Raw genomic sequence first — 72,089 nt, 5'->3', positions numbered from 1 at the left:
GAGGATAGATTCAATTTTCTTAAAGAAAAATTGTCAATCATGAAAAATCCCAATAAAGATTGATTACAGATCACTAAGGGCCTTAGACTAAACCCCTTGATGTCATCTGATGCAAATCAGATAGATCTATCATAATCAGAACATTCATCAGAATGTTCCTGAGTTCAGAATGTTCCTAAGCTCAGAATGTTCTTGAGTTCAGAATGTTCATCAGGTCAGAATGTTCATATGATCAGAATGTTCATCCTAACATTCATTCAATCAACATTCACAAGTTTTTTCATCTGAGTTTCATCCTTTCAGGATGTCCACAAAACTCAGTTATATTCAAAACTTGATTTCTGGGTCAACTATCTCATGCGTAAGATTCTGTGTTGACTTTCTCCAAAAATCCTTCTATAATCTCAAGCATTTAATGTTTGGTTATAAGAAGATGAGTTTAAGGTTTAACCACCATGTAAAACCCGAACTATCAAATCAACCAATCCCTTCCATTTCCCACAAACGGCTACTTTTTTCTCTCTCTCTCCTCTGACCGTTACTTTTCTGCAGTTTCATCTTTTCCAATGCAAAACTGCCATCATTTCCTTTCTCTCTTTCTTTTCCTTCTGCACGTTTGGTCTATATAATCAGTAACCACCTCTGATTATTTCACAACTATCTCAATCCAAAACTTCTTTCTTCTCACTCTCAAAACTCACAAACCCTCTGTTTCTCTCTCTCGCTTACGAAGAAAATGGCAAGAACAAAAACCACTTCAAAACTCTCTGATAATGAAGTTCCACAAGTGGAACGTTCTCAATCACCACCACCAAACGCTGCTGCTGGTCAATCCTCTGATCAACAACCACTAAGTGAAACCCCTGTTCACACTGTTCTTCCAGATGTGGTCTATCCTGCTTTTGATCCACCCAAATCCTCAAAATCAAAAGCCTCTAAGAAACCCATCACCAAACCCAGACCTATTCCTACTAGAAGATCATCCAGGATGAAGCATTCATCAAAGGAACCTAAGGTCTCACATGTGAATCTTGTCTCTGACGAAGAGAAGAAGACAGAATCAAGTGATGATGAAAGAGAAGAAGATTCTGAAGAGGATCCAGAAGAAGAAATGGAAATTCCTGAAAAGGAAGAAAAATTGGAAGAAGACTCTGAGCAAACTCTCTCTGAAATAGTGAAATCCATGAGAGTACACTCAAAGAAAGGAAAGAAAGTTGCCACTCCCTCTCCATCAAAAGGAAGTTCATCATCTCAGGAAGATGATGATGAGAATGATGAGGAAGAGTCTGAAGAAAAGACTCCTGAAGAAGAGGAGAAAATTTCTCCTAAAAAGCATGGCAAAGGAAAAGACATTGCTAGAGTTGCTGCTGTTCTAAAAGCTCAGAGAGCAGAGAAGATTGCCCTCAGACCAATGAGCAGAACTAAGTGTTTTGAGTTTGATAGCTTAAAGACAAAAGGTTGGGATCTGAAGAAATTCACAGATCCACAAGGCTGGACTAACTTTGTGTCTCTACAAGAGAACACCTATGAAGGTTTGGTTAGAGAGTTCTACATTAACTTGATTGTGAAGCAGAACAAAAGGGAAAATGAGAACTTTCTCATCTCTTCTGTAAAAGGAGTACAGATCACTATCACTCAGGATTTCCTCTCTGAAGCCTTGAAAATTCTAAATGAAGGTAACAAACTATTTTCTTGTTCTTGGTTTGATGACCTCAGAGTTAGCAAAACTCAACTCATAGCCAATTACACCAAAGAAAATCTCACCTTTAACTCCACAAATCTAGTAGATGTCCCAAAAATCCTTCACAACATGATTAGGCACACTCTAATACCAAAATGTGGATCTTTTGATGTTGTCTCTGACATGGACCTATGCATCATCCACCATCTCATAAGCAAAACCAAAATTAACCTTTGCTTTCTCATCATTCAACACATGATTGACTCATGTTTGGCAATGAAACAAACTGTGGCTGGAATGCCCTATGCAATGCACCTTACACCTATATTTCAGAAGGCAAAAGTGCCACTTGAGGGAGAACCACGCAAGCTTGACTTCATGAAGTTCACATCAAAGACTTTAGGTCAACTACGCATCACCACCTCAAATATGCCTTCCTTCACAACCTCAGGCACTTCTGGATCTTCTAAAAGGACTTCTAATCAGAATGTTCAGAAAACCAGGAAGAAAAAAAAGGTAGAAGATATCGGAGATGAATCTCCTAAGAATGCAGAAGTCAGACCTCCCTCTCCACCAGCTTTGGAGTTGTTTTCTCAAGTTTCTCAACTTGCAAAGGAGATTGTTCAAGAAGGAAGCTCTCAGTTCAAGGCCTTGATTGGTGAATCAATGATTGAAGATGATGCTCAGAATGATGATGATGCATCTCTTCAAAGGGAAGCTGAGAATGTTAAGCAAGCAACTGAGATTCATGAAGGTATATCTCAGATGGCTGGTAAGGAAAACTCTGTTGATCCAAATCAAAGAGTTGAAGAAAATACTGAGAAGATAGCTCAGAATGTTGATGAAGATACTCAGGAAGTGGCAGAAATTTTAGCTTCAAACATGTCCATGGAGAAAGATATTCAAGTTGAACAAATGGAGTTCACAACTGGATTTGATCTCAACATTGAAGATGTCAACACTGACTTCAACAATGATGTGTTCCAAGATGGTCAGGACACCACTCAACATGTTCAGGAACCAGCTGCAGGTCAGAATGTTGAAATCTCTGAAGCTCAGAATGTTGAAATTCCTGCTGAAGATGTTCCAGTCAGTCAGAATGTTCAAGTCTCTGCTGGTTTGAATGCATCAAATGAGCCTCTTCTTGCTCAAGTTAGCCAGCTGTCAGCAGATCCAGTGCCTATGGCCTCAGGATCTTTGCCCTCTGTTGAGGTACAGCTCATGGCTCAAACTGGTCAGAATGTTAACCTCTCATCCTCCACAATGGGATCTGTTGCTGGTACAAGCAACTTTTTGGTTTCTAACCTTCCAACTCCAGACACCATTCCCTCATACACTCCACCACCACCACCAATGAAAACTACCACCACAAGCAAGCTTCCTAATATGGCTGCTCTTTTTGACTCCCTCAATACCTTTGTGTCTGCCAACAAAGAGAAGGCTGAAGCTTCTGATGTTGTTCCACCTGCTGCACCTGCCAAGCCTTCAAGGGCTGCGAAGTTAGCCTCAAGGGCACTCAGGGTCTCCACCAAGACACACAAAATTGTCTGTGCTTTGGCTGATTGGACTGTCAAAGTCCATGCTCCTGGTCTGGCCATTGATCCACCAGTTTTTGATGATCCATCTGTGTTTGAGTCTGAACCATCCTCTGATTCTGGGGATTCTACTCCCTGAATCTTTCTGTATTGTCCTCCCTATCCTTTTTGCAGATGACTAAAGGGGGAGAAGCTTTAGGATTTAATTTAAGTCTTAAGTTTTTCTTAGTTTTAGGCCCTAAGTAGGTCTAGTGATCACTAGTTATTGGAGTTAGAAACTTCACTTTTTGCCTGATCACATGCTTTGAATTTCTTTTTGTTTTTGAACCATATATTCATGTAATTGTACTTCATGATTTACATTAATGAATGATATTGAGTTTGGTTCAAATCTGCATATTTTTTATTTTATGCAATGAATTATGAAATTGAGGGGGAGCTTTTTAAAGTTCTTAAAAACTCTGCATAATGGATTATAAAAATGAGGGGGAGCATTAAAACAAATTTTCAAGCTCTGTTGTTCTTCATATATATAATCAAAATCCTTAATCCTAAATCATAGGTTTATCATCTTCAAAAAGGGGGAGATTGTTGAGGCAAAATCCCTAAATAATTTTAAAGATAATAAACCAATATGATTAAAGAATTAATGGACTTTGATTATTTCCTTGGTATTTAACTTGTGCTCTTGAGTGTTTTACTAAGACAGGAACAAGGCTTAAATCATACCAAGAATCAAGAAATCAAAGGACATTTGAATTCAAGATCTAACACTGAGATCAGAAAGTTAGATCAGAATGTTGCTCAGAGATCAGAATGTTCGCACAAGAGATCAGAAGGTTGCTTCTACACAAGCCCAGAATCTCAAGAACATGGATCAAGGTCATGCAAGACACATGTGATATAAATAAATGTCAAGAGAAGTACTTTTGCATGGATCAATCAAGCAATAAAGGCATATACAAGGATTATGTCAAAAAGGATACTTTATGTTCATTTAAGACTATGAACATTAAAGTCCTAGGAATATTCCACAAGGGAATATCATCCTAGATGTTATATTTACTGCTCTTCATTGTGTTTCACTATTAGGATTTGATTACATCAAATGGTAGTCTTACAAATCATCCTAAGTGAAACAAATGGAACATTCTGATGATCAGAATGTTCAGCTCAGCACAGGCCTACTTTATGAACAGTACAGTAGGTGAAAAGCAAAAGCAAAAGCAAAGCAAATCTATCTTGCTCAATCAGAGATAGACACGTATGAGAGTTGGTACAGAACAAGGACCACACAATCTCTCAAAGCCTGTGTATGAAGATGCAGAATCCCACTATATCCTCCTGCACCAAGTTCCAAGGCAGATCTGGCAACTGAACTTTCTGAAGTATGAAGCAAAGTCCATACTTTGGTTATTGCCCAGAAATTCATATGAAAAGCATATGACACGCCCAGAACTTCATATGTTCATTCATATATGATGAACCCAGATGAAGAACATGATGAACCCAGATGAAGATCATCATGAACGCAACAACATTCTGAAGTTCATCAGAGATCAGAATGTTTGCCGAGAATTTCAAGTAAAAGCTTGTGGGACCCAGGACACATGGCATAACACCATTGGACACCCCACAACGGCTATTTGAGCCCAAGGACTCTATAAATACAGTTCAAAGGCTCAGCATTACTGGCACCATTGCAAAGCATACAAGAAAACAACTTTGATTTTGTTTGAAGCTCTTGCAAACTGAAATTGATCAATCTCTAAGGCTTTCATTACTTAGTGCAAATCAATACTCTTTGTTATCTCTAAGATAACTCCTCTCTCTTCTTCCTCCTCTGTTTGATTCACAAACATTCAACTTCCATACAAATTGTAACTAAGTCTCATCTAGCTTTAGGGGTACTAAAGTGTTAGTTTGAGCAAAGGTTGTAAAAGTCTAAGTGGGTAACTTAGCAAGAAGGTGCAAGCCTGCTGAGGCTTAGAGAATACAGGATTGTAATTGTTCAGGTGAACAAAGATTGTAAGGTGCAGGACTTGAGAGGTTATCTCAAGCATCATAGTGGAAACTCTCACAAGATTGTGAGGAGAGGACTAGCCCACATTGGGTGAACCTCTATAAATCTCTGTGTGTTCTTTCTTTCTTCCTTATACTCTTTAATTTCAGTATACACAACACACACCAACACATTTACTTTATTAATCAGTTTCTGTGTATGAACTTCAGAACGTTCTGAGTTCAGAAAGTTAACTTAACCATTCCAAGTAAACTACTTGAGAATTACCTTTAAGTTTCAGGATAATTTTTAAAGGGTCACAATTCAAACCCCCCCTTTCTTGTGACTATTTTATCTACTTCAAACTTGCAATCATATATTATGATCCAAGTGTAAGAACACTTGAGATGGAGTTAGAAAAACAGAATATACGAGCATCATTGGTAGCACTTAGGTATGCCACTGAATGTATTAGACCCGACATTGTCGATGTCGTAAAACTCTTGTGCAAGTTTACTAGTAGACAAAAGAAAAGCATTGCCATGCTATAGAAAGAGTCATGAGGTGCCTTAAGAAGACTATGACTCTAAGATTACTTCACTAGGAGTAACATATTGTACTTAAATGGTACAAGATATAAAATAGAACATCTTTCAGATGAATATTTAGCGACTAGTGTTTGCACATTGAGCATCACTAGAGGAGTTGTTTGTTAAAACAAATGATATTGACTCAGTCCACTATGGAATGAATCTGAGATGAGAACACTATAGAAAACTAGTGAAGAAGCAAGTTGGCTAAGATCCTTGCTAGCAGAAATCCCTTTATGGGAGAAACAGTTACCGGCTGTGTTAATTCATTGCGATAGTACCGCGGCTATTGCAAAGATTAAGAATCATTATTACAATGGTAAGAGACGACAGATAAGGCGAAAACATAGCACGATTAGAGAGTGTATCTCTAATGGAGCGGTTAGAGTTGATTTTGTACGTACGAATGAAAACTTAGCTGATCCTTTGACGAAAGGACTTAATAGAGAGAAAGTCTGAGAAACATCCAGTAGGATGGGACTAATGTCAATAGCCCACTGAATGACGGTAACCCGACCTATATGACTGGAGATCCCAAGACTTAGGTTCAATGGGTAAAAACAAGTCATGAAGTGGTAGAACATGCTATGAGAGAAAGAATATAGAAAGCATGATCCTGCAGCGAAAGAAGGATGAGGTAATAGTAACTCTTAATGAGATCTATACTCTATGTTGAGTGGGGTACACAGCTACAGGAGTACCCTTGATAGACTCACCTATACGAATGTGGAACTTAGGCTGGTCCTATGGAATTTTGAGGCAGAATTCCTAGAGCATTCGTTAAAACCGAGATACACGTGCATGGCCTTAAAACGCACGGGCTTTTAGAATACACCTATGAAAAGGTTTGTGTGTGGATTCTATGTCTGAGATAGAGTTCAATGCTGTAAGCAACTCTTGTTAAATCAGAATACCTTCCACTATACAAAGGTTCAAGTTGTTGGCGACACCTTTGTAAATTAGCAAATCTTATTGAAAAGTTTACGAAACCATTTTGAAGTCAAGTGGGGGATTGTTGGAACACTAGTTAATTCTAGTGAAGAAAATTGGAAAGAAAAAACACTATGAAAGAACTAGTGTGTGGGTGTGACTTAAAAATGTCCCACATTGGAGGGTCACCCCAACTAGTAAGTGTTTATATATGGGCAAAGTGACCTCCAAGGGTGTGCCCTTGGGGTACCCAATTTTGTGAACGGGTGAACGCTTACAAAATATATATATCGAATAAAAAAAATGATATATATATTTTTTGTCACTTGAAAATGTTAAATTAATTAATTAATTAATTTAATCATTATCCGTAAGCGCTACGCGTAACAAATAAATTTGTTACGATCCGACCCGATCCATAACGCGTATCCAGAAACTTCCGGATATATCCAATTAAGAAACAAAACGCGTTTGCTTAAGGATTAAGCAGACTTAATCCCCAAGTCACTCGTTTTTTGTTACAAACTCTCCTTATAAAAGGAGAAGTTCGCCCCACTCATTCTACACACCGAAAAGAATTTCATTGAGTTGTCGGGAATTCTTTTCTTCTCTTCTCCCTCCGACTTGTGTTAACAAGTTTCTTCTGCTTCTACTCCTTTCTGTCCCTTTCGGTTTCAAATAGAGCGGTTACGTACCGTATCGAGTGGCTTCGATCAATCGATTGAACCATATTTTAAGAATGTTCTTAAGACCATAGTCCCTTTTTCGGTTTAATGTCCCTTCGGAATTAAGAGTGGTCTTAAGTTCATAGTCCCTTCGGAATATAGAGTACTATTAAGATCATAGTCCCTTTTCGTAATACTTATGTCCCGTCGGAATTAAGAATGATCTTAACAGTATATAAATTATTTCAATAATTTTCTATTTGATGAGAAATGGTGGTATCACCATATTTGAGTGGTCGTAGTGCCATATTGATGTTTTGGAGAAGTTAAAATTAGAATGGTGGTAACACCATATTTGAGTGGTCTCAGCACCATAATAGAATCGTAATAATACCATATTAATTTGAGTGGTTTCAATATTAAAGAGTGATCTTAGAACCATATTTGAGGGTGTAATTCTCGAACGATTTTCTACAGTGCAGTAGTTAATCGAACAGTTGTAGCTGGGCTTGTTTTATCCTGGAGGCGGCGTGGTTGATAGTCTACCTTGCACAACTTTGGGTAGTGCCACGAAACGTCTTAAAGAGAGCGACCTGGTCGTGACTCAACCTAGTAACAACTTCGGTAGATAACAGAATTTGGAAATCCAAATTTAACAATTTGGAAATCCAAAAACAACATTTTCTCTTTACGACCTAAAAACAATAAAGCAAAGAAAAAGTTTAAGTATGAGAGAATCAAATCAACATGAACAGAAATTTAAGATATTATCATGTGTTAATAAGTTAGAAGTAACAATTACTGAGACTTTTGGGGACACTGGGAGTGTCGGCTTTCTCAGGCATGCGGTAAGTGAGGGGGCGAGTGAGAGGTGGAGGCATGGAGTTGAAACCGTTGTAAGCGGAGAAGTCTGGCATGGAGTTGAAAGAGCGGTAAGCGTAAGAGGCTATGAGGGAAGAGGCGGCGACACCAAGGGAGCGTGGACTTCAAAGAGCCTTAAGCAAAAAAGGCGATAGGGCAAAGGAGAGAAAAGGCAACGGGGTTAAGGAGATCGGAGGAGAGGAAGAGTTGATCAGAAGCCATTGAGATTTGATTAGAAGCCATTGAGAAGGTAGGGATTGCCGCAAATAAGAGTGAGTTGTGTATGTTCATTTGAGGGCGTGAATGGTTTTTCCATACTTTACTTGTGTAGCAAGCAAATTAGTTGCTTTTTCCCCAAAAGCCCTAATGTTCTACCGTAATATACTAGTTACTTGGCCAGGAGTTTTTATTATTGGACGGAAATTTATGTTGGAAAATTTACTGTCTCTAACGAGTAACGACTCTACAGGAGACTACACTCCACCTGTAGCTTGATTACATATATCCTATAAATTTATCTTTACGTTAAAATATTAGTCTTGTCCTATTTCAAGCCAATTAGAGTGAGTAAATTCGTTCATGTGCATTTTTCATATGATAGAGTAGCGTGTTTATCTTCAAGAGCTGCAAGATAAATCACTAAGGAGAATCACTAAGGAGAATGAGTAGGGTGTTTATCTTTCACTTAAACATAAATGGGTTGTTTCATCAAGCTTTGAAAAAGATTAGCAACACATCAAGTCTGCAACCAAGACGGAGACAATATGATCCACCACCGCCAATAACTGTTCCATCATATTTGTCTGGTTGAAATATCATATTAACATTTGAAGATGTTAGAAGTTAGAATGGTGGTAACACCATATTTCAGTGGTCATAATAGAGAGCGACCTAGTCGACTCAACCTAGCAACAAGAATTTTTTCTTTTTTCTAAACAGAATTTGAAAATTCAAATATAACGGTTTGGAAATCCAAAAACCAACATTTTTAGGAAGGAATAATTGCAATTCCAACGGTTTCTACATTTGTAATATGATAGATTTTGCATAATTTAAATGTATCTTTTAAAGGTATTATAAATTGTTTTTACAAATTTTTAAAACATTTAGTAAATGTTTATTTCTTAATGTTGAATCGCTGTTAAAATCTTCTTGATACATATACTTGTAATTCATTCTTGTTGATATTATATGTATTAACATATCAACTCGTTTAATCGTCAAGTAGTCACTCCATTGTGTAATACAGCCTTGTAATTCAATTTTACAATCGGATGATTCATTCTTGTGAAGATCAAGGTTGGTTTGTTTTGGCAAAGACAAAACAGATCTCGCTAATTCTTAATGTTGATGAGGTTGTAGCGTTAGGTTTTCTTTATGCAAGGTTGTAGCGTTAGGTTTTCTTTATGCATTAAGATGAGTCAAAGAGCTTCATTTAAATAATATGTGTCACTATGATTTAAACTCCAAAAGGGTGGTGGATATTTTTAACAGTATAAAAGTGGATTTGACTTTGGTGCTATCGTATCAGTCTAAATGTAATGTAGAGGATCATTGTTGCAAATTCACATGTTTAGTTTATTCAAAGACAAGTTAATGAAGTTGCTCATCAACTCTCTAAGATGGCCACAACTTCAGCTACTTTTCAATTATTTATGGAGTTCCTACGTGTATCCAAACTACTATAATTAATGAAATGTTATAATTTTTTCATGCAAAAAATAAAAATAAAAAACAAGTATGTTGTATTTATTTTTTTGAGAGGATGTTGCATTTTTTGGTGTCGAAATATTTGTTCTGGTATAAACTTACAACGAGAGTTGCGGAGTTCATCACTAACGTGAAGGAAAGGAATTTAAACTTCAAGTTCAATAGGAGAAAAACATTTTAAAAATATCAGCATTGAGAACCTTCATTAATGGCCAAGAAGCATATATCTTTGAGGAGCTTATGTATAAAATTTCCCCTTTAATACGGAAAAGGGTTTGTTATCGTACCAACGATGTTACAAAATATTTAGGTTCCAAAACATAGTATAGTCTCTTTAGAGAGAATAAATTTGAAAAAATTTCATACATCAAAAATAGATTCATTCCTTTAGTGTTTAATCTTGTCATAAAAATTGGGAACAAGGTTAACAACTCAAATGACAACCCAAAAAATAAAAGAAAACGGCCTTATAAAAATTATAATATTATAATTAAATTCATCTTCAAATACTTCAAAAAAAATTAAAATTCATCGTCGAACATGAACCCCTTCTTTTAGTGTATCTTGAGGCCAATACTTGCAAATGTGCAAGTAAAAAATTATACACGTATTTGATACAAAAGGCTTGTATTTTCTTGCTGTTCAATCTATGATTAGTAATTGGAGTGTTGGACTCTAGATGTTAAAAAATCAACAGATTTGTTTGAACATAATTCCGATAACGAAAATCAAAAGTAAACTGATAAAATATCTCACACCACATTTTAGCGTTTGGGATTTTAAATTGCTAGTCTTGTATCCCTTCCCACCTGCCAAATCAGCAACTATGAAGTTATTGAAGTATTAATAAATGAATAACCAAAAAATATATTAATACATGAACGGTCTTAAAATATAATTTCAGGTGTCTAAAACAATTATTAACTTATGTACATGAAGTAAACATGTCATCAGAACTTGAAAGAGGATAAGTGATAATCACAGATTCAGCCCAACGTATAACCTATATCACTAGTCAGTTTTGTGTCTCAACCATTATAATTTGGAAATTATATTTAAATGCCAAACAAGGCGGTTGAACGCAACTGAGTTTGAATGGATCAAACTCAATCCACCGAAGAACCTTCACCAAAGGAAATCAGCCAATTTTACCTGCTACTGTCCAGAGTTTCCCAAAAGTCGCTCAACCGCTGCATGAACATTCCCTGATGTAGCAATAAGAGCCCTTAAGTTCTCTTGCGTGTCAAAGAATCCCATCTCTTGAAGCTGGGTAAGCTGGGTAGCATACAATGTCTCTGGAGGCTCTGGGAAGACATCGAGGAGAGATCGGTATAAAAATTATTTAGAATAGTAATGCAGGTAGAAAATTACAAAAACAATAGCAATCCTAACTAACCATTTGATCTGTTTGGAACAGCTAGGCTACCAGCTCCAAGTCCACCAAACATGCTCGATAACATCTCCAACCCCAAGTTGTTCACTGGTCCTACTAACAGAAACAAATTTAAGCAATTACAAAAAAAAAAAATTATTATAATTTTTTAATGTGCAGCCAATGGCAATTGCATCATCCAGCTGCCCCCTTAAAAACCTCCCCCGTCATTGCTATTCTATAGATGCATGGGACCTTCAAAAACAAGGCTGACTCAATATCAGTGTTAAAAAAAAAAGCAGTATTGGTGGCAACATGCAGCACAGTATTTGGGTATTAGGTAAGCTACTGTATATGTGGTATTCATGGCGGGGTATGGCGGTTGCCATTATAATGGCACCGCCAACAGGAATATCAGAAATGGCGAATGAGAGGCAAGGGCAAAAAGAAATAGAGGGGATGGGACCAGTCAGGCAAAAAGAAATAGAGATGGCACCCACACCTCATGAAAGTAAACCCTAAAAAAAGATGGCAGGCATATTTTCAGTAGATCAAGTCATATGAAGGAGGAGATGAAAGGTTATTTGGACCACCTTATAAATACATCATTCAAATATAATTGAGGCCTTAGTAGAAAAGGAGATGAAGGGTCTTTTTTATGAAGAAGAAAAAACCCACTTATAAACCTGGGCAGCCTCTACATGTATAACATACTAACATGAAATAAAAATTGAAGCCTTGCATAAGAGGAGGCCTAAAGCTTTGACTTTATTGGCCTAAAGCTTCAGCTTTATTGCCCATGCCATTTGGTTGGCCATGTAAATGGTTTCACATGTATAAATGGATACGAAGGATTCAGTTAGGCACAGCTTAAATTTGGTTAGAAATGGTTTAAGGCATTGCCCTACCTCAAGGGCCACATAACTTAAACACCCAGATCAACCTATATGATTTATCATCCACCTAATAAAAGACTTAGCTAAGATCTTAGGGAAAACCTCATAGTAGACAAATTTTCAACGTAAAGATGCAGAGAGCATGTAGAAGAGGATACACAAACACATTATTAAATGTTCCATTGATCCAAAACGTTATAATTCACAATAATTCAAATTTAGATTGGTGATCTTAAGAGATGGTCAAGGAATTTGAAGTGAAGTGCTGAAATATTCCAAACAGACTAACAGAGCATAGTTCTATATACAGAAACCATAAATGAATGCAAAATTGTCTTGCATACCAGTGCCTCCACCTGTTTGACCTGGTTCCCTGCACAAAGCGTATCATTTTAGATGACCCAGCCAGTAGCAAATAGTAAACAAAATAAAATCAAAAAGAGCATCAAAATTCAAACTTCACTACTTATTTAGTCACAAGGCAAATTTCCACTGAAGTTGTATTGGGGGCAGGTTAAGAAAAGTTTAGGATGACAGAAGGATTACCCCAATGCAAATCACATACTCAAAAAGGATTTATAGCAGGATTTGAATGAAGGAACCCTAGGTTCAAATACAACTCATGCAAATGTCAAATGTCATCAGAAAAAGGCCATTATGGTGAGCCATACCCATCTAGGCTGTGTTTGCACATTTAAGTAGGTGCTTATAGTGTGATAATAAATGTAGACTCAGACCCAAATTGTACATCTTTACTTAGACAGATAATAAAACACACACTTTCAAGGATTTTATTGCACAAAAACCAAAAAATTGTTTTAGCATCTGGCAATCATGATCAGCAAAAGGAAACAAGCTACAACAACAAATATTTCCAAAAAAAAAGCTATAACCAAAAAAAGAGGAGGCAAGAAAGCTCATCCAACTACACACGGGGCATTCATATTTTATCAAGTCCTAAGAGATGTGCGAGGGAGTCAATAGAGCAAAAAAACTGAGTTTGGTTGGATCTAGACCATATATATACATAGATGACCAAGAATCAATAACGGTTTTGCTCAAAATAAATATAGAGCACCCATGAGAGATCAAATGGTAAGGATTAGCTCTTCTCACACTCTCTCATCTGTGGACCCAAAATGCCTACATTTTTTTTCTCAAGCCATGCCCAACAAACATCACGCCGTATCCAATCCCGAGATCCCCTTTATTACTTTCTTTTTAACAATTGTAGAAACCCAACCAAGCATACATGTACCCAGTAGATACAAGGTACATGAGCACCTACCATTTTGGCACATCCATGTTTCATAGCATATGATTAAGATATATGATCAATACAATTGAACATCAAAGTACAAGTATCAATCAAGCTAGCAAAAATTAATGATTGAATGTTAGGACTGCTCCGTTACTTACTGTGTTGATTGCTGCTGTCCAAGTTGAGTCATAAGAGCTTGCTGCATAGACAAGAGTTGCTGCCATAGTTGATAGGACACGAGTTAATTTATTTAGTATATCTAGGTACAAAACAACAACTCTTTATCATAATAGAGCAAATCGGTGTTGTCAATCCCAGATTGCGGGAAAATAGAATTTCGTTCAAATTCTGCTAAGCTACAGTGCTATAGCAATACAATAGCAACTATCTGACAACACTTTGTACTGAATCGTGTATCGTGGAACGGTAGCCGTTATTCAAAAATTTGCTATCCTATAGCTGCTATTAGACAACAATGGATCACATTAATTAGTAAAATCATATTTTCTAACACAAAAAGCTCATCAAAATTTAATCACAAATTGTCACAGTCGATTAATTTTCAAAGGCTCGGCTAGGAGGCCACTATCCAACCACTAGATCTAGGTCTGACTCTTACAGTCATTAGTCATTATTTTTTAATGCTGAACAGTGAAAACCTTATTACTCATACAATTTATCACAGTGCCGGAGAAACAAAAGTGAAAATATCTATAGAAACATTAAAAATTAATTTTCTCCTAAAATGAGTGTACGATTAAATGCTTCAGTGTTGCACCACAAACTTATTAATAGGTTTAATTGTTATGTACTCAACACTGATTGGGAGAGCCTATTAGCTAAAATTCATCAACAGACGAGAGCATTCTAAATCTGCCTACCTGCATTGTTTCGGGTGAGGAAAACATTCGAAGAAACTCCGGGTTTTGCATCACTTCTCTCATTGAATTCATATCAGGCATCCCACGCTGATCAGTATTCATACCAAGAATCTAAAATAAACCAAGACGTTAGAGATATCTGTTCAATAGCATGCATAACATAACTTATACGCACATTAAGTAAATACCTGATTCATTGTTTGAGGATTGGACATGATACTTTGCATCATTTGAGAAATAGCTGGATTTTGCATTAATTGGGTCAATGAACCAGCATCTGGCATACCACCCAACATGCCTTCGAGATCTGGCATACCAAGCCCGCCTAAGCCAGTGGGTGTCTGCTGCCGAGCATCTGCAGCAGTAGGTGTTGATCTCCTGACATTAGTGTGGGCACCTCCAGCTAAAATAACAAGCATTGGTTTGTAAGGCTTTAGAACATAACAAATAAATTGAAACATCAAAAAAACTTGAAAATTGTGATAAACCGCGGGGCATTAAGTTCCTTGATCAGTTGATCATGATGAAAAAATCATACTTACTTGGAGCAGATGACCAAGGATTAGGAAGTGGGTTAGTATTGGGTACAGGGGAAGTTGCTTCAGCATTAGTAGTTGAGGGATTGGTCGATGGATTCCTCGTTTGGTCACCTTGAGTCCCCAAAATTCTGGAACTGTCATTTCCTGCCATTGTGGTGGCATTTAAAAATGGTTCTTGAACATTTTCATACATGCGCCTCAGCATGTTAAACCCCTCAGGAGAAGATTCAATGTTGCTCATAGCTCTGTCTGTATTCCTCATCATTTCACGCATGATCTCAGGGTTTCTTGTAGCCTCAAGTGTCTGGCGAAGTGTGCTAGGATCATTAAGTATGTGTGCCAGCTCAGGGTTTCTATCCATAAGCTCTTGCATCTGTGGGTTACTCATTAGAAGGTTGCGCACTATCTCGGGATTATTTAATAGATTTTGCATGGCAGGTGAGTTCATTATTTCTCTCACTAAATTGGGATTTGACATAAATGGTTGCTGCAATTGTTCAAGATCTGGAGGCCCTGCTCCAAATAAACTATTGAGACCACCACCTCCTCCCATCCCATTGATACCTCCTAGCCCTGGAAACAGTGAAGCTCCAAGTCCAGGTCCTCCTAATCCCCCGCCCTCATTAGCACCAGCAGCTCTAGCATTAGTAGTGGTCGTATTGGCACCAGTGGTATTAGCCCCACCAGTTGTATTGGCAGGCGTAAAGCCACGAACCAAATGGACAGTGTGATCTGCCTCCAAACCTATAAATAAATCCAAATACAAAAGAAAATTATATTCACACATTCGCTAAATACTCTCGGAAACAAGTTAGGATCCTCTCCATTTATCAAAATAAATGGAGGATACCGTTTAGAGATATAGTGAGTCCCACCACTATTAATTACTCCCTCCGTTTCAAAATGAGTGTCGTTTTAGATGTTTACACACATATTAAGAAATGCAATGATTAAGAGAAAGAGAGTGGTTATTTTACCAAATTATCCTTATTAACTATTGGTTAGTTTTAAAAGTAATACTTTGGAAGTAGTGTGCAGAGTATTAATTGGAGGGTACAATTGAAAAGAAAAAGTTATTATTGCATTGGAAACTTAAAGCGACACTCATTTTGAAACAAATTTTTTTGGCTAAAGCGACACTCATTTTGAAACGGAGGGAGTATTATTTTATAATTTTCTTCAAACTTGTGTCTCTCTTTCTAAATAGAAGAAATGGATATGCTCCTAAATGGAGACAATCCTAACCCCTCTGAAACACCAAAGAATTTCCATATGAACAAATCAATTCCTGACAGCATAAAATAAACAATGATTTTAATCGTCGTATTTTCACTCTAAAAAATACAATACAACACCCTTTACATCCAAATAAAATAGTGTTTAAAGCTAATTCCACGTTCCATTGATTGTCGACAAATTCATCCTATGTTATTGTTAACCCATACAAATGCAAATACTGGAGTTATAGACTATATAATAAAAACATTGACACGGACACCTGAAAAGCGTCACCCGCATGGTGACACCAATAATAATTTGAGAAAATAACATAATTCATGTAGTCATATGTGTCGATGTCAAAAATGACACCTTCGATGTAGGTGATAGACAGGATATCGTACATTCTCAAATAAGTGAGATAAATTAATACTCCCTCCGGTCCTGTCCTTTTTACAAGAAACATTTGACTTTTTAGATACATTGAATAATTTATGTATTTGGTTTAGATTATAGACCAAATACATAAGTTATTCAATGTATCTAAAAAGTCAATTGTTTCTTGTAAATAGGACAGGAGGGAGTATAATAAACCAAAAAGCACGAAAAATGATAAAATCAAAAGCAATACAATCAAAAAATTACACAAAGATATCTTTAATTTTCAATTATTACATAAAATTAAGCATCACGAACAAAACTCAGAATCGAAAAACACGAACAAATATATAAATAATTGGAAGATCGGGTTCATACCATAGCTTTGAAGCGTTTGATCATCCTTAAGAATCCTTCCCTTATAAATCAAGCGTTGTTGATCAGCAGAGATATCGCAGTTCTGAGCAATAACATCCTTGAAGGAAACAACGGTGGAATCGAGGCTAATCTGAACGGAAAATTTGGAACCATTGGAACAACGAATGTTGATCTTAACTCCTCCGTCGGTGGATTGTGGCTCCGTGGTGGTTTCAGCGGTTGCGTCACCTCCCATGGCGGCGTCGGTGGGAGGGAAATTGAAGGTAGTTACGGTTGTGGATCGAAACCCTAACCCTAGAAAATGATTTGGGAATGAAAGTGGAAGCGTGTGAAATTTTGGAATGAAATGAAATTGAATTTGAGAATTTGTGAAAGATAAACTGAGAAATTTTGACGGAAAAAATAATGAGAAATAAAATAGACTTGCGAAATAAGAAAATAAAATGAGAGAGAGAGAGAGAGAGAGAACCCACCTACGCAGGGAAAGAATTGATGTTTTGGTTTTTTTTAGAAAACTTTAGATTCACGTGCTTAACTAGCGCGTGATTGAACACAGCCTCTTATTCGAATGAATCATCAAATTAGTCTTTATTTTCTAGGACCTTCTTAGATAAATAGTACTACTATGATTTTATGATTATTAATTAAAGAGAAATGTTAACTTGTGTCTTAGGGCACAAGTTAATGATTCAAATATAGAAATAATTTATTGAAATATGTGCATTGTATTTAATCTTTAACTTTTTAATGAATTGAACGCACAAAATTTTATAAAATATTTCTTCTTTTGAATTTTTAACATGTGTCTTAAGGGCACAAGTTAGAACTACCCTTAATTAAATAAAGTAAAGAATTAAATTGATTGTAAGTTGTTAAAATTTATAGAGACTTAATTAAGAGTAAGTGGTTAAATATAAAGATCAGCTTAATAAATTAATAGAGTCAAAATAAATTTTGAAATATTCATAATCATAATGACCTACTTGAGTGTGCGATAAAGTCTTAAGACCTTTTTTTTATCAAGTGACTTGAATACTACTTGCTAGATTGACACTCTTGTGGAGAAATGATAAATTTAGAGTTTGAACTTGATCCTTACATGTAACGTCTCTAATAAGTATCAATTGAGATACACTTGTAGGACAAAGATTAATTTGATTATTTACTTGTTGATATGATCTTGAATGCCACAATGGGACCACATGTAATAAGGAGGTCCAATCTCTTTATATAGCCCGTGAATATGATAGGTTTTTATTATAAAACTGTTTTTAATTGGAATTTTGCTCTTCACCCAGCACATTTTGTTCGCACCCTGTAGCCATGCCCAAAATGCCCTTACGTTAGTTAACTTGCGCAAGTGTAAATTAATGCGCATGTTAAGTCACATGACGCAAGTTAAGTGGCGCAAGGCTACTTTTTTTAAAATTTAATTACTATTTTCAAATTATGTTATTAACTTTATTCAAAATTATTTTGTTTATATTAATCTAAATTATTAATCTAAATTATTTTCTTAACTTTATTCTAAATTATTTTCTTAACTTTATTAACTTTATTAACTTTATTCTAAATTATTTTATTAACTTTACTTTGAAATTATTTTGTTTACATTAATCTAAATTATTTTGTTAACTTTATTCTAAATTATTGATTCGATATTATTCTTTAAATAAATACAAATATAAATAAAGGTAAATACAACATTAGAAACTAAAAGCAAATATAAAATAAAGGAACAAAATTGAGGCATAAATAATATCTCATTTTATTAATAATTCATACATTACAATAATTCATACAATAAGTTTGAACTTATTCACTATATCTACTTATTTTCTCCTTGGGGTAAAAAGTAATCAACCTTCGTGGGGTAAAATAGTGAGCAACCTTTTTGGGGAAAATACATCATCAACCCTTTGGGCTAAATTTAAATCTGGTTTTTTTACCACAAGAAGTTCTTTTAACCCACGGTAAAAAGTTTATGCGGTTAAAAAACAGGTTTAAACCGCATAAACTTTCCCAAGTCGGCTACTCACTATTTTACCCCGACGAAAATTGATCACTTTTTACCCCAAAGAGAATATTGAAAAGAAAAAAAAGAAAGAAGAGAAATAGAGGGAGAGAGTGAGGAGGGGGAGAAAGTAATATGGTGTGAGGAATTAGGGAAGTATGGAGGGGTATTTATAGGTAGAAATGGGAGCCTAGGTTGTAACTACCATAAATGTGGTAAAAAAAAACGTGTAAAGTTTGTTAAAAACGTGTGGATTGAAGGTTGAAAACCTGACCACCGTCCAAAAAACGTGTGTTCTTGAGGACAGACCACCGGCCAACGTGCTTGAGTTAACTCACGCATAGACCAGTGGTGCGTGACTTAAGTCACGCATTGCTTACAACGTGCGTTAGTTAAGTCACGCTGCGTGACTTAACTAACGTAAGGGTATATTTGGACGCAATGCAGGGCGCGAGCAAAATGTGCTGGGTGGAGAGCAAAATTCTTTTAATTGTTATGGGACCAAGGTCTATGTATGTCTAAATAAGTGTTATGCTAACAAATGTTGATGTCTTTATGACACTTGTTAAGGATTTAAATGATGAAATTATTTATGAATTTTATGTAAAAAAACTCTTTTTAAATTTTAATATGTTGAATATATAATTTCTAAAATAAGGATTTTTTTATTTTGTTAGCATTTTCCCATAAATAGTCGATTGGTTGAAAACAATGGTGTGTTTTTTCAATTGATTGAAAATGATGTTGAAAGTAGGGTAAAGTAGTAGTAGATAATGAATGTGGTAGCCTTCTTTCAAAAAAAAAAATGAATGTGGTAGCCTGGTAGGGCAGCTACCTAATAAAAGTATGGGAGATTTATTGTTTGTATAAGCAACTTGGAATGAAGATAGCTTAGCCCATTTCTGGTAAAATAACAAAACTTCGCTCTAGTAAGCATTGTTTGTACCTTATAAAAAAAAGTATTTCTTCGACGATCTCTCCAAAAGATAAATTGCATAAACAAACTATTCCTTAGCTTAATTAAACACTTTATTTAAGTATTTGTAATAATTTGTTTGTAAATTTATGTGGAATTTATTTGATCAATTAATTAGACCTTTTATGAAATACAGTATTAGTTTTTGGTATAAAAAGAGGGCGAAGTTTAAGAGAAAGGTAAAAAAAAAACTTAAGAGAGCAAACAAACATTTTGAAGTATGTGAGTCCCAAAAATGTTATTAAAAAGGAGTTTTTTTTTTTCGCTTAATGAGAAGAGACTCCAAAACATTAATGTTTGAATTATCAACAAAAATGCTTGTTTTTAGACGGAGATTTTTTTTTTTGACACACGTTAAATACCTTTCAAGATCTTAATGTCTCTACTCAGGTCATAGGTTTACGTTACCAAGCTCGACATTGAAGATTGGCAAAGGTGTGAATAATACATTTATCACTCTAATCTCCAATGTTGAAAGTCCACGTGTTGTCAGATTTTATACTCTTTTCCCTTGTGGGTGTAAGTATAAGGTGCGGACAAAGGTGTTGCATAATAGATTAAAGAAGATTATTGGTAAAGTGATATTTGACATCTAGTATGTTTTTGTTAAAGGAAGGCAAATTCTAACCGGAATTCTTATTGCTAACGAGTTGTTGGATGATTCGCGTAAAGATAAAGAACGAATTATTATTGTATAAGGTAGGTTTTGAAAAGATGTATGATTGCGTGGAATGGAGTTGTTTAGATGTTCTAATGAGAGAGAGAAAAAAATGAATCTCCCAATCTTGTGGCGTAAAAGGAATTTGGAATGCGTGAGCACTTCCACGGTGTCGGTTCTTATGAAGGGTAGTCCAACCGATGAATCTAAATTAGAAAGGGGCCTTCTTCGGTGTGATCCACTTTCATTGTTTTTTTACTGATTGCTACTGAAGAGTTGAATGTTTTGTTAAAAGTTTTGGTTGACGTGGGGTTATATTTAGGGTATAAAGTTAGTCGGGAGAAGGAGTGCAACACTTCTCATTTGCAATTTGCTACAATCATAAGCGATTGCAGTTTTGCTAACGTGCGTAATGAGACTATTAACAATAGTCAAGGTTATTTATGCAGTGTACTCAAGTCTTCAATCAAATAAAACAATGTATGTGTAATTACAATAAGATTCAATTTTTTATTTTTTATTTTCGTTCGCACTTCCAATTTCGTTTTCAGTCATATCACAATTTTCAAGTTCAGCCCTCAAGTAATCCAATTATTGCAATTCATTAGTCTGATTTGTATGTATACTATTTTGCTAAGGAAATTTTGTTGCAGCCAAATCAAATAAATAATAAAGGGTTAAATACAAACTTCCATTGTAATGACTACATGTTATGCAAGAGGATCTTTCATTCAATTTGAGCAACAACTGAAAGATATTTTAACAGAGACCCAAAATCATAAATACAAATTCTGGCATATTGAAGAAACAGAATAGATGTGTACCTGATTTAATTGGTTGGTGATTGACCATTAAGATCCTGTTAGAGAAACCATTAGAGGAGAGGGTTGAGAGATGCTTATGCCGCCTTACTGATGAGCTTTCTTTAGTTTTTACAGTGTTTCTAACATGATGAGATAGTCAGATTATATACTCATCATTGGAGGCAGAGACCTCAAATGTGCTAATTAATAAGAACGGTCCAACTCATCACGATCCGTTCACAATAAGCCTAATATAAATATCAAGCACAATAACATTAAATATTTAATACTATATATTTCATTTATATTTTCATAATTAATTAAAGTAAATCCAAAATATTCAACAATCTCCCACTTGGATTACTTTAATTAAAATGGCAAAAAAGTAGTAATGTAAGAATGGTAGTAGAAGTATATCAAATATTTATAATAGTACTTGTTATCAAGGTAGTATAAGAAACACAAAATTCAATAATGCAGAAATTGAATCCGATAGGACAAACAAAATCATACATATTAAACCTTACATTTCACATAGAATAAAGAATATGGATCAACATTATAAATTGAAATTTTGTGGCAGCCAAATCAAATGAATAAGAAAGGGTTAAATACAAACTTCCATTGTAATGACTACATGTTATGCAAGAGGATCTTTCATTCAATCTGAGCAGCAACAAGATTGAGGTTAGAATCAAACTTGTTCTTTCTACATGCATATTAAATACTTTTAAGCTTTCCTATGAGTGCTTCCAATTATATTATACTTCCAATTACAAAAGAGACATTCTTGTATATTAAAAAAGTTTGGTTCAAAGTTGAAGTGGCTTCAAAATCGTAAAGATTAGTTTGAAATTAATGTTTTATATGGAAACAATTAATGAATGTTTTAAGTTTACATTGTTGGTTGCACTCAAATATCGTAGCCATTTAACTCTATGGCAACTAATAAGGTATTGAGTGTGGTACTAAAAGTTAAGATAAAACTTTAGTACTACTACACTCATAGTGAATAAAAAAAATAGTATAAAGATATTAAGATAAAAAAAATGAGAGAAGAAGCACTTTAGTAATTCATAACCCCATACATTGAGAAAATAGACAATTACCTCCTGAAATTATAAGTTTTGTCAATTACCTCATGACGTTAACAAAACTTCAATTACCTCTTTGAAATTGCACAACGTTAATCAATTTATCCCCTCCGTCAAATTCTTCTGTTAGTCAACATCACGTTTTGCAAATACTCATATGAAGTTTTGCACTTATGTGCAAAATGTCCCCCGAACTTGAAAAATTTATATATTTTTTTCTTCTACTTGACTCAAAATATATTAAAGGCAAACAATTAACAGTTAACTTTAATGAAAATCTTTTTTTCTTATACTTGACTCAAAAGATATTAAAGATATAAATTTTCAAGTTCGGGAGGCATTTTGCACATAAGTGCAAAACTTCAAGGGGATATTTGCAAAACGTGATGTTGACTAACAGAAAGATTTGACGAAGGAGGTAAATTGATTAACGTTGTGCAATTTCAGGGGGGTAATTGAAGTTTTGTTAACGTTAGGGAGTAATTGACGAAACTTAAAATTTCAGGGGTAATTGCATATTTACTCCCCACACATTTGTCCACTAAAAATGATTTTTATTCTTTTTTGCAAATAGCGTAGCGGCTAGAATGCATCTATAAGATGAATAAGTGAGATGTTTGGAGTTCAAACCTCGACCCTAACATATAATAATGCATTATTGCCGTCAATTAAACTATGTTCACGGACAATAAATTTTATTCTTTAACTATATTTATTTAAAAAAAATTATTTATTTAGTAATTATCTAGTTCATGGTTCAACCAATTGAATCATAAATAAGAGATCTTACTAGTTTGATCTCCGGTTTGGTTTTTAAATCATTAGAATTAGACTGACGAATAAAAAGCACTAAATGGCGCTGAAATTGAACAAAAGCTATGACTAATTAACGCCGAAGTGGTTTCGTTTCGTTTCAACAATGCTGAGAACGAACAACAACAACAAGCGCGGAGTGTTTACTCACTTCAAAACTTTCATCAACAACTCACGGGTACCCCTTCCTCCTCTTAATTTGATTCACGCATTTTATCAAACACCTTGTGTATATCTTTTCTAAACTCACCCCTTCAATTACTTCTTCCAGTGCTTCTGTTCCTCTTCACCCAAACAACCACTGCAATATCATTCCTCTTCAGAAACTGAATCAGATTCCTCACTTTCTCGTGGTACATTTGCTTCTGCGTTTTTTTACTTTCTAGTGTAAAACCTTTTTTTTTTTTTTTTTTTTTTTGTTATAGCTACGTTTATATTGGTTACATTGTGTTGTGTGTAGAATTCCATGCTAAGGGTTGTTTTGGTTACTACATTTGAGATTTGATTGAAATTTTGGGATGTTTGACAGGCCGCATTGACATTTCAAATTGGAAGACTTTCGATGCATGGAAGCTTGGTGTTACCGGCTGTATGATTTCAAAACCGTCTCACTTTGTCGTCAAACTTCTTCAGGAAAAAGGTAAGAATCTTCTTATACCCCGCTATATTCTTTGTTAAGAAAATTAATGTACAGACTCGTAAAATATTGCCCTCTTCTATCTACCACTGCCATTCCCCGATCATGATAAAGACGCATTGGTTTCGTTGCAAGTTTATTTCTTTGCACCTTTTGTGATTTTTTTCCCTTTCCTTAAGACTCCAATTTTCTTTTTGTTTAACAGGATTTGTTTACCTTTTGTGAGTTGTAGGGTTAAAGTCCTACTTAGTAGGTGGGTGTGTGAGAGATCTAGTACTGAATAGAACTCCAAAAGATTTTGATGTGGTCACCACAGCGAAGCTTATAGAGGTTTGTATGACAATCATTCGACTTATCAAATATATTAGATGCACATTATTCATTTTTAGTGAGTTTTAAAACACCTTTTTTCTTCGATAATATATCTGATAGGTGAAGAGGCTGTTTCGTCGTTTAGGTCGTCGTGCTGACGTTGTAGGGCGGCGTTTTCCAGTATGCCTGGTTCATATACAAGGTTCGGCAGTAGAGGTTTGTTCACGAGGAGTTATACAAGATTATCGCTATCCTTGTTTAAAGTACATACTATATGTGTGATTTAATGTGCTCTTCTTTTGGAGATTCTTCTGTGATTAATGTAATATCGAGAAATTAATTATTTATATTTGATCAGGTAACCAGTTTTCACACAGAATCAGAAACTCCCAAAGCAATGAAAAAGGTTTTACACTCTCTGCTGCCCAAATGCAAGAATAGAGAAGACCGATTCCTCTGCAAAAACGCTTTGCGCAGAGACTTTACAATTAATAGGTATTTATGAGCTTTTGTTTTTTGTCACCCCCCCGGTTTTTATCTTTGAGATAGACTTTTTATCCCTGATTGTCTTGTTAATCCATTTCTAATTGTGAAAGCAGTTTATTTTATGATCCCTTTGCCAATAAAATATACGATTATGCCAATGGAATGGCTGATTTGAGGTCCTTAAAGGTAATTCTTTATTTGATCTGGTAATGAATGTTTATGCCTTCAAGAATGACAGTATACTGATAAATATTCTGCTTGGTCTTCTGGATTCAGCTAGAAACTGTGATCCCTGCTCAGATTTCCTTTAAAGAGGATCCAGGTAGGTAGTATCATACTCTAATCAGCATTTTGAAATTAGGAACTCTGACCATATTGATAAGCATCCACTATGAAAATGAATGTCGTTGTAAAATTTCTCTGCAGGGAGAATTTTGCGTGGCTTCAGAATTGCAGCTCGTCTAGGTTTATCATTATCAAGGGAGATTGAGGCTGCAATCTGGACATGCTCTTCCCTAGTTGAGGACTTGAACAAGGTACCTCATTTGGATTTTATGATGATATGCTGCCTGAATTTGGCACATGAAAATTTATATCGTTCAGTTTTACTGGTATTGATTCTCCTCGTATTTGTTGCACTTCAGTCTATTAGTCAATGACAACCAGAAAGGGTACAACATGCCAATAACGTGTTCTTTTTGGATATAAATTAGTTTCTCATCTAGTAGCTGCTATTTTATATACCTCAGGATAGAATGATGATTGAAATGAACTATATGCTGTCTTATGGAGCTGCTGAGCCATCTCTGCGCTTACTCTGGAAATTCAAATTGCTTCAATTTTTGCTTCCGGTGCATGTAAGTGAATCTGAGTTGCTGACTTTTCAGTCTTTTAATTTAATAATATGCTTCTCATCCGCATAAATTTTTTACTCATTAGTTGATTATAGGCAGCATATCTTGACGAACAAGCTACTAAAGAAGATGCTCAGGATTCCAATATGTTGATGGTGAGTTAAATTTGCAAAATAATTTTATAACAAACATTTTATCTTATATGATTCAGTGAATGCAAATGCTAAAGTCATTAGAAGCTGAAGGAATGTGCTACTCTAAGTTGATAGTTTAACCATTAAGCATAGAAGGATAGTCGCCATTATGATTTTTTTGTATATTAAATAATTAAAACTAAATCATAAATGATTAAAATTAAATCAATACCCAAAATTCATGAAATATTCTTAAATAACTAAAGAAAATCATAGGTCTTAAGTAAAATGTAGAAGTAAATACCAAAAAAATGAAAAATATCCAACAAGTTCATGCATATAAAGAGGCTTAAAGTAACAGAAAATTGAAGTTCACTGTATATAGCCGTACATCAGAAGGAAAGAATACCTACAACACCCTTAATATAATTTTTTTTCTAAGCATTTAACGGCCGCTAAAGTGGACTACAGCATACTTCTTTGGTATAGCATGCTATTGACTACCTTGTTAAAATATTGCAAAAAAATAAATGAATTGTCTGTTGTCATTCAAAATATAATTACTTGATCAGTGAACTTGATTTGGTTATCTTGTTCTTATTGGCCTACATATGTAACTGAAATTCCACTTAAAAGCTCCAAACAATACGTAGATTAGTAAAAGATTGTTAATTTGATTCTACTTTTCTGATAAAGCTAAAGATAAATTGGACAGAAGGTTAAATGATGTTACTTACATTGCATCGGACTAGCATTAAGAAATGTATATGAAGAGGTTATTGAATATTCTTAGGCTAGGCTTGTATAATTGAACAGTAGTTGGGCATCTAAAGTTTAGATAAAATGAGAAAATGGAAAATGTTTATGTCTGAGGACTTCATTGTGTCAAAATAATTATTTTTTGCCTTTTCATTTTCACGTGCTCGTACAAGGATTGGATTAGTCACAACATAACAATTAACAAGTATACTTTTGGTATCAAACTTTTCTTCCTTCTTCTCATGGTTCTTTGTTGTCTTTTGTGCAGAAATTATTCTTCCATATGGATAATTTGGTTGGATGCGGTCGACCTTCTGATTGCACTCTATGGTGAGTGATTTTTATATAATAAAGTTTTTGGTGAGTTGGGTCTCATAGGCTCATCATAGCCAAGATAGACCTCAAAGCTCAGTGAGTGCATACAAAAATACTTCTACATCACCCACGGTTGTAACATCGACAACAATATTTGAACTCACGTCCAGCATAATGCCGGTGTTAGATACTAAATGAAGAAAGTGCAAAGTGGTCGCAATTATGGCGGCTAGGGTTTCCAACAAGGATGATCAAAATGGATTACTCATTAATAGCTTATTTTTAGTTTTAAACATATATTTTAATTCATTTGGAAATGAGCATACAACCATTCTAAACCGTCTTTTTTTGCTTATAAACACCTTAAAAATTAACTTCATCCCAATTAATTCGTAAATCCCTTCTAATGTGATAATAGATCATTCTGTTAACTTGGGGTCAAAATTCAAATGACTAATAATGAACGAAAGGGTCTATTGTAACGATGGTTGGGATTTAAGGATTAGTTGTAGTGAAGTGAATTCAAGAGTTTAGGGCGGTTCTTGGTTGTATGCCTTGCTCTTTTCCTTAGTAAAATAAAAGGTTCAGATTTGTTGTTTTTGAATTTGCATTCCCTCAGCGATGAGTTTTAGAAACATCATTCTACATTTTTATGTGTTACAGGATTGGATTGCTAGCATTTCACCTGGCATTAGTAAATAACCCCCAAGATGCTCTTGTGGTGTGGGCATTTGCTTCTGTTCTATATCATGGAGATTTGGAACGAGGCATCAAGTTTGCTAAAGAACATGCTAAAATGTCTGTTAACTTTGCACCTGAAATAAAGAGGTCCAGTATATGCAAATCAGATGAAGATATTGCAGAAGCAGTCACTAAATTGGCATCTTTGGCGATTGACTCCATACATGCGCTGGTTAATATTAAAAGTCTTTCTCAATCTCTGTCTAGATATCCATCTGTTCCACCCCCTCACATGGTAAGTAAATCTATTTTGGTATAAATTTCTTTAGCTAAGGTTTGAAAATTGTGGTTGATTGACTGCACAATAGTTGCAACATGATTGAATTCTGTTCTAATTGATTGGGTTATTCTTCAAACCTGCCACAGTTAAGGTTGTGTGATACTTTTTTCTGGTTAGAACATAGATGTTGGTAAGAGTTTGAGCATTGAAAACAATGTAGCTCTGCTGTCATGTGTAACAATGAAGAAAATTATACTCCAAAGGGATATGATGTTACTAAATAAATGAATATTGAATACTAAATAGAGAGGTTTATTTGACTGAAGATAATTCATTAGTATTCCAGCTTATGTGCCCCAAAGCACACTATTTCCACACAGTTTATAAGTGTAATTTTCAGACCGCTGCCATTTATGATTCTATCATCAATCAGAGTTTGAGACATGTGAACTCATATCAGCTCAGTCTTTTTGTCATTTTTTGCATCAATTTCATATGTTCCTATCCCTTGCAATTGAGTTTTGATTATGGCATAAAATGTATAGTTTATTGATATTCAGTCTGAAGCAACCAATTTTATACAGAAATAAACCTTTGGTTCCTTTTTCCATATAACAAGGCATGGAGATGGGCAGAACAAAAATTGATAATATTGATGACAAGAATGAAAACTTCGGAATCAAGTTGGTTTCATATAACTATAGTTGTCAAACAAACTAGCAAATTGTATGAGTTTACAACTAGGTAACAAAATCGAGTTAACTCACTTGCATAATCATTTAAATGTAAACTAAGGTAGACTCATATATACTCACATAGAACCGTGAGCTCAATGGCTACCTAACGACTCTACAATATACTCCCTCCATTTCTTTTCTTTTGATGTTTTAGCTCTTGGCACAAGTCTTAAGGAATAGTTAATGTATAGAAATATTTGTATGTTTTGACTAAAATATCCTTATTTATCATTAAATTCACATGTGATAAGCCAAAGGTCATAACTCTTTAAATAGTATGGTGTGTTTTTCAACAAGGGTAAACTTGAGAAAACAACATTAAATATACTAAAACATCAGATGTTTTGAAATAAAGTTGAAATCCTAAAACATCAAAAGAAAAGAAATGGAGGGAGTAATGGTTACTTTCCCCGCATTTGCTTAAAATAGTGGTGTGTTATCTAAAAAACCTCATGCAACAGCTGAATAATAAGGCATTGATGTGCACAAACCATTCATCTTGTTAAAATTAAGAATCTTTAGATATTCCTTTAATTGTACAACTTCCTAGATTGATTGTTATTACTCCTAGAGTATACAACTTCCTAGATTGATTGTTATTACTAAATAAGCATTCAATGTCTTTATTGGAAAACCATTATAAATACAAGGTGTGTGATCTCATTTTAGGCACACAGTAATTTTCAGAGTTTCACATATTTTTACACATCTCGAAATTGTAATTGTAACATTTGACTCCACAGACGCATGTAGCATCCCAACACGAATGTATTGAGTTTTAACCAACATGGTCAACATAAACAAAACTGAACAAACCCACCGTTGCAAGTATGCAATGAACTCCACAGTAATTTTCAGAGTTTCACATATTTTTACACATCTCGAAATTGTAATTGTAACATTTGACTCCACAGACGCATGTAGCATCCCAACACGAATGTTTTGAGTTTTAACCAACATGGTCAACATAAACAAAACTGAACAAACCCACCGTTGCAAGTATGCAATGAACTCGCTAGATTAACAGTCATTAGGAGCAGGACTACCAGGTGGCTGATTTGAAATTAGAATGAGATAGTAGATGATTTTGCTATCCTGGGATACTGTCCTTTCCTCCCCTTAATCATATACTACCTGATTATAAATTTGGCCCTTTATGTTCAGTTAAGTCATCTCTTACCCATCCGCAAATCATTCACTGTGTGTTACTTTGTGGTTATTTATAAGGTTCCTATTCAACTGAAAACTTTGTGGCTTTCAGGTATTTGTTGTATCAAAGAAAACAGGGCAAGCCGTCTCTGGAATTTTCAAAGTGCTGGTCAATGATATTAAATTTTACAAGAGTGAAAGGAAAAGCACAGAGATAAATTATGACATGCTTGGGAGTGGCCATACTTCAGAGACTAGATTTGTTTTGGGAAAAATTGTTCTTCAAACTATGCGAAGTGGAATCATTGGAGATGGGGATGGTTTTGAGGCTGAAAAATGTCACCCTGACACTGAGAGCACCAAGGATTTTGGCCAATTGGTGACAAGGGAAGATAAAAGAAAGGTGTTATCAACACCAAATTTAGAACATAGGCCAGAAAAGCTGAAGAAACAGAAATTGGCTGAGAATGCATGCATTGAAGACCAGAAAACAGTCTTGGATGAATTTTGTAAGTACAAGGAAACCAATGAAGAGCACCAAAAGCCAGTTAAGTTGCCCGGGGAGGTTCATTTATCTATGGTGAACTCTATGCCAAAAAATAAAAGTAATAAAAGAAAACAGTTGATAAATGACGAGAAGAAAATTGCCCGTGCCAGTCAAACTTCTACAGACTATGCCAGGCATCTGAATATAGATGAACACTGTACATCATCACAATCTACGGTGTCTAAGAATCATCCGGTGATAGCCAATAACCACAACAAAAATGTGGATGTAACAACAGACAAGTCGGTTGATGAAGCTGTCAACGATAAAGGAAGACAACAACCACAAAAAAGTCGGTCTCCGCTCTCCAGCTTATTCAAGTAATGTAGAAGATAATATATTTCCTTTAGCATAGTTTAGAGATAGAATATATATTGTCTTCCTTCGTTACAAGAGGAAGCAGAAGATATTCTTGCCGTGGTCTTGGATAGAAACATAATTGTAGTCTAAAATGAGCTTTATTTCATCTAGACTGTTCTTATGCTGCTATTTTGTGGAAGCAGACACACACACCTGTGGAATATTTGACATAATTGGGAGAAAGAAACAATACTACATGTGTTTGGATAAACCATGTTAAAAATCTACACTACCAAACAAAAAACCATATAATTAAACGCTTATCATATAAATATTTATGTATAAGCTATTTTTATAAGAATTGCACTTGGTTTTATATAAACTATAAGTTGGTTTCATAACTAGTATTTTCAAAAGTTTTTTTATGTCTCGGATTTGCATTTATTACATGTATAATAATCTCAGTTATGGCAACTCAATATTTTTTTACCACTCGAGCCATCGTATTACATACGCTGTGAATTGTATTTGCATCCATCCTTGAAGCAATTGAAGATAAGCTATTAGCCTATTACCTCACTTCTCTTTATCTGTTTGTATTATTTATAATTGATTTTAATAATTATGTGGGTTTAGATTGACTTATTAAGAGTTTATTTAAATTGAGTTAAATGTATATACTAACACAATCACTTATTAGAGTATTTGTGTGAAAATAGGTAACAGTTAAGACATAAACCATCTTACCTTTTATCCTAAAATATACATGTCAAAAGAATATAATCTCTATTCGATTAATTCCCAGCTTGGACAATCAAAATTTCACATTTACGTTTTTCTTTTTATCCTTTTCCCTCTCTCTTCTTTTAACAAAGAGAAACTACAGTTAGTATTACTAGTATTTAGACCCGTGCGATGCACGAGAAGTAAATTATAGCACCGATTAATAAATAAGATATTGGAAATGAAATATTAGTTGTTAACACAATTTCACACCTCTTTATGGAATGTCATTGGTCAAAGCAGATATGGTTTGCTTCCTTTTTAGGTGTGATATTTAATTCGCATGATTCAGGTATGTTCCTTTTCATAAGTGGCTAGAGGAAAATATAATTGATGTCGATGAGGATATTATAGTTTATGTTCTGGCATTGTGTTATGAGATATGGTGTGCTAGAAATAAGAAATGTTTTGAGGGGACTGATGTTGATGTGGCTGCCACTATTCAAAAGGCACAAAGATCTATTGTGAATTTTAAGAGTGCAAGTACGGTGTTGGTGGAAACACTAAGTGGAGGTCCAACTTTGCCAATATCTGATGTTCATTGGACACCTCCTTTTAGTGGTTTCTATAAGCTTAATGTTGACGCAACAGGTCCGATAGAGGGTGATAAGTGGGGTATTGGTGTTGTGGTGAGAGATAATGAAGGTGTTGTGGTTGGTGCTAGTTCTTGGCAAGTTTTTTCATTACCAGATTCAGAGGTTGCAGAAGCCTTAGCTATGCGGAAGGGTTTGGAATTTGCAAAAGACATGTCTTTTCTGAATCTTATAGCAGAATCAGATGCTTCTAATGTGGTTTCAGCGTTGAATACTCACCAACAATCTTCCAATTATGTTGGCTCTATTATTCGAGATTGCATTAGTTTTAAGGGTAGTTTTCGTAGTTTAAATTTTTTGCATGTTAGGCGTGAAACCAACCAAGCTGCTCATTATTTAGCTAAATATGCTCTTAAGAATTTAGATTGTATATGGGTCGAAGAAACTCCGCCTTGTATTTCTGCAGTCTTGGCATTTGATTTATTGCCAGACTTTCGTTAATGAAATTATTTTTAACGTCAAAAAAAAAATGAAATAATGCTTCCAAAACAAAAACAATAAAAACCTAAAGAAATTTAGAATTCTTGATATCACAACAAATAGATAAATAAAAATAACCAAATGCAACTACTAATATAATTTCGCCTTAGAAAATAATATGCACATTTATAGATAATAAAGCCGTATCAACTCTCAACACTTGAATCGGTAAAATTCAGTTTAGTGTCCATGACTTTTGCTAATTCCAATGAAAAAATTCATCATAAAGATGATGATCAACCTGCCATGAAATAGAATAAATTTGTATTATTAGATATGAATTTTTTTTTAAATGATAGAAGTTATAAAGAGAAATACAAATTACATCTTCATATAATTTTCATAAAAAAGTATAAGGAAAATGCATAACATGTTGTTAATTTGTAAATCAAATTTAGTTGATAAGTTTTAATTTTTATGGCAACAACCAAATTTAAATAATTATATATAGTACCAAAGAAATACATTGTTAAATCTAAGCCTTTCATTTTAATCTAAAGGGATGATAATGCATTCTCATATTCTCACATAAGGAAGTCATTCTCACTAGATATGTATATATATATATATATATATATATATATATATATATATATATATATAGTACCAAAGAAATACATTGTTTTAATTAAAAAAAACCTTTAAAAACAGCTAGATGCACACAACAAAAATGAAATAGAAAATATATACAAATATTGATGTGTAAATTACGTATCTTAAATTCCGAAAGACTTCTTTGTAGACAACATTATAAGTTTGTTGGAGACATGTCCTTCGTCTTTGCAAATCAGCATCTTCATCCCAACACGTGAAGTAACGCGTGAAGGAGCAACATTTAACTATCCATGTGAAAATATGGGTTTTGGAAGATATATTCCAACATTTTTAACAGATTGTCCTTGACTCTTATTGATAGTCATTGTAAATGAGACTACAATAGGAAACTATTTAAGTTGAAAAGTGAAAGTAAGTTTTGAATTAGATGGAGATGGAGTCAAAGTCAATCTTTGGAAATAAACCTTTTGTCCAATATTGTGTCTTGATTTATCTTTGCCTCAAGTACGAAATTCCCATTTGGGTAATTATAAGGCGTGTGCCATTGCATATAATCCTAATGGTTGATCAATATTTCTCAACAACATTATTGGAACTCCAACCTTGAGATTTAACTCATGGTTCGGCGACCCTGATGATTTGACGGTGTTCAGAAATTCTGGAGTGAGAATCTCATCAGGACTATTAATATTTTCATCATGTGTAGACGGACTATCAACACATAAGTATATTTTTTTCTCACCAGGAATCATTGATAAAATGTAATTGTTCAATGAATCAACAATATCATTGGTAGGTGCTAAAATTGCCCTATTTTAAAAAAAAAGAATGAAATATCACCAATTAAAGCAACATGGTCACCTGAATTCTCGATCAACATGCCATCTATTTCCATTTCAACTTCCTCATAATTGTTTTCTCCGATGTTTCGATCTCCAACATTTAAAATTCAATCTAAGAACTCTTTGACTTCATTGACATCAGAACAGGAAGATCCAGTTTGAAGCCTCTTTTTTTCCGTCAATTTTAAGACTCGTCAATATTTAATGCTAGCATGTACAACATCATATCTTGTCCCCTTTGGAATGACCGAAAGAATTTGCCTCAAATCACTTTTTTTTTTTAAATGATTTTTGTTGGGGTAAAGAAACGAAAATTTAGATAGTATAAATTTTAAGTTAAAAAAGAAGAACTCTTACCACTTGTGTGCTTATTCAAATGCCTACTCCGTAGAATTAACATCTTCGTAATTGTGTGCATCTCGGTAAGGTTTTTTGTGTGGTTTTTCACATAAAATTTACTTTGTGCTTATAACAAACTATGAGTAATATGTGGATTTTAGAAAGTAAAATGTCTAAATGCAGATAATTTTAACTTTGTTGCCAAAGTGACACATTATCTGTAACCAAAAAAAAAAAAGTGACACATTATCACCATCAACTCATAAATCATCATAAATATAAGAAATGGAAAATAAAATGGAAATCAAAGAAGAGAAGAAATGATAAAAAGCCAAATTTTTTAAAGAAGGATAAAAGCTAAGATTATTCATTCAATTCCATTCTATCTCGTTCACTCCTACAAATTAAAAAAACTTAAAAACTCTATTTTCTCTATTATGAGTATTTTAGATGACATATTGTTAGTTTCTACAAAACGTTTACAGCGATGGAAGTCATGAGGATGATGTGTTTCTCTTATTTATTAATACATGAACATGAATTAAAACGTTGATCAAGCTGATACCTATCACATTCTGTAAAAAAAAAAGGATACCAATCACACAAAAATGCAATAATTACTAAAAATCAATATGTGAAAAAAATATTAGAGACCATCGAATAATCAAGATGTGATATAGTAGCGTGTCCTAGCTGTAGTAGGACAGTGTTAAATTTTAAGGCCAAGATCAAAATATTAATTGAGATTACACATGCAGATGGGTTTTTGCCACTTTATATGAAAGGGAATACTAATCATGTAATGAAAGACAATAAATAAAATAAGGTGATTTATTTTGGTCACCAACGCAAGTGATTTTGGTCATCGTCGCATCTCCCAATAGAGCAATATTGATGTAGACAAAAAACGTAAACATGTTATTTTTCGATATATGACACATATCACCAAAGTATCAAATGTCATAAGAACCAAATTAGCAAATGTCAAAGGAATAAATTTCCAAAACAATTAAGAAAGTACTTATTGAGTAAAAAAAATCGAAACAAAATAAATCTAAGTAGTCTAGACTAAGAAGTGCTAAAATATCAATCTTCGAGTTCTTGCTTAATTTTGACAACTTTTTGCAACTTAGTGTTTGGCGTCTGAGTTCCGCAGTCAATGTCAATATGTGCTGCATCTCAGTCGCCATTTCTATTTATCAAAGACTTGGATGGATGAGTATGTTTTTTTTGGTTACAGGATGGATGAGTATGTTTAGGAATAGAATTAGCTTCATCATCAAGAAGCTACACGAATAAAAATTCATAGCAATAGCAATAGCTAATTAAATAAATTTTATGAGTACTATTAAAGTAGATATTAAGTGTATTTAACTATCTTCATGTTATCAACAGTTTGGGGAGTAATAGGACCCTTGAAATCAACATCATCTTCCTCACCAGTTTGAGGAGTAACATGACACTCCATGTGATACTTTTTCTTAAACTCATTAATGATTTCACTGTCATCAGACAACTTTTTTGACGGCATATGTATAAAACTTCTAGTCAACATTTTTTATTGATTTTCAGTTTGAAAAGCATATCCTTGTCACGTAAGGTGTCAAGCTCAGTTGGATAATCATACGTGGTCTTTCCTTGTTTGTGATTTGTATTAGTAAACAATTAAGATCGATGTTTATTGTTTTAATATTACATAAAAAACGAAAACAAAAAATAATATATTTACGTTCATTACCGATTCCATTAGTTCTTTTACAGTCTTTCCAAAGTATTGTGAAATAACTCCATCAAACAACACAAATGTAGTTGATCCACTATCATCCATAACATGAATGTGCACTATAAACCTGAAAATGAAAAGTGAATATACATGATAGATCCAATAACATTATTCAACCTACATAGAATTGAGAAAAAAAAAATCATATAAAGTTAGACAAAGTTAGAAATATTAATAGAGAGATACTTTAATCGTTGATATAAAAGCGAAGTTAGAAATAAAAATAAAAGAGATTCAAAGCAAAAAAAGAATATGACGTACTTTAATTTGAAGCAAGATGATTTAATCGAAGGATGAAGGAGGTGAAATATGACTTATAAATGCTATTTGATGTTACTTATACAGAGAGAGTTGAGAGATGATTAATTTGGCATAAAGTGGCACAGATGTAGACATAGTTAGTTACAAAAAACAAACATTAGATGAGGTTTTTTTTTTTTCTTTTTCTTTGGTGGCACAAATTTAATGAGAATTTTTTTTAAGCAAAAGTTTGTTCAGGAAAAGTTAGTTAACAAAAAAATAAAATAATATGGGGATCGGTGTTTATATTTCCAAATAAATAGAGAAAATAGTAAACAAACTATGATGTCCATAAAAAAATAAAAGATAAGATTATGAAAGAAAAAAGCGAAAAAAACAAACTAAGATTATGGAAGAAAAAAACGTATTTAGTGGTTTATGGCACAAACTTAGCAAAAATTTGTTCAATTGCTTAAATATATATTAAATACTAATATGAAAGAAAAACAAAATAAGATTATGAAATTAAAAAAAAAACGGAAAAAAAAAACAAACTAAGATTATGGAAGGAAACTTGTTCAAAAAAAAAAAGATTATGGAAGGAAAAAAACGTATTTAGTAGTTTATGACACAAATTTAGCAAAAGTTTGTTCAATTACTTAAATATATATTAGCTAATAATAATCATTAGATGTCAATATTCCAATAACAAAATTAACCTCAAATTTTGGCTCCAAAAAGTAGTTTAAGACAACTTAAGAACTTTTATTAATAAGAAGATAAGAAGATAAGAAGATTAAACGAACTATTTTTGTAACATCAATGTTCTTCAAAAATTGAATATTCGGAAACGTTGCAATTACTGTATCTGCAAGCCAAGTTTTTAATTTACTCCGTATTATATATCAAAGTAGAATCTAATTTTGGGATTGGATTTGATTTGGTATGGTATGGTACGAGTAGCACTTTGGTGCCATTAATGGCACCGTGCCATTAAATCTGGGCCATTAATGGCACCAAGATAGATGTGTTGTGTGGCCCAGATACAATGACAATGTGTTTGTGTGGCCCAGATTTAATGGCACGGTGCCATTAATGGCACCAAAGTGCTACCCGTATGGTACCCTTAAATTGTCCTTTACAATTCAACCAACGGAACCCCACCATTTTGATTATTGGCATTGTTTTTCTACTCTTGGATTGGATTTTCTAATTAAGCAATCATATGCACGTGCATTTTTATCCAAAAATGAAAAAAAAAGCGAAAGAAAAATGATGTACAATACAATAAAAAGAGGAAATAGCACCAAAATAATAAAAAAAAAAAAAAAAGAGGGAAGCTCATATTCTTTTCCTAGTGCGGTAGAGCGCATTTGAGTTATTCTTTTTTGATTTTTTTCCTTCTTCCTATTAGAACAATATTTTAAAAATCAAATTCTTCAAACAAAAAAAAAATCAAATTAGACAGAGTGAGGTCATTATAGTTAAATTATTTCAACCACAATTGAATCGAATAGAAAAATAATAAACACACACAAATAAAAATGTAGGAAAAAATAAAAGATATAAATTAAAAAATACAAATATAAAAATCAGTTGATTTAACTATAACTCGGTATTTTTCAATTTAAATGCATTGGTGAGTTGACCAATTTTTTCAGCTTATTTAATTTTATTGGTCAATCCGTTGATTTTTTTAAAACAATGTACTTGAGTTAGAAAATAGAAAATAAAAAAAATAAAGTAAATGTTCTAGACTGACTATCCTCGACAATCCTCATTGAAAATATAGGTTCAATGATATTCGGTATATTGATATATTTCGAATTATTAAAGTTGAATTAGTGAATTATCGTTTCAGAATATAGAATTCGAAATGCATTTACATAGAAACAACAAACATATTCTTCACACGTCGGTAACATATCTTTTTACCAACACTCATTAAAACATATTATTAACACACATATCTAATAAAACACATAATAATATTATCCAAATCATACAAAATATCCAAATAAAAATATCCAGAAATACAAAACAAAATATCCAAAGCATACATAACCAAATATTCTACTAGGTAACACGTCCCATAACACCCAACTCCTTCGACGAAACACCACTCCAAACTCTGTTAGACTAGACTCCCCTGCTCCAAATGGCCAATGGTTAGCACCCCAACGACTATTTTTCAGATGCGGCCTAACCATGAGTTCACGTCTGCAAACGGGTTGCATGTCTCCTTGATGACAAATTTGACAAGTGCACCAAACTGTTTCAAGTAACACAACAGTAAGATATCATCTCCAAATGAATTGTTGTTTTCTACTAGGCAATTTACTAAACTTATAATTAAAAACTATAAATTGAGCGGAGTTTGAAAAGTTGTTTTATTACGATGAAAAATAAACGAGTTTTTGATTCAGATTTTTAACGGCGATTAAAATTCTTCGAATCTCCTCTACCTTTTTGTTGGATTAATGCAAGTCTTATATCAAATATGACCTAATGGTTATATAAAAGATGAGCCTAAGATTCTTGTCCCTCTAGATGTCAAATTGCTCCATACCGATATATCATGGACTTATCCTCCCGCATGTAATTGAGTCTAGAATGTCATGTTGCTCCATAACTATTTAAGGTACTTATATTCACACAAATGTAGGAGACGTTAGAATGTTATATTGCTCCCAAGCTCAGGACTTACACTCGTACATGTGTCTTAGAACCTAAACATCATACTAATAATCCCTAATTTCTCAACGATTCTTGAACAAAATACTTATGTAACAATATCAGTTAAAGCCAGATGCCAACATATAAACCCTAACCTAAGATCAATTTAATGCTAAGAGAAGTCAATTCTTAGTCGAAAAGCATTAAGCTTGATAAATATGTAAATTAAATATAACTCGGATCATATTGAATAATAGAAATCATGCATTATAAAATTCCAACAGATAAATAGAGGTTCATCTTAGAACCCTAATCTTTAAGTATTTAGCTACTCGTGGTGACTGAATACATAGTCAAAGAAAAACAAAACATACTTTAGAAGAATGTGAAGAAGGTTGAAAAACACTCATCTTTGATGCTCTAGTCACCCACCTTTGTCATTGAACCGCCAAGTTTCTAAATAAATTATTCTCGTGAAAAGAGGCGTTTAAATAGACATTTTTCGCACCGAGTTACTAGGCTTTTTGCCCTGCTAAATGGCCTTTTTGGACAGGCAATGTGCAGGTACATCGGTCCATGCACGGGGAGCATGGGCCTGACATATTTTCCGATTTTTCTTCTTTCATCAAGTGTTTTTCTTCCTTGACATACTCTTCGGCCTTGTTATTGTTGTTATATTGTTTGTTTGTTACACTCTTCTTTGTAGCATATAACATAATTTAATATTGAAGATGTCTAGCGAAAAGACAAACACAATTGTCACACCTATGTGTCCACATTTTTTCCGTTTTGCAATTTGAATAAGATGCATTTTGATTTATTATTTATGCAATTACCTATTGTGTGACCCGCGCATTCTTGTCATTTAGTACTCAAATTCAAAAATCTATTTTTTATTATATAAAAATAGGCAATATTTAAATTGTATTTTTAACTAATTAATATAATAATTCCCCTAAAAAAATAATTAATATAAATAAGATAAATTTAAATTTATGTCATATGATTTATTTGAAAAAATAACATCACACAAACATTCAAACATATCTAAATGATCATATCTAATTACACGTCAATATAAAATCATCTACCTTAAACTTATTTGAAAAATTCAAATTAAGATATATTTAGTAAAAACTAATTACAATTTATCATATTATATATCTATTTAGTAAAAAATAATTGTGATTTGAAAAAAAAGAGAATCATGATGGGTTGCTTGTAAGACACCTCTTTCCATCACATGTCATATTACCGTTATTCTCCTTATGACAGAACAGCGTACTAATAGAAAAAAGAAAAAACATAATAATTTTATTTTTCCAAATCTCAATAATCCAACGGCCACAAATCACTAGCCGTTAATTATTTCAAAACATAAACCTCTGTGTTCACCACAGACAAATACCCCCAAACGTTGTTTCACTCTCTTCACTTCTACTACTGTCACTGTTTCTCTCTTCCATTTTTTTTTCCTTCAAGGATCTTCTTTTTCATGCCCTTCTTCTTCTAGGATCTTCCAATTTTTTTTGTGGGTTGTGTTTGATTTTTTTTCATTGAAGAAAATGAAGTTTTCTGAGGAGAATGTTTCTAACAACCCCACAAATTTTGAAGGTTTGATAATGATTTTTATGGGATTTGGATTTTGATTTTGATTCAAAGATTGAAAATTTCAAAATGGGTTGTTGATTTTTTTAATTTATTAATTAATTGTTTTTGTGATAATAGGAGGGTTAGATTCTAGAAAGGTTGGGCAAAACAGAAGAGCATTGGGTGTGATTAATCAGAATTTGGTTGTGGAAGGACGTCCTTATCCTTGTGTTGTTAACAAGAGGGCATTGTCAGAGTAAATTCTTGATCAGATTATATGAACCCTTCTTTTTGTGATTGTGAATTTGTTTTCTTTTGTGGTTTTTGGTTTTGATTTATGGTTTGTGGGTGTATCACAGGAGAAATGATGTTTGTGAGAAGAAACAAGCGGATCCGGTTCATCGACCCATCACTAGGTGAGGAATTGATGATTTAAGTTTCTGGTTTGGTTCATAGACCCTTTAGTGTAATTTGAATTTCTGGATTGGTTGACCATAAGAAAAAACAAAGATATTGAGATAAGTGTTTGAATTTGGCAATTTTAAAAACCAAATCAAAAACTATGTAGCATTGACAATTCAGATTATTGGCATGTCTAGTGTTCGACAGAAGTCCGACGCCACATTATCAGATGTGGTTAAATTCAATTACTATTATTTTCTTGAATTAATTTGTCATCCGTATCTACATCTACATGTCACGGTGTCTCTGTCATGTCAGGTGTCTGTGTCAGTGCGTTATAGATCAGAAATAACAGAATTTTTCATCTTATTTCCATGCAAGTTTTGCTAAAATGATGATGGACTTATCTTGATTTACTGTTATATTAGGAGGTTTGCTGCAAAGATTGCTAACACAAAAACAACTAATGCTGAGGTAGAATCTTTTATTCCTTTGTGAAATTTTGCTACATTGTACAGATTCTTACCTTTTGACTAAGATTTTGAATGTTGGGGTCAATTTGAATAGGGAACTACCAAAAGGTCAAACTTAGCAAAATCAAGTTCAAATGGATTTGGAGATTTCATATTTGTTGATGATGAACACAAGCCAGTGGAGGATCAGCCAGTGCCAATGGCTTTAGAGCAAACAGAACCAATGCATAGCGAATCAGATCGGATGGTAATTCTTTAATGTCTTGTTTATTTAATTTGTTAATAAGTTCAAATTTTAAATCCTTTTTCAAATTTTAGTTGTTGACTATCAAATAATTGGTCTTATAGGAGGAAGTTGAGATGGAGGATATCATGGAAGAGCCTGTTATGGACATTGACACCCCTGATGCAAATGACCCTCTTGCAGTTGCTGAATATATCGAAGATCTTTACTCTTACTACAGAAAAGTTGAGGTACATTTGGAATTAATATATTAGAACACTTATCTGATCATTTGGATTTTATTTCAAATGGGATATATGAGGCAATGACTCAGACACAGACACCATACACCACACTGACACATAGACACCTATAATAATTTGAGAAAAAACAATAATTGAATTTAATGGTGTGTCATTTTCACACTGACATATGTTTGACACCTGTCCACATCCACTCTGGTTGAGCCCTAATGTCAATGGAAGCATTTATTGTATTTTCTCTTTTATTATAACTTTTTTCACTGTATTTAACAAATTTATACTCCTAAATTCTCTCACTAATTAGACCATAGGAGTATATCACTTTTATAGTTTTATGTAAATTGATTTCAGAATTCCAATTAATATTGAAATTCTCTCCAATCAAATTTCAATAACTAATAGCATTAACTACATGCAGAGTACTAGCTGTGTTTCACCAAACTATATGGCACAGCAATTTGACATTAATGAAAGGATGAGAGCTATACTGGTTGACTGGCTTATTGAGGTATATTCAATGTTCCTTCTGAATCACTATGCCTTAAAAAATGCTATTGACTTGCATCCTGGATTAAATATAGGATTAATTATGTCTAAACATAATTAACTCTTAAATATAATTATCATTAACTTTTTTGTAAATTCCATTTCCCCCAAATATTGATAATGATCACTTGTTTTGCATGAACCCTTTTCAGGTGCATGACAAATTCGACCTCATGCATGAGACATTGTTTCTCACTGTCAATCTTATAGACAGATTTTTGGAAAAGCAGTCTGTGGTAAGAAAGAAGCTTCAGTTGGTTGGTCTAGTGGCAATGCTTTTGGCATGCAAGTATGAGGAAGTTTCAGTGCCTGTGGTTGGAGATCTAATTCTTATATCAGACAGAGCATACACCCGGAAAGAAGTTCTGGAAATGGTAACATTTCTTTGCTTGCTTATTGTGTCAGAACCTTTAAAACTGCAGTCATCTTACATTTTCTGCGGTGACATTGAAAATCTTTGTGGAGCGACTGCAGAGACATAAAAAACCTAAACCTTAATCTTAATATTGCGGCAGCGCAGACCTTTTTCTAAAAATTCCGACGACAAGTAACTGAGATTTGTGTGTAAAATTTTGCAGGAGAAGGTGATGGTCAATGCATTGAAGTTTAACATATCTGTGCCAACAGCCTATGTTTTCATGAGAAGGTTCTTAAAGGCGGCTCAAGCAGACAGAAAAGTAAGTACTCAAATTTCTGCCTAATATATTTCCATGCCATTTTTTTTTATCATAACTAGCAATACCATAGTTACTAATTACAAATACTTTTTGCTATATTGCTCACCATGAAACAGCTTGAGCTGCTAGCTTTCTTCTTGATTGAGCTATCTCTTGTAGAATATGCAATGTTGAAGTTCTCTCCTTCTCAACTAGCTGCCGCTGCTGTCTATACAGCTCAATGCACTATGTATGGTGTCAAACAGTGGAGTAAGACATGTGAATGGCACACCAACTACTCTGAAGATCAACTCTTGTAAGCATTTTAAAGTTCAGTCTTTTTCTAGTTCCAACTAAATCGAAGGCTTATTCATTATGAGTTCAAAAACTATGCGCAATTGCGTTGGTCTATAAAAATTGAACATTCAATCATATCACACATGTAGATATTTGTTGAGAAATATAACAAAGCTAGACATCATTATGAGTTATGATATGATTAGATGTACGTGTAAACTACTAACTAGTAATTCTTTGAGATCAAAAGACTATGCGTCGGAGTAGAAGAATTGTGCATTCAATCTTATCACACATGTTGATATTTGTTGAGAGATATAACAAAATGACATCATAGGGAGATACGATTAGATGCATCTGTAGATAATTTTACAAAATCAGTGCCATAACCTTTTTTTTATATAGTTATTATGAAATGTATGCAAAATAAATACTAAATAGTGACTGCTTTGTTTGTGACTACTTACAGAGAATGCTCTAGTTTAATGGTTGACTTTCACAAGAAGGCTGGGACAGGGAAACTTACAGGGGCACATAGGAAGTATTGCACATCAAAATTTAGCTATACTGCGAAATGTGAACCAGCAAGTTTTCTTCTGGAGAATGAGTTGTAGCTGGCCATAGCTTAGCTACTAATGATTGAATAACAAACAATTAACTTTCATAAATGGGTTTAAGAATGTTGTAAGCAACTTGGGTTGCAATGGGGATGGGAATTTACTAATACTAAGGATTCTGAAATCCTCACTCAGTGTTTTACTTGTCTGTTCTCTAGTTATTTCTCTGTAATGTTCTGATTGAACATAGTTTACATTTACAACTGTATTTCTGATGTTCCCATTGAACATAATAATGGAAATATATAGAAAATTTTCAATAATTCTCAAGAGTATTTTGATGAATATTTTTGCTTTTGTCTGCCATCATACAATTCTCACTGTGAAAATTCTGTCTATGTTGGAAGAGATCTCTTGTAAGTTGGAATTATGCAAACTTGTAGTTTGTTCACAAATTTAGTTCATGATTAAATCCCAAAGGTAAGGTAGATTTCTCATTTTAGTGTAGTTAAATTTCCTTTTTGGTATAAGATTACACATAGGCGAACATAAGCCTTTTGTAAATCATTTGGAAGAGGTAAATCAAGGAGAGCTTAAGCACATCATCAGTTGTAGTTGGTTAGTTAATTACATAGGAATCTGTGATGAGTTGAAACAAGATGATCTGTTATCTCCATTTCTATTCATTATTATTCTTAGTACAGAAGACACACAAATTTCCCATTTACAATTTGCAAGATTTGCTAGTTGTGATGACCTCCAAGAGGCTCAAGGATCTCAAGAGGGTTTTGATTACTAGAAGTATAGTAAATCTAAGAGATTACTAATTAGAAACCTGTCTAACTAGTTTTGATGATAATAGAACTTGAAAAGTGTTCAAACCTGTCCAAAGGTTGGTTCAACAAATTGTGGATCTTGTCATCAATGGGCTTTTAAAATCTCTTGCGGTGATCACCGTTTTGATCTTATCTTCTTCATGCAGTGACGATCATTCATTTCCAGATTCATCTTCTAATCTATTCCGCTTTGTAAGTTTTCAATTTCTTTCTTGGTTCTGGATTTTTGTTTATAGAATAATTATTAAAAAATTGAATTCAATCATGAAAATATCTTCTTACCCAAGGTTCACACCTTAGGTAAGAAATGATGGTCAAATATAAGGGCTATGAAAGCAATTATTCGAGCTGGTCTTAGAACTTAAAAGTAAACTTACTTACATATAAGTTTGTTGGTGGATGTTAACGTCAACCAATCATGGTTGGAAGTGGTAGCGGCATTGGTCCTTAATTGCAAGGTTGACTCTCTATTTCCTTCAAGTATTTGGGTATTCCTATTGGCGTAAACCAGAGAAGGAAATCTTCTAGGATGTCAGTCATAAATCATAAAAAATCGTCTGTCTAATCAGAGGAATTGAATTTTCTCTTCTGTTAAAATTGTCATGTCTGTTATCCTGATCTGTTTTCTTTCCTATTTCAAAGCGTCATCATATACCGTGGCTCAAATTTGAATCATATTATAAACAGTTTATCTTGGGGGAGTAAGGAGGCAAGAAGAATTCATTGGGTAAAATTGGATAGAGTGTGTTTTGAGAGAGAATGGAGGGTTAGGCATCAAAAACATGCTGCTAGGAAAATAACTATGGAGAATGCAAGTTGAAAATCATGGATTGTGGTTTAAGATATTGAATAACAAATATGGCTTAATAGATGGAGTAATGATTGGGGAGAGTAGATGAAGTTCAACATGGTGGAGTGATATTGTTTGAGGATTGAGAAAGATGGTGTAAAAACTGCAAGGCATTTGTTTCTTGAATGTAATCATTTTTCAAGTGTGTGTGTGGGGAGGAGTGCTAAGATTGTGAGGTGTGTGTTAAGCCATGTCAAATGATGCAGCATATCACTTTCAGTAATTTGAAGAGGTTGTGAAAGGAGATAGATTGTCATGTGTGTATATTTGGATGATTTTGAATAAGAAACAAAATTGGCTTAATAAGAATACTCTTGTGTATTCTAAATTCTGTTTTACATTTCTGTTAAGAGCGCTTTTTATTGTTTGACGTACCACGGGCATACCAAACAACGTGCTGAACGTCTGGGTACTACGCGTGCCAATGCCAGTACAAGTACTTTTCAAAAATAGGAGTGCCGGTGCTTCAGAGCTCAAATTTAATGATCACAGAGGAGGTGCTGCTCCTTATATAGGAGTGTTGAGCTAACCTCTAACTAGTATTCTTTAAAAGACTGCGTAATTAACCTACACCTGTCTATAACTAACCGAACTCTGATCAGTTAGTTACACGACAGTTTATACTCAAGATGTATGCCTATGCTAAGGTGCACACTCGTGCTAGACATCATGTAACAAACTGAGCAGTGCACTATACAGCAGTATGCCTATGCTAAGACATGGCATACTATAAGAAGCGTTTGTGTTAATTAAAGAGATATCGGAGGAAGTTAGTGTAATTTTCCCTTTCATATTATACCCGTTGAAAAATTAAACACAAAAATATTTTGTGTTTGAGAGCAAGCAGGATGACATTTCCATGGCATAGGGAAAGAATAGCATTTCCATGGAGAAGATGGCTTTATTATCTTAACAAAGACAAATAAAAATATTATTAACTTAGATGTGTATTTGTGTAGTGTTTGTGTGTTAAAAGCCGAATGTCCTGGAGCGTGTTAATTCCTCATAGATAAAACCCAATGCGGGTCTAGATACATAACCCTCCAACTAAGAGAACAAACATGTCTTTTGTATTTGTGTTCTAAGACAATTTTGTTCCTCCCAAAACTTGCTTGTATCTCACCAAATTTTGTCTATTTCATCCCAACATGATGCCAAATCTCCTACACTATTCCTCAAATATTTTTTCAACTTTCCATGAGCCAATTCAACAATGTTGGTGGTTGTACACCCTAGATGCAAGACTTTATTCGTCCATGCCCTCACAAATTTTTCCTTAACGGTGTTCAAAATTGTGGTTTCAACATATGCAAGGAACTTTGGAAATGGTTTACATACATCTTTGAATTTCAATAAGGCACTTACATATGAATCCTCCGTAGGAGATTTGACCAAATCTTTCCAAGCCCTCATGATTTTGTCAACAACATCACTATGCTTCTCCTCCTTCGCTTCCTTCACTTCTTTCTCATCAACTTCTGCATCCTTATGCTTCGCTTTGACTCTACAATTTGTGATGCACTTAGCTCTTACATTCTTCCCAATATGAAAATAACAAAGTATAGCGTCGGTTTCAGGGAGAACTTTGGCAACGACATTTACCAGAGCATTGTCCCTGTCGGTGACAACCACCTTAGGCATGTTGAGTTTTGAGGACAAAAGACCAACCAACATCTCAAGTGACCAAGTAAAGTTATCCTCTTATTCAAAGGAAAGAAAGACAAAATTAACGAAATATGTCATGTTGGTAGAGGTGACATCAACAATCTTAAATAACGGCATTCAGTAGAAATTGGTTTTGTAAGTGGAGTCCATGACCAAAACGGTCGGAAAAGTGTTAAGCATATTAATTAACTCCGGATGAGCAAAAAAATATGTCTTCAAAAGTGGTTTTCTCACTATTTGCTCTTGTGAAATAGGCGTATTTATGCTCCTCCAACTTCGAAATCAAGTATTGCATATCTGTCGTGTCACCTCTTATCCCCTTGCGCCATCTAGTTCGCGCATTGTACACTTGTTTGATAATATTTCTTTGTTTTTTTTTGCTTCAAATTCGTGAGAATATTCCTAGGCACCGGCATGCTCTTTGTCATGTCAATAACTGTTTTCTTCTCCTCCTCTTTTATTCTACCCGCAAGAAGGTGGACGGCTAACTTTAGCATCAACTCATTGTTGTAAATTCCATTAAGCATTTCCAACCACCAATCATTTGTATCCTTATCAAAGAAACAACACAACCTAAACCAACAATCACATTTCCTTGTGCCCGTGCCTTCAAGGTTCAGTTTCTTCCTCGTCTTCTGTGTTTTGTATTCACCACTCCTTTCACATTGCAACGACAATGTTGACCTTTTTGAACTATATTTATCTATAGATTTACTAAATCCAACCCTTGCTGCTTGTCGACCAACCCAACCAAGCAAATAATCTCGCTCTCGCCATCTTTCATTTGTTAAAAAAAATGAGTTGGTTTCTACTTCATAACCGCGAAGCTTTGCAACATCGGTAGATACCGATTTAGGTTTTTCTTCAATGTGAGCTTGAAAGAGAATTTTGACTTTCAACTTCACATTAACGGTTGGTTTGACATCGCTGGAAGCTTTGCTAGAAGCTTCAATTATGGCCGGTTTTGGCTCAACGCCATCATCCACCACATTTTCAACCATCACTATGTCTATTAAATAACGAAATAACAAGGAAAAAAATATAAATAACTTGCGCAAGAAGCTAACAAAGAAAAAAATTGGCGCAAAATTTCAAAACTGGGCGTTACACCTGCGTGACTTAAGTCATGTGGGCTTTACACCTACGCGAGTTAACTCGCGTTGGCCCAGCGTGACTTAACTCATGTTCCAGTTGCGTCCCAAACTGACGAACATACCTTAAAAACTAGTAAAATCAAATGAGTTTAGATGATACATTACCTGATTTTTTATGTTTGATGAGCGTAGAATGTAACGCCCTCCTTTTATTTAATTATTTTTATTAAGTTAGAATCTATTTATGTGATTTATTTATATATATGAGGTGTTAGTATTTTATTATGTGGCATTATTCTATTATTTATTAGAATATGAGAATTATTGGTGTAAGTAGAATTAGGGGTTAGAATAGAAAGAAGAATAAGTTGTTGGGCCCAAAATAGATTTAGAAAGAATAGAAAGGTTATAAATAGAGGAAGCTAGGTTGAGAGAATAGTTTACAACGTACGTTCAAGTTTTGGAGAAAAGAGGAGAAAAGCCGAGAGAAGAAGAGAAGAAGAGAGAGCTGCGATTTCTGCAAAATTAAGGTAAGGGTGAGACTATCTTGCTTTAATATTAAGTTGTAAATCATTAGATTACATCTAGCAAAGTTGGGGAGAGTTTGTGAGATTAAGAGGATTAGGGTTTTGAGTGAAGAATTGAGGATTAATGGATGAAAATTGTTAGATTGATGTAGAAACTGTGAACAGTCCTTAGATAATCCGTAGAATGATTATTGGAATAGTTTTGAGGTTTAAAACATATGATTAGATGAGAAGTCGGTGAGTTTAAGAATTAGGGTTTATGAGCGATTTTGATGATTAGATGATGAAGAGCCGTAGAATTGATGAGAGAATCATGAACAAACCTTAGATATCCTATATGAATGTTATTAGAAGTAGTTTGATGGTTAGAAACATGAGAATGGATGAAAAGTTGAGATTCTGAGAAAAAGTGATTTTAAGTGTTTTTGAGAAATAAGTGATTCTAGGATAAGCTGTTTTGGAGATTTAAAAATATGATTTTTCAGTAAAATATGATAGGATTTGTCGAATAGAACGCGTAGGCGAAAACGGAATCGGATTCGGAGTAACGGTTAGGTTTTTACGGACGAAACGGTGAAACCGAAAAAAATGGGACTGCACAGAGCTGCGTCGCAGGTGGGCTACTGCCTTCCCACGCCTGGGTGCAGTTTTCCACGCCTGGGCGCAGCAAGGCATCCCCTCATGGGTGACTGCTTGTTGTGTTTTCGTTGCGTGCTGTCAGAACTTCGATTGTTGCGTTCTTGTGTCTTTTTCACCCATTTCCGTGTTGAATTAGCTTTCGGTGTAAACATAAAAGTTGTAGATATTTGAGTTAGATTTCTAATGGTTTTGGTTTGACATGAAAATGATTCATAGTTTTTGAGTTATGATGAAAATAGTCCAAGTGGGTCTTCAGAAAACTTTAAGAAAACTTAGCATAACTAATCCCAAGTTAGTCCAAAAACTTATGGTTGGTTTCCCAACTTCAACTTAAGTATTAGGGATTTAGTTGAGGTGTTTTATGAGTATTTGGCTTATGTCTCATTGATCAAACTTGATTTGCTTTTGAAGAATGTTTTGGACTTTGATATGAATGTAATTGATTAATGTATATGTGGTTATTGTTGTTGATATGTTGGAATACATTATGTGAGTATTGTATGATACATAATATTATGATGTTCTATGATGTTAAGTTGATATGATTCATTTCTTATTGATGATATGATATTCTAGCACTGTTATATGCTGCAATTGTTGCTGTTTGTTGCTGCTGAATCTTAGTGAAGATGTATAAGTCGGTCTAAGTTGTCATGATTTAAGAAGTTGTCCATTTTAATGGAATTGTATAAGATGTTCACGTTGTTGTCCAAGTTGTAGGAAGATTGTGTCGTTGCATAGTCAGTGATGGGGGCTTAATGCCCGACAGGTTCTTTATGACCTTAGCGATGGGGGCTTAATGCCCGACAGGTTCTTTATGACCTTAGCGATGGGGGCTTAATGCCCGACAGGTCCAAATATGACCTTAGCGAAGGGGGCTTAATGCCCTGGTGGTACCACATGCATATTGAAGTTGTCTAAGTTGTTGTTGAAGATGTTGTTACATTGTAGAGTCGTCATAACTTATATTTGATGATGATTTAATGATGATGTTTGTTTAAGAAGTTGATTACGAACTTAATTATGAAGTTGTTTTCGATAAATGATATGCTTTGATAATGATACTTATGTGAAATACATGATGATGCTTATGATTATATTTGGTGTTAGATGTTGATGCTTATGATCATTATATGTGTTGATGTTTGTGATTAATATATGTGTTGATGTTTGTAATTAATATTTGATGATGTATGCTGATGTTTATGAATTAGTAATTGATGTTATATGATGATGTTTACGTCTACAATTAAGATGATATAAGATGAAGTGTATAACTAATGTAGGAGATTAATGATGCTAGTTAATGGAGTATAAGATATGTTAATGATGTTTAAGTTGTTGAATGTACTTTATATGATTTATATGTTTAATATTATTGTTTGAGAAATCTCACCCCTTCTGCTTGAAAATGTTGCCCTTCGTATGGGTAACTTGCAGGTAATAAAGACTAGAAGTGTTCGTGAGTGGACTCCTCACTTGTGTCTAGGTGCTCTGATACGTAACGGGATGGGACTTACTTTCATATCTATTCCTTACGTGTCTTTTATGAACGTTTTATGAATAAGTATTGAACCAAATTATGAGATTTTCTGATAAGGCCTGCGTGCCAAGACTTTATTCATGTCGAACTATTTCCGCTGCGTATTTCCATACTTTTATGATGTTGAACCTGGAAGGATATTTATTAATATCTATTTTATGACGTTAAAGTAGTATGTGACATTCCGTTTATGATTTAAATACTCTGATTTAATATGAAATTTTTATGTTGGGAAAACGGGGTGGTACATAGAAACTTACTTCCTGACGATTTGCAATGATTTGAAATGAAGATTTTCAGCCAAAAATTTGCAGTTTTTGGGTTATTGGAGGTGAAGAGGGAAAGAAACTGGTTGTTGGAGTGTGGGACTGATGGGTTTTGTACCAAAACAGTACATCCATCCCCACGTGAGTTAAGTCCCATTGAGTTACAACCTGTGTGAGTTAACTCACGTTGAACATACCGAGCGTGACTTAAGTCATGCATGGGTACTTTCGTCAATTCAGTTGGGAGTGAATATTTTTTGTTGTGATATTTTTCCACTTTTTGAACCCATCACCCGAACCGGCCCACTTGAAAGACAAAAAAAGCACACAGGTTTATTGGTTTACGGCCGGTTTGGTTTCACTTGTTCAGCCCTAGGTCAGATGATGAAGGACTAATGACCACACAAATGATCAATGATCCAGGCGATGACTTGGATGCTTGGTACAAATGATGTGTTTGTTGACAATTCATTGATTGAAGGATTTGTTTGCCCGATAATATCTTAATCACCTTGTCTTGTGTTTTGACGACCACTTGTCATTACCTCAAAGATAGGTCTACGTCTTCTTCAAATCCTGATGTTCAACCATTGCATAAAGACCAGAGGATGACACTAAATACTTCATTTATCTTTTACTAACCTAGATTCTCATAAACACAATTAGTTGACAAATTGTTCCTTTATTAATAGTTTGTTTATCATCAAAACATAATATTGAGAGGAGGGATGGAACCATAATTTTTTGTTAAGGGTGACGAAAATTATGTGTAGTTCTTTGTTTTTTTTTAAAAATTATAAACCCACATTAACTTAAACGCATATAATATATCATATATGCATAAAAATTTATATTTAATTTATATACAACGTTATTGTAAAAAAAAGTTACACCGTCAATCAATCATAATCATCAAATTATTAAAAACGTTAGACTTTTATCTTAATTATTTTTAAAATTACACATATGATTGGTTGTAATTTGTAGACAATATATCATGATTAAAATTTAAATGGTTATATATACAAAATTATATATTCATTTCAATAATTTTATCAACAGTTAAGGTATTGTATTTTTGTTTTGTCCTGTAATAGTAGATGGTAAATGTGCCAGGATACTCCTCATTTAAAGAACACCTTCCATTTAAAAAGTAATAGGCTCATGAAATAAAATAATATATTTTTTTAAATGAAAGTGACTATTAAATGGAGAGGATCTCAACCCATGATAAATGATTCAAAGACGTTTGATATGTTGAAGTGCGAGTTTTATTCTCTACATCTCAATATTTAGTGTGTGTAATTTCGCCACTAAACTCTACAAAAAAATGTCTAATTTTTACGATCTTATCAAAAATATTATTTTAAAATAGCCACATTAAATTTGTAACAACCGTTCTTCCTAAGCAATAATCAATCTCATTTTGAAATAATTTAAGAAATGGCATTGGAAAGAGCTTGTAAATATCTAAGGTGATGTAGAAAGAATACTGTCCCCGTGAGCTTACCTCAATTGGCAAGGACATTACATATTTTATGCAGGGGCCAGGGTTCGAACCCCGGACACCCACTTCTCCACATTTATGTATGTGAGTTCTAGCCACTAGGTTACTAGACCAAAAAAAAAGAAAAAAGAAAGACTACTATATATATTAATGCAACCATTTTGGATTAGGAGTGTGTTGTAGTGCAATTAATGAGTGATGATGTTACATAATTCAATCAAAAACGTCTGAAAGGGGGGAACATGTATCTTCAAGTATCCATATACTCATACAATTTTAGACTTTGGGGTGGCGGTAACCCCTAATATCTAAGGTGATGTGAACCTACGTGTGGTTCTAACAATCTTAGTCCATGAGAATAAAGAATTTTGATAATTCCTTGATTAACATGAGATTTTTATTTAATCTCCTATTTTCTTGATCAATCTTGTTTATAATGTGAAATGTCATTGAGATGCTTTTAATCTCAATATGAAGTTCTTCTTATCAATCTGAAGTTCTTCCTAACACATTCTAATGTTCAGAATCATGTTTCTTTGGATATAATTGTATTGTGCATTTTTAATATCCTATTATAAATAAGACTTGAATAAACTTGTTAGAAAACAACATATATCATAATCACTCCGATCTATATGCCCAAATAAGTTAGTTATCATTAAAACATCAACTTAAGAAGGATTTTGTGATTTTCCTCATCATGTTTCATGTTTTATTTCTTTCAAGACGTGTTTTGAAAGAAGTAGTATTTTTTGTTTTAGACAAAATGGTTTTAATTTAAATATAATGTAAATCAAATTAAAACCTACCATTTAGTGAGTAGTTCATTACTTTTTTTTATTTTATTTTAAAGATCATTACCTTTATTATTATATAGTGTAAAGAGCTCAATTCATATTCTATTTGTTACATGAAAAAAAATATTGAATCATACAATAAAAGTTCATAGATTCTTTTATTTCTGTTTTTGTGATGTTGAATTTATGTTATTTTCAAATTACTCTACTAATTTGGATGAATGAATATTTTTATTTTTATTTTTGAAAAAAATTAAGATAAACATCACTTACTTTTCAAATTAACTCTTATAGTGATTCTTATTGGCGGTGGGGTTCGAAAAAAGGTGTGATGTGCTTGGATTGTCAACCATGGTGATACCTCTAACTTTAAAAGAAAAGGAGACACAATAGATGAAATTCTTTACCGTCTTATTTCATTGTCATCATATTAGAGTACAAAATCATAGCTTCAGATACCAAGAAATTATGAAGAAAAAAGAAGAAGACAAAAAAATACAATTATTGGATACATGCAGAAAAATAAATTGGCAGCTCGTGGAACATTCTAACATACGGTTTATTGTACAATTCTTTTGCTAGAGCAAGAAATCATTCATCTCAATTTCCATTAACCTCCATTAACTTGAACACAAAGTCCTTTACGACACCTAGTATAATGTTTTTGAAATTTTGGACAATCTTTATCTGTTTTACAATATTGCCGAATGACGGGATTAAACGAATCAGATACTATTATAATAAGAGATATGGAAATAATTAAAATCAGAACATAAACAAACTTTAGCGATTCAACCATATTTTCCCCTATTTTCATATAAAAATATGATATAATTTGATCTATTTATAGTGTATAAAATTCATGCTCTTGTGAAATTAATTAATAAAATAAAAAACCCTTTATAAAATTAAACTCATTACTAAATACCTCTTGGGTATATCAGTGTGTTGTGTTTGTGAATTTAACACACTTGGAAAGGGGATCATATAATAAACTATTATATAACTAACTTTTCTTCACTTTTTCCTTTAAAAAATATTTCATTACTTTTTAATCTTTCATGATGGTAAAAGGGAAAATTCTTCTTTAGGACCATGTTAATAATATCTTGGAGTTTGCTACTCTCAAGGTCTCAGGTTCGATTCCCTCTGGTGCCAATTTTGGTGGGCAAGTCCATATAGAGCTTTGCTCTGGCTTATAACGGAGCCCCTGCAAATGAGCGGTGAGATTGGTCCCCTCGGATTAGTCGGTCCTTAGATCGGATACCGAGTTTTTTAAAAAATATATATATTATCTACGAATATAATGCACAATTTGGGTGAGAACATATTTATGCACAAGTAAAATATATTGTAGTTTTTTTTTATGAACTAAGAGTAAGAAAAAGTATCAAAGAGAGACTTGGATGTCCCAACTAGGTTAGCATCTTCAAGAAACCTAAATCCTCGGTCACCTTACTCATAATATAAACTAGATCGACCCCCGTATTGTTGCACGGGTCATATACATTTACAAACATTCCTTGCAATGAAATATTCAACGTCACACAAAATTACGACAACTACAAATCCAAAAACAATACAAATGACTTGATTTTATAATTTAGGTTTTACACGTTTCGAAAAATCTCTATATACACCCCATTTGAAGTCGTATTAATGCAGTTGCCATATTCATCACTCAACATAGTTTTCGAACGATTTTTTGATGTAACTCTCGATATTGCAACATACAGCTGACCATGTGAAAGCATTGACCGAGGAAGGTACATGCCAACTTCTTTTAGTGACTGCACTTGACTTTTGTTAATGGTCATTGCAAAAGAGATACATGAGACGTTGAAAGTTAGCATGTTAATATCACCACAAAAGCATGTTAAAGTAAACATGCTGTCTAGCCAAAAAGTTTTGATTCCATAAAAAAAAGGTCAGCACTTCTCTATAATCAGTGCTTTAAAAATCAATGCTTCTCTATATATTAATTTCAAAAAATCAGACGCAAACCGTAAAGAACCCTTAATCAACTTCTAACTAAAAAAAGGAACATTCAGTTTTAGTGTGTATAGGATACATATGGCTCTCAATGAGAAAATATTTTGTCTATTAATTTTTTTTAGAAACAATCTCAAATATCAAAAGCAATATATAAGGGAAAGTGACTACTATTAGGATAGTCACAAAAAGAAATCCAACAAATTGAGTCCTACTTACTTGAGAGAATAAACTCAAAAAGAAATACAATAAATCGAGTCCAACTTGAGAGAATAACAAAATTAAAGTAACCAAAAAATATTTAAATAGAATAATGGCGTGATCAAAAAAAAAGTTTCCAGTAAAACGTGTTGGTTGAGTCCCCGTGAGCTTAGCTCACTTGGTAAGGGATAATACATTATGTATGCAGGGGTCGGGGTTCGAACCCTGGACACCCCACTATTTCACCTTTAAGGTGAATTTCTCCAGCCGTTAGACTACTTGACAAAAAAACATGTTGGTTGAAATTAATTTTTTATCATAATATTATTTGTAAGATACAAATAATACTACATATTTTTATTTTAATTTATTTTATACATAAATTAATTAAGAATGTTGAATTTAAAAATTTAGCATATAGTCAACAATAAGACATGCAATGTCATGATGTTCACTTTACACTACACTAGAGGATTTCGAAAAAATGACACCAGAGCATAATACTCTTTTCGACCGTCACTAAGCATTGACGTATTACACAATATAGCAACTTTTTTTAATTTTTTTTATCACAATATAACACCTAATCATACTTAAAACAAAATACAATGCAAAGCCAAAATTCAATTATAAATTGACCACCCCTTTTTCATCCCAAACTCGTCACCAGCAACTCTCATTCTTCACACCAGTATAGCCAAGTTAGTTAAATTGGTTCTCAAGAGAACTATCCCATTTGATCTTCATATGCACCATTTCATTTTCATTCACTTTTTCGTGCAACATCTTTTCAAAATATTAGTATAAAAATGCTAAAAAAATGCCATCATATTAATTGATCAATGAGCAAACAATAATGAAGCAAAATGACAGAGGTACTGCTCTCTAATGCGTATATGTCCTTGCCCCAAGATATGCAGAAGCTTGTTGTTATAATTTTTTTCTTCTATAAGTTACATTATAAAAAATGCTAAAAATATGAATAAACATGCGTATATACCTTATAAATATGAATATTATAGGATAAATATATGGATCTCAATGAGAAAATATCTTGTCTATTAAACTTTTCAGAAACAATCTATAATAAAGAACAGATATTTAAATATGCCATAACAATTATATTTAAATGAAATAAAATATATGAATTTCCAAATATAATATGGAAATCATTTAGTAGATACAAATAGATATCATTAGAACTCAAAATTCATTCAACAAATGGAAATCACTCAAACGAATATGATGCTTAATAAAGTTTCATGAAGCTGCATATGACTTTTGAATTCAGAATAAGTGAAAATCTAATGTAATGTAGAAGAAAAGAAAGCAACGGTCAAGATCTAATACCCCTCAGCTTTACAATTTTCCACTAATTTGTCGATGCGCCTTATTGCTGCTACTATACACCATTTGCTCATACTCAACAACTTTGTTTACCATGATCTGAAACTTGTTAAAACAAATTAAAATAGGAAAGATATCAACAACAGCAAAAGAAGAAGAAAAATCTAAAATATAAAAAATTAAGTGAATAAGAGATTAGAAGAAAGAGGCAAATGGTGAGAATTGAAAAAGGAAAATAAAATAAAGGAAATGAGTCACGGAAAAGGAAGCCAAAGACACATGACCAATAATCTATTTGTACTAAATCCAAGTGAGAAAATAATAAAGCAGTTAACGAAATGAGTAATCTATTTGTACTACTTGCTATTCAATTTATGCACCTACCATATTTTTAATAATGGAAATGGGGAGTTCTTGAGAAACTGGAACTATAAAGAATTAAAATAGCTCAAATTGAGAATGGCAATATTGAACTTGAACAATTAAAAAAATTAAAATAGCTCAATTTGAAAGGGCATAAAGTAGGAGATGTTGCAAAATGCAGTATAACTTCAAAGCTAATATCATAGATTTCCTCCCACAAATCAAAGTCTCTTCAACTAAGCAAGTAGCAACCTACAAAATAGAAACAATATAGATTAAACTTTGGAGAAAAAAAAAGTGAATCAAGGAGAGCTTAAGCACATCATCAGTTGTAGTTGGTTAGTTAATTACATAGGAATCTGTGATGAGTTGAAACAAGATGATCTGTTATCTCCATTTCTATTCATTATTATTCTTAGTACAGAAGACACACAAATTTCCCATTTACAATTTGCAAGATTTGCTAGTTGTGATGACCTCCAAGAGGCTCAAGGATCTCAAGAGGGTTTTGATTACTAGAAGTATAGTAAATCTAAGAGATTACTAATTAGAAACCTGTCTAACTAGTTTTGATGATAATAGAACTTGAAAAGTGTTCAAACCTGTCCAAAGGTTGGTTCAACAAATTGTGGATCTTGTCATCAATGGGTTTTTAAAATCTCTTGCGGTGATCACCGTTTTGATCTTATCTTCTTCATGCAGTGACGATCATTCATTTCCAGATTCATCTTCTAATCTATTCCGCTTTGTAAGTTTTCAATTTCTTTCTTGGTTCTGGATTTTTGTTTATAGAATAATTATTAAAAAATTGAATTCAATCATGAAAATATCTTCTTACCCAAGGTTCACACCTTAGGTAAGAAATGATGGTCAAATATAAGGGCTATGAAAGCAATTATTCGAGCTGGTCTTAGAACTTAAAAGTAAACTTACTTACATATAAGTTTGTTGGTGGATGTTAACGTCAACCAATCATGGTTGGAAGTGGTAGCGGCATTGGTCCTTAATTGCAAGGTTGACTCTCTATTTCCTTCAAGTATTTGGGTATTCCTATTGGCGTAAACCAGAGAAGGAAATCTTCTAGGATGTCAGTCATAAATCATAAAAAATCGTCTGTCTAATCAGAGGAATTGAATTTTCTCTTCTGTTAAAATTGTCATGTCTGTTATCCTGATCTGTTTTCTTTCCTATTTCAAAGCGTCATCATATACCGTGGCTCAAATTTGAATCATATTATAAACAGTTTATCTTGGGGGAGTAAGGAGGCAAGAAGAATTCATTGGGTAAAATTGGATAGAGTGTGTTTTGAGAGAGAATGGAGGGTTAGGCATCAAAAACATGCTGCTAGGAAAATAACTATGGAGAATGCAAGTTGAAAATCATGGATTGTGGTTTAAGATATTGAATAACAAATATGGCTTAATAGATGGAGTAATGATTGGGGAGAGTAGATGAAGTTCAACATGGTGGAGTGATATTGTTTGAGGATTGAGAAAGATGGTGTAAAAACTGCAAGGCATTTGTTTCTTGAATGTAATCATTTTTCAAGTGTGTGTGTGGGGAGGAGTGCTAAGATTGTGAGGTGTGTGTTAAGCCATGTCAAATGATGCAGCATATCACTTTCAGTAATTTGAAGAGGTTGTGAAAGGAGATAGATTGTCATGTGTGTATATTTGGATGATTTTGAATAAGAAACAAAATTGGCTTAATAAGAATACTCTTGTGTATTCTAAATTCTGTTTTACATTTCTGTTAAGAGCGCTTTTTATTGTTTGACGTACCACGGGCATACCAAACAACGTGCTGAACGTCTGGGTACTACGCGTGCCAATGCCAGTACAAGTACTTTTCAAAAATAGGAGTGCCGGTGCTTCAGAGCTCAAATTTAATGATCACAGAGGAGGTGCTGCTCCTTATATAGGAGTGTTGAGCTAACCTCTAACTAGTATTCTTTAAAAGACTGCGTAATTAACCTACACCTGTCTATAACTAACCGAACTCTGATCAGTTAGTTACACGACAGTTTATACTCAAGATGTATGCCTATGCTAAGGTGCACACTCGTGCTAGACATCATGTAACAAACTGAGCAGTGCACTATACAGCAGTATGCCTATGCTAAGACATGGCATACTATAAGAAGCGTTTGTGTTAATTAAAGAGATATCGGAGGAAGTTAGTGTAATTTTCCCTTTCATATTATACCCGTTGAAAAATTAAACACAAAAATATTTTGTGTTTGAGAGCAAGCAGGATGACATTTCCATGGCATAGGGAAAGAATAGCATTTCCATGGAGAAGATGGCTTTATTATCTTAACAAAGACAAATAAAAATATTATTAACTTAGATGTGTATTTGTGTAGTGTTTGTGTGTTAAAAGCCGAATGTCCTGGAGCGTGTTAATTCCTCATAGATAAAACCCAATGCGGGTCTAGATACATAACCCTCCAACTAAGAGAACAAACATGTCTTTTGTATTTGTGTTCTAAGACAATTTTGTTCCTCCCAAAACTTGCTTGTATCTCACCAAATTTTGTCTATTTCATCCCAACATGATGCCAAATCTCCTACACTATTCCTCAAATATTTTTTCAACTTTCCATGAGCCAATTCAACAATGTTGGTGGTTGTACACCCTAGATGCAAGACTTTATTCGTCCATGCCCTCACAAATTTTTCCTTAACGGTGTTCAAAATTGTGGTTTCAACATATGCAAGGAACTTTGGAAATGGTTTACATACATCTTTGAATTTCAATAAGGCACTTACATATGAATCCTCCGTAGGAGATTTGACCAAATCTTTCCAAGCCCTCATGATTTTGTCAACAACATCACTATGCTTCTCCTCCTTCGCTTCCTTCACTTCTTTCTCATCAACTTCTGCATCCTTATGCTTCGCTTTGACTCTACAATTTGTGATGCACTTAGCTCTTACATTCTTCCCAATATGAAAATAACAAAGTATAGCGTCGGTTTCAGGGAGAACTTTGGCAACGACATTTACCAGAGCATTGTCCCTGTCGGTGACAACCACCTTAGGCATGTTGAGTTTTGAGGACAAAAGACCAACCAACATCTCAAGTGACCAAGTAAAGTTATCCTCTTATTCAAAGGAAAGAAAGACAAAATTAACGAAATATGTCATGTTGGTAGAGGTGACATCAACAATCTTAAATAACGGCATTCAGTAGAAATTGGTTTTGTAAGTGGAGTCCATGACCAAAACGGTCGGAAAAGTGTTAAGCATATTAATTAACTCCGGATGAGCAAAAAAATATGTCTTCAAAAGTGGTTTTCTCACTATTTGCTTTTGTGAAATAGGCGTATTTATGCTCCTTCAACTTCGAAATCAAGTATTGCATATCTGTCGTGTCACCTCTTATCCCCTTGCGCCATCTAGTTCGCGCATTGTACACTTGTTTGATAATATTTCTTTGTTTTTTTTTTGCTTCAAATTTGTGAGAATATTCCTAGGCACCGGCATGCTCTGTCATGTCAATAACTGTTTTCTTCTCCTCCTCTTTTATTCTACCCGCAAGAAGGTGGACGGCTAACTTTAGCATCAACTCATTGTTGTAAATTCCATTAAGCTTTTCCAACCACCAATCATTTGTATCCTTATCAAAGAAACAACACAACCTAAACCAACAATCACATTTCCTTGTGCCCGTGCCTTCAAGGTTCAGTTTCTTCCTCATCTTCTGTGTTTTGTATTCACCACTCCTTTCACATTGCAACGACAATGTTGACCTTTTTGAACTATATTTATCTATAGATTTACTAAATCCAACCCTTGCTGCTTGTCGACCAACCCAACCAAGCAAATAATCTCGCTCTCGCCATCTTTCATTTGTTAAAAAAATTGAGTTGGTTTCTACTTCATAACCGCGAAGCTTTGCAACATCGGTAGATACCGATTTAGGTTTTTCTTCAATGTGAGCTTGAAAGGGAATTTTGACTTTCAACTTCACATTAACGGTTGGTTTGACATCGCTGGAAGCTTTGCTAGAAGCTTCAATTATGGCCGGTTTTGGCTCAACGCCATCATCCGCCACATTTTCAACCATCACTATGTCTATTGAATAACGAAATAACAAGGGAAAAAATATAAATAACTTGCGCAAGAAGCTAACAAAGAAAAAAATTGGCGCAAAATTTCAAAACTGGGCGTTACACCTGCGTGACTTAAGTCATGTGGGCTTTACACCTACGCGAGTTAACTCGCGTTGGCCCAGCGTGACTTAACTCATGTTCCAGTTGCGTCCCAAACTGACGAACATACCTTAAAAACTAGTAAAATCAAATGAGTTTAGATGATACATTACCTGATTTTTTATGTTTGATGAGCGTAGAATGTAACGCCCTCCTTTTATTTAATTATTTTTATTAAGTTAGAATCTATTTATGTGATTTATTTATATATATGAGGTGTTAGTATTTTATTATGTGGCATTATTCTATTATTTATTAGAATATGAGAATTATTGGTGTAAGTAGAATTGGGGGTTAGAATAGAAAGAAGAATATGTTGTTGGGCCCAAAATAGATTTAGAAAGAATAGAAAGGTTATAAATAGAGGAAGCCGAGAGAATAGTTTACAACGTACGTTCAAGTTTTGGAGAAAAGAGGAGAAAAGCCGAGAGAAGAAGAGAAGAAGAGAGAGCTGCGATTTCTGCAAAATTAAGGTAAGGGTGAGACTATCTTGCTTTAATATTAAGTTGTAAATCGTTAGATTACATCTAGCAAAGTTGGGGAGAGTTTGTGAGATTAAGAGGATTAGGGTTTTGAGTGAAGAATTGAGGATTAATGGATGAAAATTGTTAGATTGATGTAGAAACTGTGAACAGTCCTTAGATAATCCGTAGAATGATTATTGGAATAGTTTTGAGGTTTAAAACATATGATTAGATGAGAAGTCAGTGAGTTTAAGAATTAGGGTTTATGAGCGATTTTGATGATTAGATGATGAAGAGCCGTAGAATTGATGAGAGAATCATGAACAAACCTTAGATATCCTATAGGAATGTTATTAGAAGTAGTTTGATGGTTAGAAACATGAGAATGGATGAAAAGTTGAGATTCTGAGAAAAAGTGATTTTAAGTGTTTTTGAGAAATAAGTGATTCTAGGATAAGCTGTTTTGGAGATTTAAAAATATGATTTTTCAGTAAAATATGATAGGATTTGTCGAATAGAACGCGTAGGCGAAAACGGAATCGGATTCGGAGTAACGGTTAGGTTTTTACGGACGAAACGGTGAAACCGAAAAAAATGGGACTGCACAGAGCTGCGTCGCAGGTGGGCTACTGCCTTCCCACGCCTGGGTGCAGTTTTCCACGCCTGGGCGCAGCAAGGCATCCCCTCATGGGTGACTGCTTGTTGTGTTTTCGTTGCGTGCTGTCAGAACTTCGATTGTTGCGTTCTTGTGTCTTTTTCACCCATTTCCGTGTTGAATTAGCTTTCGGTGTAAACATAAAAGTTGTAGATATTTGAGTTAGATTTCTAATGGTTTTGGTTTGACATGAAAATGATTCATAGTTTTTGAGTTATGATGAAAATAGTCCAAGTGGGTCTTCAGAAAACTTTAAGAAAACTTAGCATAACTAATCCCAAGTTAGTCCAAAAACTTATGGTTGGTTTCCCAACTTCAACTTAAGTATTAGGGATTTAGTTGAGGTGTTTTATGAGTATTTGGCTTATGTCTCATTGATCAAACTTGATTTGCTTTTGAAGAATGTTTTGGACTTTGATATGAATGTAATTGATTAATGTATATGTGGTTATTGTTGTTGATATGTTGGAATACATTATGTGAGTATTGTATGATACATAATATTATGATGTTCTATGATGTTAAGTTGATATGATTCATTTCTTATTGATGATATGATATTCTAGCACTGTTATATGCTGCAATTGTTGCTGTTTGTTGCTGCTGAATCTTAGTGAAGATGTATAAGTCGGTCTAAGTTGTCATGATTTAAGAAGTTGTCCATTTTAATGGAATTGTATAAGATGTTCACGTTGTTGTCCAAGTTGTAGGAAGATTGTGTCGTTGCATAGTCAGTGATGGGGGCTTAATGCCCGACAGGTTCTTTATGACCTTAGCGATGGGGGCTTAATGCCCGACAGGTTCTTTATGACCTTAGCGATGGGGGCTTAATGCCCGACAGGTCCAAATATGACCTTAGCGAAGGGGGCTTAATGCCCTGGTGGTACCACATGCATATTGAAGTTGTCTAAGTTGTTGTTGAAGATGTTGTTACATTGTAGAGTCGTCATAACTTATATTTGATGATGATTTAATGATGATGTTTGTTTAAGAAGTTGATTACGAACTTAATTATGAAGTTGTTTTCGATAAATGATATGCTTTGATAATGATACTTATGTGAAATACATGATGATGCTTATGATTATATTTGGTGTTAGATGTTGATGCTTATGATCATTATATGTGTTGATGTTTGTGATTAATATATGTGTTGATGTTTGTAATTAATATTTGATGATGTATGCTGATGTTTATGAATTAGTAATTGATGTTATATGATGATGTTTACGTCTACAATTAAGATGATATAAGATGAAGTGTATAACTAATGTAGGAGATTAATGATGCTAGTTAATGGAGTATAAGATATGTTAATGATGTTTAAGTTGTTGAATGTACTTTATATGATTTATATGTTTAATATTATTGTTTGAGAAATCTCACCCCTTCTGCTTGAAAATGTTGCCCTTCGTATGGGTAACTTGCAGGTAATAAAGACTAGAAGTGTTCGTGAGTGGACTCCTCACTTGTGTCTAGGTGCTCTGATACGTAACGGGATGGGACTTACTTTCATATCTATTCCTTACGTGTCTTTTATGAACGTTTTATGAATAAGTATTGAACCAAATTATGAGATTTTCTGATAAGGCCTGCGTGCCAAGACTTTATTCATGTCGAACTATTTCCGCTGCGTATTTCCATACTTTTATGATGTTGAACCTGGAAGGATATTTATTAATATCTATTTTATGACGTTAAAGTAGTATGTGACATTCCGTTTATGATTTAAATACTCTGATTTAATATGAAATTTTTATGTTGGGAAAACGGGGTGGTACATAGAAACTTACTTCCTGACGATTTGCAATGATTTGAAATGAAGATTTTCAGCCAAAAATTTGCAGTTTTTGGGTTATTGGAGGTGAAGAGGGAAAGAAACTGGTTGTTGGAGTGTGGGACTGATGGGTTTTGTACCAAAACAGTACATCCATCCCCACGTGAGTTAAGTCCCATTGAGTTACAACCTGTGTGAGTTAACTCACGTTGAACATACCGAGCGTGACTTAAGTCATGCATGGGTACTTTCGTCAATTCAGTTGGGAGTGAATATTTTTTGTTGTGATATTTTTCCACTTTTTGAACCCATCACCCGAACCGGCCCACTTGAAAGACAAAAAAAGCACACAGGTTTATTGGTTTACGGCCGGTTTGGTTTCACTTGTTCAGCCCTAGGTCAGATGATGAAGGACTAATGACCACACAAATGATCAATGATCCAGGCGATGACTTGGATGCTTGGTACAAATGATGTGTTTGTTGACAATTCATTGATTGAAGGATTTGTTTGCCCGATAATATCTTAATCACCTTGTCTTGTGTTTTGACGACCACTTGTCATTACCTCAAAGATAGGTCTACGTCTTCTTCAAATCCTGATGTTCAACCATTGCATAAAGACCAGAGGATGACACTAAATACTTCATTTATCTTTTACTAACCTAGATTCTCATAAACACAATTAGTTGACAAATTGTTCCTTTATTAATAGTTTGTTTATCATCAAAACATAATATTGAGAGGAGGGATGGAACCATAATTTTTTGTTAAGGGTGACGAAAATTATGTGTAGTTCTTTGTTTTTTTTTAAAAATTATAAACCCACATTAACTTAAACGCATATAATATATCATATATGCATAAAAATTTATATTTAATTTATATACAACGTTATTGTAAAAAAAAGTTACACCGTCAATCAATCATAATCATCAAATTATTAAAAACGTTAGACTTTTATCTTAATTATTTTTAAAATTACACATATGATTGGTTGTAATTTGTAGACAATATATCATGATTAAAATTTAAATGGTTATATATACAAAATTATATATTCATTTCAATAATTTTATCAACAGTTAAGGTATTGTATTTTTGTTTTGTCCTGTAATAGTAGATGGTAAATGTGCCAGGATACTCCTCATTTAAAGAACACCTTCCATTTAAAAAGTAATAGGCTCATGAAATAAAATAATATATTTTTTTAAATGAAAGTGACTATTAAATGGAGAGGATCTCAACCCATGATAAATGATTCAAAGACGTTTGATATGTTGAAGTGCGAGTTTTATTCTCTACATCTCAATATTTAGTGTGTGTAATTTCGCCACTAAACTCTACAAAAAAATGTCTAATTTTTACGATCTTATCAAAAATATTATTTTAAAATAGCCACATTAAATTTGTAACAACCGTTCTTCCTAAGCAATAATCAATCTCATTTTGAAATAATTTAAGAAATGGCATTGGAAAGAGCTTGTAAATATCTAAGGTGATGTAGAAAGAATACTGTCCCCGTGAGCTTACCTCAATTGGCAAGGACATTACATATTTTATGCAGGGGCCAGGGTTCGAACCCCGGACACCCACTTCTCCACATTTATGTATGTGAGTTCTAGCCACTAGGTTACTAGACCAAAAAAAAAGAAAAAAGAAAGACTACTATATATATTAATGCAACCATTTTGGATTAGGAGTGTGTTGTAGTGCAATTAATGAGTGATGATGTTACATAATTCAATCAAAAACGTCTGAAAGGGGGGAACATGTATCTTCAAGTATCCATATACTCATACAATTTTAGACTTTGGGGTGGCGGTAACCCCTAATATCTAAGGTGATGTGAACCTACGTGTGGTTCTAACAATCTTAGTCCATGAGAATAAAGAATTTTGATAATTCCTTGATTAACATGAGATTTTTATTTAATCTCCTATTTTCTTGATCAATCTTGTTTATAATGTGAAATGTCATTGAGATGCTTTTAATCTCAATATGAAGTTCTTCTTATCAATCTGAAGTTCTTCCTAACACATTCTAATGTTCAGAATCATGTTTCTTTGGATATAATTGTATTGTGCATTTTTAATATCCTATTATAAATAAGACTTGAATAAACTTGTTAGAAAACAACATATATCATAATCACTCCGATCTATATGCCCAAATAAGTTAGTTATCATTAAAACATCAACTTAAGAAGGATTTTGTGATTTTCCTCATCATGTTTCATGTTTTATTTCTTTCAAGACGTGTTTTGAAAGAAGTAGTATTTTTTGTTTTAGACAAAATGGTTTTAATTTAAATATAATGTAAATCAAATTAAAACCTACCATTTAGTGAGTAGTTCATTACTTTTTTTTATTTTATTTTAAAGATCATTACCTTTATTATTATATAGTGTAAAGAGCTCAATTCATATTCTATTTGTTACATGAAAAAAAATATTGAATCATACAATAAAAGTTCATAGATTCTTTTATTTCTGTTTTTGTGATGTTGAATTTATGTTATTTTCAAATTACTCTACTAATTTGGATGAATGAATATTTTTATTTTTATTTTTGAAAAAAATTAAGATAAACATCACTTACTTTTCAAATTAACTCTTATAGTGATTCTTATTGGCGGTGGGGTTCGAAAAAAGGTGTGATGTGCTTGGATTGTCAACCATGGTGATACCTCTAACTTTAAAAGAAAAGGAGACACAATAGATGAAATTCTTTACCGTCTTATTTCATTGTCATCATATTAGAGTACAAAATCATAGCTTCAGATACCAAGAAATTATGAAGAAAAAAGAAGAAGACAAAAAAATACAATTATTGGATACATGCAGAAAAATAAATTGGCAGCTCGTGGAACATTCTAACATACGGTTTATTGTACAATTCTTTTGCTAGAGCAAGAAATCATTCATCTCAATTTCCATTAACCTCCATTAACTTGAACACAAAGTCCTTTACGACACCTAGTATAATGTTTTTGAAATTTTGGACAATCTTTATCTGTTTTACAATATTGCCGAATGACGGGATTAAACGAATCAGATACTATTATAATAAGAGATATGGAAATAATTAAAATCAGAACATAAACAAACTTTAGCGATTCAACCATATTTTCCCCTATTTTCATATAAAAATATGATATAATTTGATCTATTTATAGTGTATAAAATTCATGCTCTTGTGAAATTAATTAATAAAATAAAAAACCCTTTATAAAATTAAACTCATTACTAAATACCTCTTGGGTATATCAGTGTGTTGTGTTTGTGAATTTAACACACTTGGAAAGGGGATCATATAATAAACTATTATATAACTAACTTTTCTTCACTTTTTCCTTTAAAAAATATTTCATTACTTTTTAATCTTTCATGATGGTAAAAGGGAAAATTCTTCTTTAGGACCATGTTAATAATATCTTGGAGTTTGCTACTCTCAAGGTCTCAGGTTCGATTCCCTCTGGTGCCAATTTTGGTGGGCAAGTCCATATAGAGCTTTGCTCTGGCTTATAACGGAGCCCCTGCAAATGAGCGGTGAGATTGGTCCCCTCGGATTAGTCGGTCCTTAGATCGGATACCGAGTTTTTTAAAAAATATATATATTATCTACGAATATAATGCACAATTTGGGTGAGAACATATTTATGCACAAGTAAAATATATTGTAGTTTTTTTTTATGAACTAAGAGTAAGAAAAAGTATCAAAGAGAGACTTGGATGTCCCAACTAGGTTAGCATCTTCAAGAAACCTAAATCCTCGGTCACCTTACTCATAATATAAACTAGATCGACCCCCGTATTGTTGCACGGGTCATATACATTTACAAACATTCCTTGCAATGAAATATTCAACGTCACACAAAATTACGACAACTACAAATCCAAAAACAATACAAATGACTTGATTTTATAATTTAGGTTTTACACGTTTCGAAAAATCTCTATATACACCCCATTTGAAGTCGTATTAATGCAGTTGCCATATTCATCACTCAACATAGTTTTCGAACGATTTTTTGATGTAACTCTCGATATTGCAACATACAGCTGACCATGTGAAAGCATTGACCGAGGAAGGTACATGCCAACTTCTTTTAGTGACTGCACTTGACTTTTGTTAATGGTCATTGCAAAAGAGATACATGAGACGTTGAAAGTTAGCATGTTAATATCACCACAAAAGCATGTTAAAGTAAACATGCTGTCTAGCCAAAAAGTTTTGATTCCATAAAAAAAAGGTCAGCACTTCTCTATAATCAGTGCTTTAAAAATCAATGCTTCTCTATATATTAATTTCAAAAAATCAGACGCAAACCGTAAAGAACCCTTAATCAACTTCTAACTAAAAAAAGGAACATTCAGTTTTAGTGTGTATAGGATACATATGGCTCTCAATGAGAAAATATTTTGTCTATTAATTTTTTTTAGAAACAATCTCAAATATCAAAAGCAATATATAAGGGAAAGTGACTACTATTAGGATAGTCACAAAAAGAAATCCAACAAATTGAGTCCTACTTACTTGAGAGAATAAACTCAAAAAGAAATACAATAAATCGAGTCCAACTTGAGAGAATAACAAAATTAAAGTAACCAAAAAATATTTAAATAGAATAATGGCGTGATCAAAAAAAAAGTTTCCAGTAAAACGTGTTGGTTGAGTCCCCGTGAGCTTAGCTCACTTGGTAAGGGATAATACATTATGTATGTAGGGGTCGGGGTTCGAACCCTGGACACCCCACTATTTCACCTTTAAGGTGAATTTCTCCAGCCGTTAGACTACTTGACAAAAAAACATGTTGGTTGAAATTAATTTTTTATCATAATATTATTTGTAAGATACAAATAATACTACATATTTTTATTTTAATTTATTTTATACATAAATTAATTAAGAATGTTGAATTTAAAAATTTAGCATATAGTCAACAATAAGACATGCAATGTCATGATGTTCACTTTACACTACACTAGAGGATTTCGAAAAAATGACACCAGAGCATAATACTCTTTTCGACCGTCACTAAGCATTGACGTATTACACAATATAGCAACTTTTTTTAATTTTTTTTATCACAATATAACACCTAATCATACTTAAAACAAAATACAATGCAAAGCCAAAATTCAATTATAAATTGACCACCCCTTTTTCATCCCAAACTCGTCACCAGCAACTCTCATTCTTCACACCAGTATAGCCAAGTTAGTTAAATTGGTTCTCAAGAGAACTATCCCATTTGATCTTCATATGCACCATTTCATTTTCATTCACTTTTTCGTGCAACATCTTTTCAAAATATTAGTATAAAAATGCTAAAAAAATGCCAACATATTAATTGATCAATGAGCAAACAATAATGAAGCAAAATGACAGAGGTACTGCTCTCTAATGCGTATATGTCCTTGCCCCAAGATATGCAGAAGCTTGTTGTTATAATTTTTTTCTTCTATAAGTTACATTATAAAAAATGCTAAAAATATGAATAAACATGCGTATATACCTTATAAATATGAATATTATAGGATAAATATATGGATCTCAATGAGAAAATATATTGTCTATTAAACTTTTCAGAAACAGTCTATAATAAAGAACAGATATTTAAATATGCCATAACAATTATATTTAAATGAAATAAAATATATGAATTTCCAAATATAATATGGAAATCATTTAGTAGATACAAATAGATATCATTAGAACTCAAAATTCATTCAACAAATGGAAATCACTCAAACGAATATGATGCTTAATAAAGTTTCATGAAGCTGCATATGACTTTTGAATTCAGAATAAGTGAAAATCTAATGTAATGTAGAAGAAAAGAAAGCAACGGTCAAGATCTAATACCCCTCAGCTTTACAATTTTCCACTAATTTGTCGATGCGCCTTATTGCTGCTACTATACACCATTTGCTCATACTCAACAACTTTGTTTACCATGATCTGAAACTTGTTAAAACAAATTAAAATAGGAAAGATATCAACAACAGCAAAAGAAGAAGAAAAATCTAAAATATAAAAAATTAAGTGAATAAGAGATTAGAAGAAAGAGGCAAATGGTGAGAATTGAAAAAGGAAAATAAAATAAAGGAAATGAGTCACGGAAAAGGAAGCCAAAGACACATGACCAATAATCTATTTGTACTAAATCCAAGTGAGAAAATAATAAAGCAGTTAACGAAATGAGTAATCTATTTGTACTACTTGCTATTCAATTTATGCACCTACCATATTTTTAATAATGGAAATGGGGAGTTCTTGAGAAACTGGAACTATAAAGAATTAAAATAGCTCAAATTGAGAATGGCAATATTGAACTTGAACAATTAAAAAAATTAAAATAGCTCAATTTGAAAGGGCATAAAGTAGGAGATGTTGCAAAATGCAGTATAACTTCAAAGCTAATATCATAGATTTCCTCCCACAAATCAAAGTCTCTTCAACTAAGCAAGTAGCAACCTACAAAATAGAAACAATATAGATTAAACTTTGGAGAAAAAAAAAGTGAATCAAGGAGAGCTTAAGCACATCATCAGTTGTAGTTGGTTAGTTAATTACATAGGAATCTGTGATGAGTTGAAACAAGATGATCTGTTATCTCCATTTCTATTCATTATTATTCTTAGTACAGAAGACACACAAATTTCCCATTTACAATTTGCAAGATTTGCTAGTTGTGATGACCTCCAAGAGGCTCAAGGATCTCAAGAGGGTTTTGATTACTAGAAGTATAGTAAATCTAAGAGATTACTAATTAGAAACCTGTCTAACTAGTTTTGATGATAATAGAACTTGAAAAGTGTTCAAACCTGTCCAAAGGTTGGTTCAACAAATTGTGGATCTTGTCATCAATGGGTTTTTAAAATCTCTTGCGGTGATCACCGTTTTGATCTTATCTTCTTCATGCAGTGACGATCATTCATTTCCAGATTCATCTTCTAATCTATTCCGCTTTGTAAGTTTTCAATTTCTTTCTTGGTTCTGGATTTTTGTTTATAGAATAATTATTAAAAAATTGAATTCAATCATGAAAATATCTTCTTACCCAAGGTTCACACCTTAGGTAAGAAATGATGGTCAAATATAAGGGCTATGAAAGCAATTATTCGAGCTGGTCTTAGAACTTAAAAGTAAACTTACTTACATATAAGTTTGTTGGTGGATGTTAACGTCAACCAATCATGGTTGGAAGTGGTAGCGGCATTGGTCCTTAATTGCAAGGTTGACTCTCTATTTCCTTCAAGTATTTGGGTATTCCTATTGGCGTAAACCAGAGAAGGAAATCTTCTAGGATGTCAGTCATAAATCATAAAAAATCGTCTGTCTAATCAGAGGAATTGAATTTTCTCTTCTGTTAAAATTGTCATGTCTGTTATCCTGATCTGTTTTCTTTCCTATTTCAAAGCGTCATCATATACCGTGGCTCAAATTTGAATCATATTATAAACAGTTTATCTTGGGGGAGTAAGGAGGCAAGAAGAATTCATTGGGTAAAATTGGATAGAGTGTGTTTTGAGAGAGAATGGAGGGTTAGGCATCAAAAACATGCTGCTAGGAAAATAACTATGGAGAATGCAAGTTGAA

The 72,089-nt window shown here is 33.5% G+C and overlaps 6 protein-coding genes across 8 annotated transcripts; 3 read left to right on the top strand and 3 right to left on the bottom strand.

The window, feature by feature from the left end:
* Positions 1–616: 616 nt before the first annotated feature.
* On the top strand, positions 617–3,383 carry LOC146920285 (uncharacterized). Its single transcript, XM_085710716.1, has one exon. The coding sequence runs from the start codon at positions 737–739 to the stop codon at positions 3,353–3,355; it is 2,619 nt and encodes an 872-aa protein (XP_085566842.1). The 5' UTR covers positions 617–736; the 3' UTR covers positions 3,356–3,383.
* A 7,201-nt stretch (positions 3,384–10,584) lies between these two features.
* LOC146920284 (ubiquitin domain-containing protein DSK2b-like) lies at positions 10,585–17,304 on the bottom strand. 2 transcript variants are annotated; one of them, XM_085713689.1, is made up of 9 exons: positions 16,898–17,304; positions 14,927–15,667; positions 14,573–14,787; positions 14,385–14,495; positions 13,662–13,720; positions 12,587–12,615; positions 11,371–11,463; positions 11,127–11,278; positions 10,585–10,783 (listed from the first exon to the last, which is right to left on the bottom strand). In XM_085713689.1, the coding sequence occupies exons 1-8, from the start codon at positions 17,130–17,132 to the stop codon at positions 11,130–11,132; spliced, it is 1,632 nt and encodes a 543-aa protein (XP_085569815.1). In that variant the 5' UTR covers positions 17,133–17,304; the 3' UTR covers positions 10,585–10,783; positions 11,127–11,129. The 2 variants fall into 2 exon arrangements, with proteins under 2 accessions (XP_085569815.1, XP_085569816.1); XM_085713690.1 differs by having other exon boundaries at positions 11,371–11,460.
* Positions 17,305–23,245: 5,941 nt separating this feature from the next.
* On the top strand, positions 23,246–30,717 carry LOC146920283 (uncharacterized). Of its 2 annotated transcripts, none has more exons than XM_085713687.1 (14): positions 23,246–23,433; positions 23,527–23,608; positions 23,785–23,895; positions 24,125–24,222; positions 24,325–24,420; positions 24,563–24,699; positions 24,804–24,876; positions 24,967–25,012; positions 25,117–25,226; positions 25,440–25,547; positions 25,640–25,699; positions 26,706–26,767; positions 27,416–27,728; positions 29,712–30,717. In XM_085713687.1, the coding sequence occupies exons 1-14, from the start codon at positions 23,362–23,364 to the stop codon at positions 30,468–30,470; spliced, it is 2,127 nt and encodes a 708-aa protein (XP_085569813.1). In that variant the 5' UTR covers positions 23,246–23,361; the 3' UTR covers positions 30,471–30,717. The 2 variants fall into 2 exon arrangements, with proteins under 2 accessions (XP_085569813.1, XP_085569814.1); XM_085713688.1 differs by having other exon boundaries at positions 24,325–24,467.
* A 9,453-nt stretch (positions 30,718–40,170) lies between these two features.
* Positions 40,171–44,067, top strand: LOC146920282 (G2/mitotic-specific cyclin-1). Its single transcript, XM_085713686.1, has 11 exons — positions 40,171–40,351; positions 40,466–40,583; positions 40,687–40,743; positions 41,158–41,203; positions 41,297–41,449; positions 41,551–41,676; positions 42,107–42,196; positions 42,387–42,608; positions 42,813–42,911; positions 43,028–43,206; positions 43,657–44,067. Exons 1-11 carry the CDS (start codon positions 40,303–40,305, stop codon positions 43,799–43,801), a joined length of 1,284 nt encoding a protein of 427 aa, XP_085569812.1. The 5' UTR covers positions 40,171–40,302; the 3' UTR covers positions 43,802–44,067.
* A 2,482-nt stretch (positions 44,068–46,549) lies between these two features.
* LOC146920281 (uncharacterized) lies at positions 46,550–48,096 on the bottom strand. Its single transcript, XM_085711126.1, has 2 exons — positions 47,506–48,096; positions 46,550–47,128 (listed from the first exon to the last, which is right to left on the bottom strand). The coding sequence occupies exons 1-2, from the start codon at positions 48,094–48,096 to the stop codon at positions 46,550–46,552; spliced, it is 1,170 nt and encodes a 389-aa protein (XP_085567252.1).
* Positions 48,097–60,845: 12,749 nt separating this feature from the next.
* LOC146920280 (uncharacterized) lies at positions 60,846–61,442 on the bottom strand. Its single transcript, XM_085711125.1, has one exon. It carries the CDS (start codon positions 61,440–61,442, stop codon positions 60,846–60,848), a length of 597 nt encoding a protein of 198 aa, XP_085567251.1.
* Between the last annotated feature and the right edge of the window lie 10,647 nt (positions 61,443–72,089).

Source organism: Medicago sativa, chromosome 5 (genome assembly GCF_051527215.1).
Source record: "Medicago sativa cultivar Bolivia chromosome 5, Bolivia_mono, whole genome shotgun sequence".
Classification (NCBI taxonomy): domain Eukaryota; kingdom Viridiplantae; phylum Streptophyta; class Magnoliopsida; order Fabales; family Fabaceae; genus Medicago; species Medicago sativa.
This window is presented reverse-complemented; position numbering and strand designations above follow the sequence as displayed.

What these genes read in the sequence shown, in the direction of transcription:
- LOC146920285 (XM_085710716.1), top strand. Translation starts at nt 737, where the DNA reads ATGGCAAGAACAAAAACCACTTCAAAACTCTCTGATAATGAAGTTCCA.
- LOC146920283 (XM_085713687.1), top strand. Translation starts at nt 23,362, where the DNA reads ATGCTGAGAACGAACAACAACAACAAGCGCGGAGTGTTTACTCACTTC. An exon ending in CTGATTTGAGGTCCTTAAAG is followed by an intron (nt 24,877 to 24,966) that starts GTAATTCTTTAT and finishes TTCTGGATTCAG; the next exon opens with CTAGAAACTGTGATCCCTGC. An exon ending in CCTTCTGATTGCACTCTATG is followed by an intron (nt 26,768 to 27,415) that starts GTGAGTGATTTT and finishes TATGTGTTACAG; the next exon opens with GATTGGATTGCTAGCATTTC.
- LOC146920280 (XM_085711125.1), bottom strand. Translation starts at nt 61,442, where the DNA reads ATGGTTGAAAATGTGGCGGATGATGGCGTTGAGCCAAAACCGGCCATA.
- LOC146920284 (XM_085713689.1), bottom strand. Translation starts at nt 17,132, where the DNA reads ATGGGAGGTGACGCAACCGCTGAAACCACCACGGAGCCACAATCCACC. An exon ending in TCAAACGCTTCAAAGCTATG is followed by an intron (nt 15,668 to 16,897) that starts GTATGAACCCGA and finishes ATTTATTTATAG; the next exon opens with GTTTGGAGGCAGATCACACT. An exon ending in TGTTCCAAACAGATCAAATG is followed by an intron (nt 11,279 to 11,370) that starts GTTAGTTAGGAT and finishes ATGTCTTCCCAG; the next exon opens with AGCCTCCAGAGACATTGTAT.
- LOC146920282 (XM_085713686.1), top strand. Translation starts at nt 40,303, where the DNA reads ATGAAGTTTTCTGAGGAGAATGTTTCTAACAACCCCACAAATTTTGAA. An exon ending in AACAAGAGGGCATTGTCAGA is followed by an intron (nt 40,584 to 40,686) that starts GTAAATTCTTGA and finishes GGTGTATCACAG; the next exon opens with GAGAAATGATGTTTGTGAGA. An exon ending in TACTCTGAAGATCAACTCTT is followed by an intron (nt 43,207 to 43,656) that starts GTAAGCATTTTA and finishes GACTACTTACAG; the next exon opens with AGAATGCTCTAGTTTAATGG.
- LOC146920281 (XM_085711126.1), bottom strand. Translation starts at nt 48,096, where the DNA reads ATGGTTGAAAATGTGGTGGATGATGGCGTTGAGCCAAAACCGGCCATA. An exon ending in ACATGACAAAGAGCATGCCG is followed by an intron (nt 47,129 to 47,505) that starts GTGCCTAGGAAT and finishes TTTGAATAAGAG; the next exon opens with GATAACTTTACTTGGTCACT.